Here is a 60948-nt window from a genome sequence, read left to right as displayed (position 1 = left end):
TCAGCGTGATGACCAACTGTTCAACCTCTCACGTGAGCTGTGGGACGAGGGCTTCCACCACTGCTTGCTGTTTCACATCTGTGATGCAGCAGTGGCAGCAAAAGAAAGGCTGGCCTTGCTTTGTGCAAGGCCTTTTATAGGCCTTGAGCTATTGCAAGACCTTCATTCATTCATATAAGTTCCATCTCTAATATATTCATTTATGTAAATGTATTTAAATTTGAAATGTAAATTAATTATTTTTTTCCCCCGGCCCCCGACACAGTGCCAGAGAGATGAAGTGGCCCTCCTGCCAAAAAGTTTGGACACCTCTGATATAAAGTCTATGATGAATTGTGTTTATCTCTCTAATATTCTGCAAACCTTGGCTGTGAACTTGGGACCCTGCCCAAAAAATGTTTCCAGTTGGGCCCTGCAGCTCCCAAGGCCGACCCTGTTCCCTGCCCTACTTGGACATGCTGCCAGGGCTTCACCCTGGAAATTTCTGCATGCAGTAGAGGTACTGGTCTCTGCCACCCCTCCGTGAATCCTGAAACGTCCTCCTTTGCATCCAGTTATCCTACAGTGAAATGTTAGCCTAGTTAAATGTTAAACCCACATTTCAAAGTTGCAGTGGAGCACACTCCCATTTCTCCCCTTAGAATGACCCTCACAACTGCCTGACCACTGGAAAGGCAGCCCTGGAGTTCCCCTTCCTTGCCCGCTTTCCTTTGGCCTCTGGCCTGGCTTGGCAGGGCGAGCTCAGACAGGGTGTCATCCTCTGACACCCCAAGCCAGGCGAGTGCCATGTCATTTTCCTGGCTGGCTTCCTCCCTTGGCTCAGCTCGCTCTTCCTGGGCTGACAGCTTGCCTCCCACCCACCCAGCCACCCACCATGGTCCACCCCTCCATGGCAGTCTACCCAGCACCAAGCTGTCTCGCTCACTCCTGCAGATGCATGCTCTCACAGATCCACCCAGGCTTGCCGGGAACAGAACAGGCTCTTCTGATGGGAGCTGTCAGGACCAGCTCCAGGGTGCGCTTACGGCTGTCTCTCCACCTTTCTAGTTTTGCCGGGAGCCCAAGACGGAAGCCGACTGCATTGGCAACATCCAGGAGTTCTTAAAGGGCTGTGGCGCACTGAAAGTCGAGGTGAGTGCAGGCAGATTGTGACTCTGGCTCATTCTGGCCAAGGGCTGCCCGCTGGCTGGAGATGGCTCTCCAAGGCTTCAGGTAGAAGAAGGGTGTGGGCAGCCCAGCTGGAGATGCCAGAGATTGGCCCTTGACCCCCTCTGCAGGCAGAAGCCCTTGGAATTGAATCCCTTTGGAGGGAGGGGTCAGAAGGAGTCCTGCTCTGGTTAAATTGGGGGGGGGGAGCCCTTAGACACTTGGTCCTCCACCACCACCAACCTGTGGTGTGGGCATTTACAACTGGTGTGAGATGAATGACCTACAGGTGTGCTGAGAGAGTTAAGGGGAGGGTCATTTCTTGGTAGGGCCAGGGGGGGATGTGAGCCCCTCTACCAGCAGCACAGTGTGTCTTGTCAATTGTAAAAAAAATAATAAAATAAACTGGTGGCATGCCTTGAGAATTTTAGTATGTTTCCCTTACATTGCAATGTGTTGGAAAATTAGATAGGATTGGGCCCTAAATGGGATGTATTAGGGCCTCAGTGTGGCAAATAGATGTGGAACTCCCTGCTGCAGGAAATCAGTTTGGTTCCAGCCTGCCTTGACTTTCACGGCCTCTTGAAGACTTGACTGTTTAGGCAGGCTTTCAGTCTGTTATTGTTAAGTTTTCTGTTTTTGCTAGCTCTCGGGGGGGGGGGGGGTCTGATGCTTTTTATAGTCCTTTTTTATGTTTAGATTTTATTATAGTATATATTATTTGGTTTTATGAAAGCTGCCTTGAGTTTGAATTAAAAGGCAGGGTAGGAAAAAAGCCCTCAATACTACAACAAAAACAACTTATAACTTTTATTATTATTATTATTATTATTATTATTATTATTATTATTATTATTAAATTGCATATCACAGCTTCCCGTTCATCCGCTGGACTTGGCGTTAATTACTAGTCAGGCCCCACCCAGGGGCCCGACACACAATAAATATTTACAAATAATGTGTGCTGAACCAAGCCAGGTACCTTTTTGAATTCAAACGACAGTAATTTTGTCAATGTTCAGATGTTTTAAATGCAGTTCAAGCATTATGGGGTCTGCACCCAGCGCACCAATCGCAACTGGGATGACCACTGCTGGTTTGCGCCATAATCTTCAGATTTCAATTTTTAAATCCAGATATTTACTAATTTTTTCACACTCTTTTCCATCAATTCTACTATTGCCAGGTATTGCTATGTCGATGATGGTCACTTTATTTTTTACTATTACTTTAATATCTGGTGTATTGTTATCATAATAATAATTATTATTATTATTTTACAAGCATTTGGCAATATTGCTGGGGGGGGGAAGGTAGTTTCTGGCCCACCATATCTGGAGCCATTCTGCTTTGTTGTTGGCAACCTTCAGTCTCGGAAGACTATGGTGTCACGCTCTGAATGGTGGTTCTGGAACAGAGTGTCCTCTCCAGTGTGCGAAGCCTGGGTAAAGTAGGTATGGAGGATAGGCTGTTACCCATGCAGCAAATCCCCCCTCTCCACGTCGCTGAAATGGTCCAATGGAAAGGCAGAGGCCAATACGGTTGGTTCCAGCGGCATCGCAGGAGTTGCCAGAACATGACTGTGTTCAGCCACGAACTGCCTCAGGGACTCCGGCTCCGGATTTTGCCTGGAGGTTGACTCCTGAAGCCTTTTCCACAACTGGATGTAGCCACAAGGCAGTGGAGGTTTGGGATCAGAGTTTTCCTTCTCTCAGATGAGCTGCCTTCCCAGGCTGACAAGTCCCATCTACCAGTGGCTGTTTAGTCGCCTCTTACGACAAGTACAGCCAAACTGAGGGCCTATTCTTATCCCCCAGCCCTCATTCTGCTTTACAGGCACGACAAAGGGCCAAAGTTAGGAGGAAAAAAGAAATGAGAGTTGTAGCTACATGTGCCAACTCCCACCAGGTGCCATCTGGGAGAGGAACAGTGGGGAAAAGTGGAAACTTTTTATAGCAACCTGATGGGATTGTTTTTGCAACAGAATGGTTGCAGAACGTGGCCATATTTCAGCACCACCAAGGCAAGGGGTTGAGGGTCCAATCCTATCCAATTTTCCAGTGCCAGTGGGGTGTGCGCTGCATTCTTTGGTGGGGAGGCAGTCACAGAGGCCTCCTCAACATAAGGGAATGTTTGTTTCCTTAATTTGGGGCTGCATTACGGCTGCACCAGTGCTGAAAAATTGGATAGGATTGGGCCCTTTGAGCGGAAAACTGACACAGGTGCCCAGGTTTTCTTCATGCTTTGGCAATTGGTGGAATAATCTGGAATGCTGGCATGGCAGCTCCACATGGAGTGGAAGGAGGCTGGCAGTTTTGTCACCCGGGCCTGGGCTCCATGAAAACAGCCAGTCACAAATGGTGGCTCTGCACACCAGGAAGAAGCACCTGGGCTTGGCTGCCAAAGCAGGGAGGGTGCCAAGGCCACAAGGACAGTGACAAGAGACCTGCGTGCTGGGTTGTGTTCAGCCTGCTAGTGGGTGACCCCAGCGGGGCCAAAGGGAGTCAGCAGGGATCTCTGGGGTGGGAGATCCTTCCCCTATCTCAGTTGTGTGAGTGCACAAAAATGGTTGGGGGTATCTGCGTTCTCAAAAAGGCCATTCCTAGTGTTAATTATGACTCTCTGTGATGGAAACAGGTGGCAGGGCCAAGTTGACTCTGGCCTGGCTTGTCAAGTCAGGGAAAGCTGGGCCCTGAAAAGTCACAAGAAAGCCCACCCAAAGCCCACCTTTTCCTTTCAGCCTTAGGTTCAAACTGTCTCTGTATCCTACCTTGCAAGATTGTTGTAAGGATAAACATGGAGTGTAGAAGGGGACCCAAGAGTCACCACCACCAGCTCTGTGTTGACTATAATGAGACTTATTTCTGAGTAGACATGCATAGGGTTGGGCTGCAAGGCTGCCATCCTCTCCACCCTTACCTGGGAGTAAGTCCCATTGATTATAATGAGACTTATTTCTGAGTAGACATGCATAGGGTTGGGCTGCAAGGCTGCCATCCTCTCCACCCTTACCTGGGAGTAAGTCCCATTGACTATAATGAGACTTATTTCTGAGTAGACATGCATTGGGTTGGGCTGCAAGGCTGCCATCTTCTCCACCCTTACCTGGGAGTAAGTCCCATTGATTATAATGAGACTTATTTCTGAGTAGACATGCATAGGGTTGGGCTGCAAAGCTGCCATCCTCACCACCCTTACCTGGGAGTAAGTCCCATTGACTATAATGAGACTTATTTCTGAGTAGACATGCATTGGGTTGGGCTGCAAGGCAGCCATCCTCTCCACCCTTACCTGGGAGTAAGTCCCATTGACTATAATGAGACTTATTTCTGAGTAGACATACATTGGGTTGGGCTGCAAGGCTGCCATCTTCTCCACCCTTACCTGGGAGTAAGTCCCATTGATTATAATGAGACTTATTTCTGAGTAGACATGCATAGGGTTGGGCTGCAAGGCTGCCATCCTCTCCACCCTTACCTGGGAGTAAGTCCCATTGACTATAATGAGACTTATTTCTGAGTAGACATGCATAGGGTTGGGCTGCAAGGCTGCCATCTTCTCCACCCTTACCTGGGAGTAAGTCCCATTGACTATAATGAGACTTATTTCTGAGTAGACATGCATAGGGTTGGGCTGCAAGGCTGCCATCCTCTCCACCCTTACCTGGGAGTAAGTCCCATTGACTATAATGAGACTTATTTCTGAGTAGACAAACATAGGGTTGGGCTGCAAGGCTGCCATCCTGTCCACCCTTACTTAGGAGTAAGCCCCATTGATGATAATGGGAACTTACTTCTGAGTAGGAATGCATAGGGCTGGGCTGTAGGCTGCCATCCTGTCCACCTTACCTGGGAGTAAGCCCCACTGACTATAATGGGACTTACTTCTGAGTAGGGAGGAGCAGGAGACCCGTTCACTGCCCCAGCAGCAGTAGCAGCAGCGGCGGGCGGAGCGCTGGGCTCTCTCGCCCAGGAGCCCCTGCAGAGCGGGAGGGAGCGCTCTGCACATGCCCAGAGGCGCCCTCGGCCGCAGCCGGGGTGGCGCTGCGGAGCCCGACCCTCCGCCGCCTCCTCCGCCTGTCACTTCCCCTGCTTGCGCCGCCCGCCGCCATCCAGCTCCGGGTCAGGCTCGGCTCGGCGCTCCGTCCCTCCCCGCCAGCCAGCCAGCCAGCCAGCCGCGGCGCCCGGGCCGCCGCCGGGGCTGCCATGGGCCGGCCGAGCGCAGCGCCGCAGCCGGGTGAGTAGCAGGTCTCCTCGGAAGCAGGGCCCGCTGCAGGCAGTGGCGCCTACTCCCGGGTAAGCGCGGATGGACTGCAGCCCACAGCCCAGCCCTGTGCATGTCTACTCAGAAGTAAGTCCCGCTATAGTCAGTGGGACTTACTCCCAGGTAAGGCTGAATAGCGCTGCAGCCTACACCCCAACCCTGTGCATGTCTACTCAGAAGTAAGCCCCATTATAGTCAATAGGGCTTACTCCCAGGTAAGGGTGGAGAGGATGGCAGTCTGAGACTCCAATCCTATGCATGTCTACTCAGTAGTAAGTCCCGCTAGAGTCAATGGGACTTACTCCCAGGTAAGGCTGGCTAGCACCAGCAACCCTGTGCATGTCTACTCAGAAGTAAGCCCCACTATAGTCAGTGGGACTTACTCCCAGGTAAGGGTGGAGAAGATGGCAGTCTACAGCCCAGCCCTGTGCATGTCTACTCAGAAGTAAGCCCCACTATAGTCAATGGGACTTACTTCCAGGTAAGGGTGGATAGCCTTGCAGCCTACACCCCAACCCTATGCATGTCTACTCAGAAGTAAGCCCCACTGTAGTCAATGGGACTTACTCCCAGGTCATTGTGGACAGGATTGCAGCTATTGCTGCCCCAGGAGTATTGCTGGGGCAGTGAGTTATACCTATAATCACACAGAATGTGTTTATGGCAACCTTGGTGATTTTTTTAACAGTATTTTGGGGATGTCTGTTAGTAGTACTTGAGCCTGTTTGCTTTTTAAGACCTGAGTGTTTGAAATTGACAAATATATGGAAGAGAAAGAAATGTATCAATGACTATGTCATGATGGCCAAATGGAACCTTCACCTTTAGAGACAGTCTACCTCAGAATGCACATTGCTGGGAAGGCAACAACAGCAGAGGGATAGTTGCCTTCATTCCCTACTTCTAGGCTTTCCAAAATTTCCCAGTCAGCCAGGATGCTGGACTCAATGTGCCTTTACTTGGATCCAACAGGCCTCCCCTGATGTTCTTATATAATGCAACAGATTTGAATAGAAATGCTTAAATATCTGTAATGTCAATTTTGATTAAGGAATGTATTGATCTATACACATTTTTGTTTAAAAAAATAAACTCTTTTTAAAAAGGCACCCCCCTCATCAATCAATCAATCACACAGGCCAACACATATTTTACTGTCTTCAAAGTCAGATCTATTCCTGGATATATTTGGGGTGCTGATTCCAAAAATGGCATCAGCTTTGCCCTATCACATCTCATTTTGGAGATTTGGCACAGTGAATGGTTCAAGCAGCTTTCTGGTGAGGAAGGGCCCAATCCTATCCAACTTTCCAGCACCAGTGTAGCCGCAGTGCAGCCCCAAGGTAAGGAAACAAATGTTCCTTTCCCTTAAGGAGCCCTTTGTGACTGCCTCCCCATCACAGGATGCAGCGCATGCCTCATTGGCATGGTTGCACCGGCACTGCAAAATTGGAAGGGATTGGGCAGGAAGTCAACACCACAAGGAAACTGCTTGAACCATTCACTAACAAGGCTATGCCAAATCTCCGAAATGAGACGTGATGGTGAAAAACCGATGCCATTTTTGGAATCAGAGTCCTAAGTTCATATAAAACCACCATAAATTTTGAAGAAAAAAATGCTTTTCTGACCTTCAGTTTCACAGGCCTGTGTAATTGTTGTTATTCTTTTAAAGGAAGGGCCTTAATCCTAGTCCTTCCCAAGTTCCCCCACTCCAAAAAATGACGGGTGGAACTTTAGTTTTTGAACTACAAAATGTCCCCTTTTGCCTGATCTGATTCATGATCCAGAGCCACAGAACTGTGGTGCTAGCAGAACCACCCTTCAGCCAACATGCGCTGCTTGCTTGAGGAATGCAAAAGCCACAGAAGGGCTTGGAAGTCCAGGGGCATAGCTGTAAAATTGCTGATGCTGAAAGAAAAAGTCCATCCATCCTCCTTAATTTCTCCCAAACCACTGAAACATCTGCTGCAGTCCGTTGCTTTCAAAGCTCAACGTTGCTGACTTTTGAAAAGCCCCCCCATTAAAGACATCCTAATTGATTACTCAAAAGAACGTTAATATAATGTAGCATAAATGTGTCCAAATTAATTCTACATAAATCACAACCAAAGCGTTGAAGAATAAGCATACTCCCTTTTTTTTTAGGTGGTGGATGGCAAAGCAATGGACTGCATAAATATTACAGCAGGTGTGCATAAATATCACATTGTGTGATAATTACTAATATTAATTATTAAAATAATATTAATTCTATTAATAACCATATTAAATAATTATGTTAATATCACAGCATTAATATCACTGCAGATGTAGTGTGCATAGCATCACAGCAGGTGTTGTCTTAGAAGATTACATCACAGGATTCTTTTGCCTGTAGGCTGGTCCTTAAGACAAGGAAGGGCAGGAGGTCTGGTCTAGAGGGTAGAGCCTCCATTTGCCTGAAGATAAGCCACCAGCACCGTGCGACCTTGAAGCAGCTGACAAGCTGAGCTGAGTTATGCCATCTGCTCTGAGCGTGGGAGGATGGAGGCCAGAATGTGAAACCAGATCTGAAAGAAACACCTGAATGTTGTGGTTCTTGTAAGATAGAACATTCTTTCAAATTGTAAAAATCCCTACGGGGATTTAATAAGCCTGCCTATGTAAACCGCCTTGAATAAAGTCTTGAATAAAGACCAAGAAAGGCGGTATATAAATACCTGTATTATTATTATTATTATTATTATTATTATTATTATTATTATTATTATTATTATTAGAGGCCTTCCCCCAATGTGGAAGACACTGGGGAATGCCTCCTGGAAGATGTCACCTAGTATGACACATGCATGAATAATCTTAGAGGAGGCATTTCCTAATGTGTGTGAGAAAGAAAGAAGAGGGAATACTTCTTCTAAGATGTTGCCTACATGTAGCACATATATCATAGAATCATAGAGTTGGAAGGGGTCTAATAGGTCATCTAGTCTAACCCCTAAGGCAATATGTATTGTCTTAGAAGAGGCATTCCCCTTGTGTACAAAAGAGAAGGGGGAATGCTTCTTGTTCTGAAATGGTACCTGTCACCTGCAATTTTGATAAGTAATTAGCTTACTTCATTAACCAGGGATGTTTTTAACGGAGACTAAAAGGGCTTTAGTAAGTTTCCAATCCTATGTGCATTTACTTAGGACTAAGTCGTTGGATATAATGGGGCTTACATCTGAGTGGAGAGATGCAATTTGAGTGCACCGCACTACTTTTTAGGAACCGCAAACGTACACAGAACTTTCCACTGCCACCCCTAATTTATTCTTGCAATAGCCTTGTGGGGCAGGTTAGTCTTAGAAAGATGGTGCCTGGGCCAAAGTTACCCAGTGACTTCTCTGGGTGAGTCAGTGAATGAACTGTTTGCTCCCCCCTCTTTTGGGAAAGAGATAAATAAATGCAACCTCTAAGAGTATCTATTGTGCAAAGACAGACCGCATCTAAACATAGAGGTCTTGTATAGCCATTGAGCTCTGACTTCCTGCTGCAAGGAGGAAGTTTGGCAGACTGCAAATTCCTTGTCTTTTCTGGTTTTTCCACAGCTGTTTGATGCCCACGATTTATACACAGGAGAGAATTTCCCCCAGGTACTGAGTACCCTTGCAGCTATCAACAAAGCAACTGAAGGTGAGGAATATAACTGCTGCCTTTCCTGCTAGAAACCCACCCCCTCCTCGGTCTTTGTAAAGTCAGGACTTCCCCAATGGTAGTTTCAGCATGACATTCCAGTTTAGTTCTTGTTTTCGTCCTCAGATGCAAAGGAAGAGGGGGCTCATGTTCCTGTAAGAGTTGTAAGAGTGTTTGCCAACTTCCCCTTACACCTCCAATCTATAATGGCACAATCTAGGGGAAAGAAATTACGTCACAGGATTCTTTTGACTGTAGGCTGGTCCTTAAGACAAGGAAGGGATGCTGCCTTCTAGAGTCCTTGGTCCTCTAATTCAGAATTGCCTACACTGTCTGACACCATCTCACCATACTTTCAGGAACTGAACCTGGGACTTTCAGTATGCAAAGCATCTGCTCTGTTACAGAGCCACAGCGCCTCTCCTGGGGCCTCTTCTTTATTTTCTCATAAAACTCCCTGATGGGCTAGGTTTCTGCAGTCAGGGAGCTTTCAAACTCAGCAATCCCCACCTGGCTTTATCAGTGGGAGAGAGGAGATGGTGAGGCCTCCTCCATCAGCTCTGTTGGAAGCTCCTTTGCTCCCAAAACTATCTCCTCCAATAGCCAGGATACCTAAATGGGCTTGTTTCCACCTGACTTGTTCCTTCTCCTATCTACCTGTGTTAAATTGCAAGGTGTTATTTTATACTGTGACCCGTCTCTGACTGCATTTAAAGAGGGCCCAGAGGAGAACTACCTGCTTTTAGAGGGCCCAGTCCTATCAGGATGTAGCACACACCCCACTAGCACAGTTCTATCTGTGCTGGAACACTGGATAGGATTGGGCCCATGTGCAGCAACTCCCATATTCAATTTCGGACATCTTCAGCTAGAGCAGAGGAAAATTCCCATCTGAAACCTTTACCATTCAGTATCAACAGCATGATGAGCTAATGGCCTGTCTCAATAGTAAGCAGCTTCCTGTTTCATTGGTAGGAAGGCAGCACGTAAATGCCACGAGGAAATAAATGTTTATGATGGTATAATCCCTGCAGGGTCTTACTTTCAAAGAAATGGCTGCATGGAACATGCACTAAGCCAGTGTTTATCAAACTGTGGGTCAGGACCCACTAGGTGGGTCACGAGTCAATTTCAGGTTGGAACTCATTCATTTCAATATTTTATTTTTAATAGACTTGATGCTACCATGGCATGTAACTGCACTGGGGAAATGTTATAGATCTGTACATTTGACAGGCTACTCTGTATATGCTTTTAACAATGATATTCAATGGGACTTAGTCCTGGGTAAGTGTGGGTAGGATTTCAGGTTAGGGTTGTGAAAAATGTTCCTGCTTGATGATGTCACTTCTGGTCATGACATCACTTCCAGTGAATCCTGACAGATTCTCATTCTAAAAAGTGAGTCCTGGTGCTAAAAGTTTGAGAACCACTGCATTAGACAGACACACACACACACACATACAGAGCTGCATTTAGTATTGAAAGAAAAACTGAGAGCTGAGTCCCAGATCTCCTGATGAGATATGTACTTTTGCCTCCTAGATGTAGTTAGATATATCCATTTCTGATAGTAAATGGGACTAATCCTGGTAGAATTGCAGTCTAGGAGTGTTGAAAATTTTGCTGCTTGATGATGTCACTTCTAGTCACGACATCACTTCCAGTGGGCCTTAGACAGATTCTCATTCTAAAAAGTGGGTCCCAGTGCTAAATGTGTGAGAACCGCTTCACTAAGCTGATGGTTCCCAACCTTCACGAGCCCGCAGACCACTGAGGCAAAAATTTGAATCCTCGTGGACCACATGTGGCTGGGGGGGCGTCTGGTTTCTGACCGCTCTAGCAGTCCATCTCCCAAGTACTCCCCCATGGAATGTCAGAGCAGATGGAGAATGGATTGCCCACAGCTGACACTTCGGTGGCTGTGGATGGTCTGTTCTCCACCCTCTTTGGTGGTCCATGGGAGACTGCTTGCTTGGTGAGACACTGGAAGTGATCAAAGGCTATTTATTTTTTCCTGAGACCTTGAGGACCACTTCTCAGGGCCTCGCGGACCACCTGTGGGACCACAGGTTGGGAACCAGTGCACTAAGCAATGGAATACTTTGAAATGCAAGCCGTCCCATGGAATCAGGCAGGTGGTGAATTTAAATAGTAGAGAGTTGCAGCAGGAGCAGAACAGGAAGGGGTTTTATAAGAACTGCACACAAATACACCTTGGTGTGTCTTTGCAAGAGAGAGTAGCAAATTGGGAATTCTGATTCTTCCCAGAGATTTGGCAGGAAGAGGCCTTTCGTGCAGAATTGTCTGGCTGGCAAAGCACAGCAGAATCAATGTTTAACGTTTAGATCGCTGTATAATGCAAATACCCAGACATACCAGGCTCCGTTGCTGAATCAACGCTTCAAGGAGACGTTTAACGAGAGCCTAAGAATAGACGTTAGCGCCGATGCTTCAACGAGCGTAATTTGGCCTTCTGTGCAATTGGGGAAGGGCCCATGGCTCAGTGATAGAGCACCTGTTTTGCATCCAATCTCTGACAGCATCTCCTGGAAGCAGTGGTGTAGCTAGAGGGGGTGCAAAGCACTAAGTTTTGCAGGGAGCGTCACCATGGTGTGCAAGCGGCCCTTCCCCCTCCCCTTCCAAGCCATTTCAGGTGGTAGGAGCAAAAGGGAGACATTAGCCTCCCTGCACTTGCCTTGGTTTTTGCTCCCACCTGGAATGGCTGCAAACAGGAGGGGAAGGGCCATTTGCATGCCACGGAGAGGCTCCCTGCAAAACTTAGTGCTTTGCACCCCCTCTAGCTGTGCCACTGCCTGGAAGGACTGGGAAAGCAGACCCCCCCCCCACGCTGCTAGCCAGTGTGGGGAACACTGAGCTAGATGCAGGTATTTTGTTGTCTTGCATGCTCCCTGAGGCATCTGGTGAACCTCTGTGAGCCTCACCACATGAGGCTGCACTAGGTGAGCTTTTGGCCTGATCCAGCAGGGCTCTCCTTAGGTTCTTATGCACTGTGACCCCCTGTTGGTTCTGCTAGACCTCTCTTTGGCTCTCATCTCCATCGACTGTGGTGTCCTTCTGGGGTGGTTGGCCAAGTTGGGGCTTGGTGGCTCCTTTTAGCAGTGGTCCAGCTCCTTCTCTGTAAATGAACACACAAACAAATAATAAGTGAACTGACAATACGACCACACTTGTTCTGTCCTCCATGGCTCAAGGCAGCTTGTCTACAGGAACAAAACATGTATGTTTTGGATGAGATGACTGTTGTGAATCTTCTAAATATGGATGAGCAGAGGATCTTGCCAGAATCTTGATAGCATTGCTGTGTGCGGTGAGAAAAGGCCTTTGTTCCTTCTGTTCCCAAACACCCATAATCATGTTAGTGCCTTAAAACATGGTTTGTCCGCCTAAGAGATATGGGTCATGTATTTGGCCTTTCGCCCAGTGAGTGTAGCTGTGTAGTGACTCACCCATGGGTTGTTGCATTCCAGGACGTAATTAGAGCCCTGGCGGAGCAGCGCAAGGGGCCCCATCCAGCTCAGCTTCCTGGTTCCCACAGTGGCTGACCAGCTGCCCCCAGGAACCAGAAACGAAAGACGTCGGTATGGAGGTTCCTTTGTAGTCATTGTGTAAGAATCACGGACAGCCCTCCACAGTCTTGCCTTTAGAGTTGTCTCAGCCAGGGGCCATTGTCTTATCGTGGGCTGGTGAACTCCACAGATACCCACTGTGTGCAGATCCGGCCCATCTATGAGGCTGATTGAGGTGGTTGCCTCGGGCAGCAGATCGGGGAAGGGAAAGTGTCTACCTCCGCTTGGCCTCCCCAGCCTGCATCAGTTTCTAAACTTCCATCATGTCCTCTCTCTATCCCCTGTTTCCTAAATTAAAGAGCACCGAACTTGTCCTCATAAAGAAGGTGATCTGCCCCTTTGATTATTTTAGTTGCCTTTTCCAGAAGAAGAAAGCAGGGAACAGTGAAGGTTTGCTGGACCCAGCATGTTTTTCTAGCCCTACCTGACTGCCGCTGTCTTAAAACTGTGGCATGGGCTTAGTATTAATCATAAGATCTGAATAAACAAGATACGTACTACTAAGAGCCTTTCAAATGTATTTGTCTTTTGCTCATGAGGACTAGAACTTTTCAACAGAGCCATGCATAAATAATTTCAGGCCCTGCTTCTGAGTTGCATCTGTGCGCACAGGGGGGACTGCGCTGTGTTCTTTTTTTATGTCCCAAAAAGAAAAGAAGCACCAATAACTAGGCCTGGAAATCTGAAGAATTTTGGCTCGTTAGCAGAGAGAACAGTCCTGGGTGGAGCATCTTTGAGCCTCAGATGGTGAGGTGTCATCTGCCGTTCTGGAGAGGGGGTGACGTGGACCGTTTCTGCATCATGGCAGCAGTGAGAGAACGCATCCGGGGTCATGTTCGACCCTTGAATAAGCCCTTGAATCCTAGGAGGGAGGGGGATAAAGCTGTCCTGAATGGTGCATCATAGATGTTATTCAGGCAGGAAGATGGAATAATTGCATAGCACTGACGTGTGTGTGTGTTTGTGGGGGGGGGGGGAGTGCTGCCTTTTCTAGTCAGTGGAAGAAGGCAGGGAGGAGGAACCCAGCACCGCTCTATCTGCGGCAGTGTGCCATTCCTTCCCCCTTGCCCACAAACAGAAAACAGCTGTGGCAACCCGCGTCAAATGTCAGCATGTTTTCGAGTTGTCTGCAGTGTGGGTTTTTTTTTTCCATATTCCCGTTGCACTGCCAAAAACCCACGGGCTAGTTTGACAAGCAAAGCAGGCTGTTGGCTCCACTAGGTACCATCTCCTTCTCCTGATCTCTCTCCCTGCTGGTGGGAATCCGTTTCTGAAGACTGACTGTGAAGTTGCTTTGCCGCAGCCAAGAGACCCTGGGGAGAAATAAGCGCGGAGGCGCAGAGCTGTGGGCCCCTAGACCAGAGATGGGTGCATGAGCATGTCATGTCCTCATGATGCATGTCCTCGTGATGCAGAAACCAGGGTCGGCGTGTAAACAGTGAGGAAAGGCTGTAGCTTGGTGAGGCAGTGCAGATTTGGCGTGCACAAGGTTGCAGGATCAAGCCCCAGGGTCTCTACTTGAAAGCAGAGCCAGCCTTAGGAGCTGCGGGGCCCAGGTGGAACCATGTTTGGCGGAGCCCCAAGTGCGCAGCCAAGGTCTGTAAAACCTTAGAGATATAAATAATGTGTATCTGCTTCGAATGCCCAGCAGGGAGAGAAAGTATGATATAAATTTGGTAAATAAAATAAAAACAAATAAATGTATCTCTATGGTGGAATGGAAAGCAATCAAAACGTATGCTTTAAAAGCCCGTGTGAGTTAATGGACCAAATGGATCTAAGTGCGTTTTAATATGAAATTACCTACTTGCAAGCCTATAAACAGAATAGGTAAGTTACCTTTGAAAAGTAAATAGTGACAAAAACCACTTTTTTCAGTGGCTGTGAAATGGTTTAGTAAAAAATATTGAGTTTATTTTTTATTTTTACCCTGGCTCAGTGCCCCCTTAGGCACGGGGCCCAGCTGGGAGGAATTGGTCCAAGCCAGTCCTGTTTGAAAGGCTTATTCTTTATATGACCCCATCTGTGTTTGAGGGGCTTTACAAAGGATTAGACATGTCCCCGTCACGATCTAAACTTGAAGCACAAATCTGAATATTTAAGGATCTAATTTGGGATTTGGTTCTGCAGACTCCTGTTCACACGGTTCTGGGTTCTTCTTGCTTTGTTCTTCCTTTTGCCCAGATCAGAGATCCACCAGGCCATGCTCACGCCTGCCCTCTCCTAGTTGTGCTGCAGGCAACTCTCCTCCTCTCCTACAAGTGACATCACCTGAACCGAAAAGATCATCTCAACCAGGACCAGTGGTACGTTTCGTCTGAAACCGAATTAGGTGGATGTGGTGAGAGGGCAAGAACGCCAAGAGAGCTGGGTCAGAGGGATGGTTGCATCCGCACTGGAAAACTGGATAGGATTGGGCCCTGAGGCAAGCCACTCCCTCTCAGCCTCAGTCTTCCAGGTCTGCAATATGGGGATAATGACAATGACCTGCATTACAACATTGTTGCAACGGTTACAACAGGATAATGTATATAAAGTGCTATTCAAATGCAACTTGTTAATATTAATTCTAATTAGCACCGCTGCTCCGTGAAAGCAGTCTTCACATATTAATTGGTTGAATTTTAGTCAGTTAATTGATTACATAGGACCAAAGCAATGCTTCAGAAGCAAAAGCTACACTTGTGTTGCTTCCAAAGTTCATGCCTGTGTTTGTAGCAGCCATCTTTTTAGGAGAGGTGTCCCCTCCAGTATGGGTGAGACAGCGAATGCCTCTTTTAAGATGGCACATGCAATCTGCAGCTGTATTTTGTAAATCAGGCATCATCTTAAAAGAAGAATTTCTTCCTTTTGAGGGGGGGGGGGAATGACCCTTTTTAAGATGGCAAGTTTCTGCAACTGGACCCTTAATCTGGATTTTGCGCTTTGCTGCTGCTGTTTTGTTCCCCTTCCCGTTTGTCTGTTCTAGGAGATGACTGAAAATGGCAATCACCAGCTGGTGGTCAAGGCTCGATTCCACTTCAAGCAGACCAACGAGGATGAGCTCTCAATTAACAAAGGTGACATCATTTACGTCACCCGGGTGGAAGAAGGAGGCTGGTGGGAAGGAACCCTTAATGGGAAGACAGGCTGGTTTCCAAGCAACTACGTCAGAGAAATTAAATCCACTGGTAAGAAAATTTTCTTTTTAAGAATTAATAACAACAACAGTAATAACTAGGTATTTGTATACCACCTTTCTGGTCATCGGATTACTCCTCTGATTTTATTCAAGGGGATTTTTACAATCATGGAGGTTCTCTCTTTCAAGAAACAACAACAGTTCAGATGGATCTTCCTGGTTTGGTCTCACTTCTGGCCTCCAGTCCTCCCAGGCAGGCTGGCGAGCAGCTCCATCTCTCACATGGAGGGCAGCCAAGAAGCTTCTTACTCACACCAGGAGCAGGTGGAATCACTCAGCTCGGCTTGTCAGCGGCTTCAAGGTCTCGCCATTTTCAGCCGTTCAGGGAGCTGCCGGTGTCCTTGAACTGGCGACCTTCTGATGTTGTCTTCGGGCTAACGGAGGCTCTACCCTCTAGACCAGACCTCCTGCCAGCTGAATGTTTACTCCTGCCTTTCCCTTTGTAAGAATAAGAGCCCTGCTGGATTAGGCCAGAGACCCATCTAGTCCAACTTCCTGTATCCTACAATTGCCCATTAGATGCCTCAGGTTGCACTCAGGACAACAAGATACCTTTACCCTGTTGCCACTCCCTTACATCTGGCACTCTGAGGTAGCCTACTTCTAAAACCAGGTTTCCTATAGCCATCATGGATTGTAATTTGTGATGGACTTTTCATTCATAAATCTGACCAATCCCCCTTTAAAGGCATCTAAGCCAGGTGCTATCATTACATCCTGTGGCAAGGAGTTCCACCTACCTTTGTTGTTGCCTTCCCTGTGTCAGATTTTAGGTAGTAAGCCCGTCAAGATTAGGCTCAGCCTTCGACATTTTGAACCAGTTTCATAGATTTCATTAAGAATTAAATCACTCTTTGGCATGCTGTGTAACTCTGTAAAGTGAATGCAATGATAGTGGTTTAACTGGAGAGAAAAATATACTTAGGCTGCAATCCACACTTTCCTGAGATTAAGCCCCATTGAACAAACTAGGACTTACTTCTGAGTAGACCAGGTTAGGATTGTGCCCTTAGATTTTTGAAACTGTCTTAATGGTTTTTACAACCAAAGTGCAAGAGGATAAAAACCAGGAATATAGACCGTTAATCATAGCACTGAAAGCTGAGTGCCAGAACTGGAAACTGTTTAGTTTGGATCTGGTGACTGTTCTTTGCATTTAGGAGGTTGTTTCTAGTTCAGGGCCAAGGCAACCAGGCTTTTAGGTTTTGTGTTCAGTTCTGAATTGGGTCCGAGTTTAGGTATGGGTCGACTCTTTGATTAAAACACCTGCATCAGCTCACCTCCCGTGAAGAGCAAGAACGTAAAACAGCGTCGCATGTTCATAGAGCATATTTTTTTAAAGCACTGTTTCAGCTCCTGCTGCATCCAGGGCTTATTTTTAGTTTTTTAATCTGACATTGCAAGGAATTTAAATATAACTTCTTTTTGTGGTTGATTTTTCTGGAAATGAAAATGGGTGGGTTCAGATTGTGAGCCAGGTTTTGAGGAAATTAGATGGCACCAAAGCAACAGAGTTGACAGCCCTGAGCTTATCACTGCGGTCATCCAGTCACACGGTCTTCTCTTGGATCGCAAACCTCATGCTGCAATTGGGTCGTTCTTCTGCCCGAGTCGATGGCAGGCTGTGATCTGTTTCAGGGTGGCCGTCATTTGACAGTGCTCTCCTCAGGCGCTGGGTTGTCAGGTGCCCCTGGGACTCGAACCTCAGCTTGCCCCAGCCTTACTTCCAGGGGAGGCTTGCAGTGTCATGAGGGGCTGCCATGCTATGGGGTCAAGAAATGCTCTGAGGGGGATGCAATAAATAGCAAGTGGAACGATATTCTGGAGGAAGCTGACAGGCCTCTGTTACATCTTTGCCTTCTGGCCTTGTGCTCAGTGTTCCTCTGCAGGTAGCAAGCCCCAGGGACTGTTTCTAAACTTGGGCTCTGGACTTTCATTGTAAGCTCCCTGGGGCAAAGACCTGTCTCTGTTTGTTTATACTCTTATGTGCAATTAGTTTGGAAAAAATTTTTTTTTTATCCTGCCTTTCTACCAGTAAAGATCCCAAGAGGTAACTTAACAGCAATCCTTAAACCACAGCAACAACCTATAACCTGTCATAAGAACAGCCACACAGCAGCTTTGAAAAGATGGCAATCTTCCATCAAGTGTCATCACAAATTAAAAATTAGGCGCTGCCTAAACCTCAGGGCAAATGAATACATTTTAGCCTTAGCAAATGTTCTTGGGGACGGCGATCCAGATTTTGGCGCAGTCACAGAAAACTCTCTGTCCAATATATGACTTATTATAATATATCTATGCCGTTGTTGGCAATCGCAGTTTCTCTTCTGGTGGCAAATAGCAGCCATGTGTGGATGATCTTTACAGGCGGGTAAAGTGTTCAAGCTCTCCTCCCCCTATATCACAGCCCTTGATCCAGAGTGTCCCCTTGTCCTAAACGTGGCTAAATGTTTGGAGAAGCAAAACACGTATATGCCAGAGCCAGTGATGTGGTTAACTTGTGACCTGATCCTCAGGCTCTTCTTTTCCTGAACTTCCTTTGCAGAACTGAGGATCTAATGAATTGGCTCGTTGCCTCCACTTGTTGATGTCACAGTCCTGCAATTAAGATCCATTTCTTGTCGGCAAGGATGTTTAAATTCTGCCTGAGCTGCCAATGTTATCCGTTGTTGTTTTTTTCCCCTGCTGACAGAATAAGGGCAGTTCTGTATAACAAACTTCTACTGTTTCTCCTCCAGATAAACCACTTTCTCCGAAAGCTTTGAAAGGCGCTGAAAGCCCTCAGCTTACCAAGAACTACTATGCTGTGGTAAGAATTTAAAGCCTTAAATCTCCCTTCCTTTTTAAATTAGAAACCTACAGCCACAGTCTGCTCCCCCCTTTTGTAATAAATCAATAAAATTGTACAGCTCTGAGTTTGGGGCAGTGTTTCTCAAACTGTGAATTCGGGCCCACTAGGTGGGTCACGAGCCAGTTTCAAGTGGGTCCCCATTCATTTCCACATATATTTTATTTTTAATATATTAGACTCTATGCTACCGTGGTACGTGACTGCATTTGGGGAAATATTACAGCTCTGTACTTTTAACAGGCTATTATGCATATGCTTTTAACAATGGGGCTTACTCCCAGGTAAGTATGGATAGGATTGCAGCCTTTGGGATGTTTGGGGAATTTTTTTTTAAACAGATCAGCAACTGCTTGGGAGGGCTAGGAGGGTTGTTCTTTATTTTAAATACATTTTGAAACTTATATTTATTGTAAACTTTTAATTTACTTACTTTGGGCCCAATCCTATCCAACTTTCCAGCACTGGTGCAGCTGCAATGCAACTTTGAGGTAAGGGAACAAATGTTTACATACCTTGAGAAGGCCTCTGTGACTGCCCCACCACCACAGGATACAGCGCATGCCCCATTGGCATGGCTGCACTGGCACTGGAAAATTAGATAGGATTGGGCCCTTACTTACTTGGTTTAATTTTACCTTATTGGGGGCATTACAAGGACATCTGCAAGATGTATCGCCATTGCGATACAAGGACATCTGCAAGAGGGATCTGAAGGCCTTAGGAGTGGACCTCAACAGGTGGGAAACCCTGGCCTCCGAGCGGCCCGCTTGGAGGCAGGCTGTGCAGCACGGCCTTTCCCAGTTTGAAGAGACACTTGGCCAACAGACTGAGGCAAAGAAGGAAGGCCCACAGCCAGGGAGACAGACCAGGGACAGACTGCACTTGCTCCCAGTGTGGAAGGGATTGTCACTCCCGAATCGGCCTTTTCAGCCACACTAGATGCTGTTCCAGAACCACCTTTCAGAGCGCAATACCATAGTCTCTCGAGACTGAAGGTTGCCAACAACAGTTGGGGGCGTTAAAAATTTTCCTGCTTAATGATGTCACTTCTGGCCATGACATTACTTCCAGGTTAATGACATCATTTCTGGCAGGTCCCAACATACTGTCATTTTAAAAAGTTGGTCTTCGTGTTATAAAGGACCACTGGTTTGGGGTTTTCTGACATGCTATAGGTACAAATAGACCAAGCTGCAAGGATTGATACCCAATGCTAGCTATGGCTGGAAGACCCCTCTCCCTTAATTCATATTTGAAATTTCAGTGAAATTCCCACAGTCCAACATCCCATAGTGCAACATGGCTTCTTCTGCTGTATCTTATATTATCTCTGTGTGCACCTAATGACAACTTTTCTAGTGGTGGGAATGAGCTTATTCATTTTGGGGTACACTTTTTGGTGCCTGTTTTTTGAAGAGATCCACAACTGGCCCCCACTTCTGACTTTTCTAGTAATTAGGGTGCCTTCATTGAATTTAATTTCAGTACAGTGGTGCCTCGCAAGACAAAATTAATTCGTTCCGTGAGTCGTTTCGTTGTGCGAAATTTTCGTCTTGCGAAGTGCGATTTAAAACAAACCCCCCCCCCCAAAAAAAAGGAAAAAAATTCCTCTTGCGAAGCACGGCCATAGAAAAATTCACCTTGCGAGTCACAAAAAAAAACGCAAAACGCTTTCATCTTGCGAGTTTTTCGTTGCGCGAGGCATTCGTCTTGCGAGGCACCACTGTACTGTGAAAATGCCTGAAACATCTTAGGGCAGTGTTTCTCAAACTGTGGGTCGGGACCACTCTAGGTGGGTCGTGAGCCAATTTCATGTGGGTCCCCATTCATTTCAATATTTTATTTTTAATATATTAGACTTGATTCTACCATGGTATGTGACAGCATTTGAGGAATGTTACAGCTCTGTACCTTGAACAAGCTACTATGCATATACTTTAACCAATAATAGTAAATGGAACTTACTCCTAGGTAAGTGTGAGTAGGATTGCAGCCCAGGCTTGTTAAAACTTTTCCTGCTTGATGATGTCACTTCCAGTCATGACATCACTTCCAGTGGGTCCTGAAATATTCTTATTCTAAAAAGTGGGTCCTGGTACTAAATGTGTGAGAACCACTGTCTTAGGGTAAACTGTGAGTCCAGCTTTGAAGGAGAAATGTAAAAACGGCCAGTTTTCTGGTTTGTGCCATGGATAAATGTCAGTTACTCAAGATATCCTCTTAACATTGGGACTACCTCTGAGTAAAGAGGAAGGCAATTTTGTGTTCTTTTGTGCTTAGTTTAAATTCATTGACTGCTTTGGGGGCGGGGGAATGTGAACTCAAAGGGAAAGAAAAATATAAACAGAATTCCATTTGAAATGCTTTCTGGGCAATGGGCGAAGTGGGCAAGCCCCAAGCTCTTTGCCCAGAAAATATTTCAAATGGAATTCTGTTTGTATTTTTCTTTCCCATTGAGTTCACACACACGCACCCCACCCCCCCAAACAGCCTGGGCACGTCCCAGCCTGGCTGTTTCTGAACCTACCCCAATCCCAATTTACATTAGCAAAAATAAATGTTTTGGATCTGGGCAAACAGCAGGCTTTTGGGGGGCCGACTGGAGGCTTTGGACCGGGGTAAGAAAGTAGCAGGGTGAAGAGTGGCAGACAGAGTGAGGTGAGAGCTCCCTCCAGAGGCTGCATCCTGCACATGTGCAAGGAATTTGTCCCATTAGCAGAAATCCTATTCAGTGGCACCCCCCCTCCCCATGCTTGAGAATAATACTCATACTACATACTACAGGCATATTTCTATGCCTGTAGACAGGCACTGAAAATGTAAGGTGAAAATATTTAACTCGACCTTCATGATTCTTGAGTATTTTTGCCCTCCTCCAATTGGTGTTTCCTCCCCATTGTATCTCAAATTTATTCTATTGTATATTGTATTTTTTATTATTATTTATAAATTGTAAGCCGCCTTGGGCATCTGCTTTTAGCAGATGAAAGGTGGGGTAGAAATCTTTCAAATAAATAAATAAATAAATAAATAATTCTGAATTTGCCAACAACAATTCTGGTCAGCAACGAGGAGGTGAAAAATCTGCCTGGGCAAACACTAAGTCATGGACAAACCCTGTTACATCATAAGCCCAGAGGCATAACTAGAGCGGAGTCTGAAGGCACCTGACCCAGGCACTAGGCCAAGCAGGGGTACATGACTGCCCCCAGGTTCTCCCAGGAAGGAAGTGCTGATGGCTACGTGGGCCCCATTCTTTTCTTTTTCTTTTTTTAATAAATTTTATTGAGATTTTTCACAGTACATTTTGTCTTCAGTAGATCCACATCATCAATTTTTGTTTCAATCATTACATTACATTACATTGGGCAGGAGGTCTGGTCTAGAGGGTAGAGCCTCCGACTGCCTGAAGATAACATCCACAAGGTCGCCAATTTGAGGCCACCGGCACCGTGCGACCTTGAAGCAGCTGACAAGCTGAAGCCGAGCGATTCCATCTGCTCTGAGCGTGGGAGAAGGAGGCCAGAATGTGAAACCAGATCAGAGTGAAACACCTGGACTGTTGTGGTTCTTGAAAGATAGAACCTTCTTTCAATTGTAAAAATCCCTCCAGGGATTTAAACTAGCCTGCCTATGTAAACCGCCTTGAATAAAGTCTTGAATAAAGACCAAGAAAGGCGGTATATAAATACCTGTATTATTATTATTATTATTATTATTATTTCTACATATCTTTCTTTACTTCAATATGTATATTCCATTCCCCCCCCGCCCCACCGTGGACTTCCCACAACGTTTTTACATTTTACAATTCTATTTTTACCAGGATAGACTTTTGTTCATTATATGACTCTTATTAACGTTCTACTAACCATACTAAACCTAGCCTCCCAATTTTTTTCCCAGATAAACTTTAAATTTATGCCAATCCGAGTAAAATTTCTCTGACATTTCCTCATTCAGACTCCTCGTAAGTTTATCCATTTCCATCATGTAGATCATCTTTTGTAACCATTCGTCTATATCGGGGACTTTGTCTTGTCTCCAATACTTTGCATACACCATCCTTGCTGCAATCACCATATACCATAATAGGGCTCTGTCATTAACTGGTATTTTCTCCAAGTTTAGACCTAACAAAAACAGTTCTGGACTCTTTTGTATTGTGTAACTTAATATCTTCGTGACCCTCTCTATATATTTCTGACCAGAAAAGTTTTACTTTTCTTGCACGTCCACCACATGTGATAGAAAGACCCCTCATATTCATGACATTTCCAGCATTTGTTAGATAACTTATTGTTCATATTCAGTAATTTTTTTGGAGTTAAATACCATCTGTACATCATCTTGTAACAGTTTTCATTTATATTGTTACAAACCGAAATCTTTAATGATTTCTTCCAAAGATGTTCCCAAGTTGTCATCAATATTTCTTTATTTACATTCACTGCCCACTTCACCATTTGTACTTGTACAAGTTCATCCGCAGTGTACCATTCGTTTATCAATCTATAAATCTTTGAGACTTGCTTTCTCTTTTCTCCCAACAGCAACTCTTCCAATTCAGAGTTTTTTTCCCCTAAAACCAACAGTTCTCTTATCTGCCTCAAATAAAGCTTTAATCTGTCTATAACCAAACCAGTCATACTTAAAAGTTAAGTCATCCTCTTTCTTTAATTCCACTTTCCCTCCCTCCATGACCAAAATGTCTTTATATTTTAACCAATCTTCTGCTTGAGAGGTTGATGTCAATTTAGTTACTTCCGCTGGAACAATCCATAGCGGCTTTTTTTCTCCCAGACATTTTTTGTATTTCTCCCAGACCATGTAGATACTGTGGGCCCCATTCTTTAGAGGTGCATGGAGGCACCACAGCAAGCACCCCATCCTCCAGGGAGAACCAGCATCCACAGGAAAAGTAACAGGGCATGCATGCCACTGTTGCGAGTACCCCCTTCTCTGAGGGCTCAAGCGGCGCAAGGCAGTCACTTCTGGGTTCTCCCTAGAGGATGGGGTCCTGGTAGCTCTGAGTGTTTCATTCATTCTCCCGTGGAGAATCCCAGCCAGGAATGGGGTACACAAAGCCGCCGCAGTGAGTGCCCCCTTTTCCAGGAGTGCAAGTGGCACGGGGCAGTAACTTCCGGGTTCTTCCTGAAGGACTGCGCACTGTTGCTTCTCCTGTGGAATCTCCCAGTTTCCACAGGAGAAGGAATGGGGTGTGCAAAGCCACCATAGTGAGTGTCCCTTTCTCTGGGAAAAACCTGGAAGTGATGTCGTGACATCAAATTACATTGTGACTTTACTACCCCAGGCACCGGGACAGTGTAATACGGCCCTGCAATACGCCCCACGCTCCACTTTTTGGAGAACACATTGCACATGTCCTCCTTCCCTTTAATCTGTTTGATCTACCATTGTGAGATCTTGGTGCCGCGTGGTCCAGTTGATGCATAGGATGTGACACTAATGTCACCAGGAAATGCAGTAGACAGGACAGGGCAAACCTGAAGAACCAAGACAACTGAATACATTGGCATTTAAAATATCCATTTGCTGTTGCGTTGATTGTCCTGGCTTGGCCTTTTCAGTGTCAGTGGTCTGCTTCACTAGAAGCTGGGGGGGGGGGGAGGAGTACGTTTTGGATCCCAAACAAGGATTGAACTTTAAAGTTAAAATGTCAGCACACAGATGGTCCAACAGGATGCCAGAGGTTAATTGCGTTTCTGCAGAGCGTGCTGGGAAAGATTTTATTATTAGAAAAGGGGATAGCAGAGTTCATGCTTAGGCTGTGACATTACATAAGAACATAAAAAGAGCCCTACAGGATCAGGCCAAAGCCAATCTAGTCCAGCTTCCTGTATCTCACAGAGGCCCACCAGATGTCTCAGGAAGCACACAAGACAGAAGATCGCTGCACCTGGGTGCCACTCACTTGCATCTAACATTCACTTCTAAAACCAGGAGGTTGCACAAAGCCATCACGGCCTGTAACCTGCGATTCCTTAGTAGCAATGACACTTGTGCTCTCCATAGCTAGGATTTTTGGTGCAGAAGAAAGACTCAATTCTCTCCTAACAAACTGAACTGGATGGAGAACGGGGTGCGGCGGGGGATCGGAGCTGAATGGATTTCATGCTTCCTCTTAGCGATTGCCCAGGAGGCTAGCTAAAAATGCCTGCTTCAAAATTTGAGAACTCTGGGTCTAATCGCAGCCCTACAGTGAATGGAGGTGGTGTCAAGTGCCCCAAGCAGAAAGGAGATAGAGCGGTAGTCCAGCATAAGAACATAAGAACAGCCCCACTGGATCAGGCCATAGGCCCATCTAGTCCAGCTTCCTGGATCTCACAGCGGCCCACCAAATGCCCCAGGGAGCACACCAGATAACAAGAGACCTGCAAGGCTTCCTGGGAATTGTAGTTAAGAACATAAGAACAGCCCCACTGGATCAGGCCACAGGCCCATCTAGTCCAGCTTCCTGTATCTCACAGCGGCCCACCAAATGCCCCAGGGAGCACACCAGATAACAAGAGACCTGCATCCTGGTGCCCTCCCTTACATAGCCCATTTCTGACATAGCCCATTTCTAAAATCAGGTGGTTGCACAGACACATCGTGGCTTGTAACCCGTGATGGATTTTTCCTCCAGAAAATTGTCCAACCCCCTTTTAAAGGCATCTAGGCCAGATGCCATCACCACGTCCTGTGGCAAGGAGTTCCACAGACCAACCACACGCCAAGTAAAGAAATATTTTCTTTTGCCTGTCCTGGCCCAAGCAGGACTGGACAAACTGTAGCAGGCTGAATTCTGCAATTACTGTACTTTCATTCATTCTCGGGCATTTCATTCATTTCTCTCCTGCTCCTTCCCAACAATGGACACAACCAGCACATGCAATAGAAATAAAGCATGACATTAAATGAATGTTTTTCCCCCCACCTTGGTTTTATCTCGGTTGCCAAACACCAATCCAATGAAGCCGTGGTGTAGCTAGAGAGGGGTGTAAGTACTTAGTTTTGCAGGTGCCTGAACATGCAGTGCAAGTGGCCCCTCCCCCCTCCCAGCCATTCTGGGCAGTGGGAGCAGTCTTTTGGCATCACTATTACCTCTGTTTTGCTCCCCCACCTGGAATGGCTCCGAAGGGGGGGGCACTGGCATGGTGCATTCAGGCACCTGCAAAACATAGTACTTTGCACCCCCTCTAGCTACTCTACTGCAAAGAAGAAAGCCTTACAGCTCTTCCAGAAAGCATCAGTGCTCAAGTTTCTAAAGTGAAAAAGGAGGGGTACTGCTGCAGAGCCGCTAGTAAACATGTTTCTCTGGGTGCCTTTGCTGTTTGGTTCACTGCCAAATGTAGTTCAACTCAAATCTCCATTGCTAACCCACCAGCCCTTTACGGCTCGGGTCCGGGGTATTTGAGGGACCGCCTCCTTCCCTACAATCCTGCCCGTGCTCTTAGATCATCTGGGGGGGGCCTTTTGTGCTGCCACCAAGAGATGTGAGAGGGGCGGCAGCCACAAAGAGGGCCTTCTCGGTGGTGGCCCCCGAACTGTGGAATACCCTCCCCTTAGAACTGAGAACTGCTCCCTCGTTGTTAATGTTTCGGCGTGGACTGAAGACCTTTTTATTTCAAAAAGCTTTTAATTGTTGACAGGCTGGCTGGCGTTCTTGCTTTTTATATGAAAATCCACGGGGTTTGTTTGTTTTTAGATTTTTTAATTATTGTAAATTGTTTTTAATGATTGTTTTTCATGTTGTATTTTTAAATTGTTTGTAAGCCGCCTTGTGTGCCCGTTGGGCAAAAAGGCGGGGTATAAATTAATAATAATAATAATAATAATAATAATAATAATAATTTGGCGCTCTGAGTCCCTAGCTGTCCTCAAGCCATTGTTTTTTTTCACTTCCTCTGACTCCCTTTGCACCTGGGGACGTGCAGTGTCCCCGGTGAGTAAATACTTATGTGTCCAAATAGTACTGCATGTTAAAATATGCATAACTTCCGCTAGGCTTGTGACAACCTGACTAATGCAGGCTCTGTCTTTTGTGTGAACAGTTCCTTTTTGTGGGTTGTGCCCATTTTGTGCCCTGCGTATCTAGATCTGTCCATTTATAACATGCGTGCCTTTGCTTTAGGTGCTTCAGAATATCCTGGACACGGAGCGAGACTATGCCAGGGAACTGCAGTCACTTCTGGGAACATATCTGAGACCCCTCCAGTCCTATGACAAGTAAGATCTGCATCCATTGCATGGATTCCTTTCGCTAATGTGGGGAGACACTTTGATCAGAAAACAAGAGAGGCACATTTTCAAGCAGCGCTTCTCTTTGATTTAGCAGTGGGAGAATCACTGTCTCGCTTAAGAACATAAGAAGAGCCCTACTGGATCAGGCCAAAGGCCCATCTAGTCCAGCTTCCTGTATCTCACAGTGGCCCACCAATGCCCCAGGGAGCACACAAGACAACAGGCACAATCTGCGTCCTGGTGCCCTCCCCTGCATCTGGCAATCAGAGGCAGCCTACCTCTAAAACCAAGAGCTTGCACATACCTACTATGACTTGTAACCCGTAATGAACGTTTCCTCCAGAAATTTGTCCAATCCCCTCTTAAAGGCATCCAGGCCAGATGCCATCACTACTTCCTGTGGCAAAGAGTTCCACAAACTAATTGCATGCTAGGTAAAGAAATATTTTCTTCTGTCTGTCCTAACTCTCCCAACACTCAACCAACCAACCAAACACTCTTCAACCAGCACAAGGTCTTTTCTATTGGCCATTTCCTGGTGTTATGCATCTCTTTGGATTGTGAGCCCTTTGGGGACAGGGAGTCATTTTGCACCCAATCCTATCCAGCTTTCCAGCACCAAAGCAGCCATACCAATGGGGCATGTGCTGCATCCTGAAGTAGGGAGGCAGTCATGGAGGCCTCCTCAAGGTAAGGAAATGTTAGTTCCCTTGCCTGGAGACTGCATTGCGGCTGCACCAGCACTGGAGAGTTGGATAGGATGTGGCCCTTAGTTACCTGATTTTCTCTGCAAATCGCTTTGTGAACTTTGTTGTTGAAAAGTGGCCCTCCTTATCTGTGAGCACAGCATCCATGAGCAAATTTCATGTGGGTCCCCATTCATTTCAATATTTTATTTTTAATGGTAGCTTGATGCTACCATGGTATGTGACTGAATTTGGGAAAAAGGTACAGGTCTTTACTCTGAACAGGCTACTGTGTATATTCTTTTAACAATGATAGTAAATGGAACTTACTCCCGGGTAAGTGTGGGTAGGATTGCAGCCTAGGATTGTTAAAAATTTTCCTGCTTGATGATGTCACTGCCGGTCATGACATCACTTTTGGTGGGTCCTGACAGATTCTCATTCTAAAAAGTGGGTCCCGGTGCTAAATGTGTGAGAACCACTGGATTAGTGCATCCGTGGATGCCAAGCCCACACCTTAGTGCACCTCCTGGACGCAACCATAAGCCACTTCTGGTTTGCGTCTGCAACTTCCAGTTGCGTCCAGGATGTGTTTTAAGGCGTGGGGAGCTCTTGTGCGGCCTTCTTGCACCTCACAACACCTCCCAGATGTGACCAGAAGTCACTGATATAAGGTGGCTTCTGATCATATCCTGGAGGCCTTCTGGGGAGACTGGGAAGGTAGCGCGGCCTCCAGGTAAGTTACTGCAGCACTGCAACCCCCACAGATTTCAGCACTCACAGATTCCAGTATCTGTGGGGAACTGCGGGACCAATCCCCCGCAGACAGCAAGGGCTCACTGTATTAATGTTCTTATTAAGAGTAATGCTGGTTGCCCTGTGTGCAGCTGTCTTCATTCAACCTGCAACTAACTGTGGACAAAGCAATGTGCTGGCAGCGCCAAAGGTCTCTGTTGTCACAACAGTGCAGATGCAGAGAGAAGTGGGATGCAAGTGAGGAGAACATGAGAGATTATGATGGAAGTGGTCACTGCCTGGTTGCTGGTGTCTGTCGTGTGAGCCAAGGGGTATTTTCAGCTGTCGTTGGTACCTTAAAAGCACCCTTTGCTTTGCTCACTGGAAGTTGTCCTCTCTGCCTCTGAATCCTTCCAGGCTGAACGCCATGGACATTGCGTCGTTGTTGGGGAACGTGGACGAAATCTGTTCCTTCCAGCAAACGCTCAATCAGGCGCTGGACGAATGCGCAAAGTAAGTTCTGGCCACTATACCTGAGCCGTGCAGTTGATCCTCTTGCCCCCCCTGCGCTAGATGATCTCCTCAGCCTGCCCTGATGACAGCTTCTCCCCCTGTAATCTCCAGGCTTCCGGAGCAGCAGCAGAAAGTGGGAGGGTGCTTTGTGGGTCTGATGCCCCAGTTCAGATCTCTGTACCTCACCTATTGCGCTAACCATCCTTCAGCTGTCAACGTCTTGACCCAACACAAGTAAGTAAAAAAAAAAAAAAGGAATTGGACAACCATACGATTGCATATTGGCTCATTTTATTATTATTATTATTATTATTATTATTATTATTATTATTATTATTATTATTATTATTTTATTAATTTATACCCCGCCTTTTTGCCCAGTGGGCACACAAGGCGGCTTACAAACAATTTAAAAAATATAACATTAAAAACAATCATTAACAACAATTTTAAAAAAATCTAGAAACAAACAAACAAACCCCGTGGATTTTCATATAAAAGCAAGAACGCCAGCCAGCCTGTCAACAATTAAAAGCTTTTTGAAATAAAAAGGTCTTCAGTCCACGCCGAAACGTTAGCAACGAGGGAGCAGTTCTCAGTTCTAAGGGGAGGGTATTCCACAGTTTGGGGGTCACCACCGAGAAGGCCCTCTTTGTGGCTGCCGCCCCTCTCACATCTCTTGGTGGCAGCACAGTCAAAAGGGCCCCCCCCAGATGATCTAAGAGCACGGGCAGGATTGTAGGGAAGGAGGCGGTCCCTCAAATACCCCGGACCCGAGCTGTAAAGGGCTTTAAAAGTCAAAACTAGCACCTTGAATTGGGCCCGGAACAGAACCGGCAACCAGTGTAGCTGCCAGAGCAACGGCTCGACAGAGTCAAACCGACGTGCCCCGACAACCACACGAGCAGCCGCGTTCTGTACTAGTTGTAATTTCCGGACCGTCTTCAAAGGCAGCCCCACGTAGAGCGCATTGTAATAATCTCATACAGGGCTGGTGCCTGCGGTGGCATGCCAAATGCTACCCTCTCTTAACTGGTGATGTGCTGGCCTCTGCTTCTCTCACTTCCTGGATTAGAAAAGGAAGGCAGAGACAGAACTGGAGAAAAAGTGTGTGGGTGCGCTAGAGCATCTCTCCGCCACTTTATCTCTTCCATTCCCCTCTTCCTTTTCAAACCTGGGGAGCAGGAGAAGAAGAAGCAGTGGAGGTGAGTGGGCAGACTGAGATGGTCACCTGTCTCAGTTGGCCGCATGGATGGACCGGCCCTGGGCTGGGAACACTAGCACAGCTTTCTCTGCATCTCATTGTGTGGTCTTCTAGCGATGAACTGGAAAAGTTCATGGAGATCCAAGGGGTGGCCTGCCAGGGGATCCTGACTTTGACCACGAGCCTCAGCAAACCCTTCACGCGTCTGGACAAATACATCTCCCTGCTGCAGGAACTGGAGCGGCACATGGAGGTGAGCTAAAAGCAGATGCCCAAGCCGCCGCATCGGCCTCCTAGTCCTTGGCGTTTAAATGCCTTTGCCCATGCTGTATCTCCTCCAGTACCTGTCTCTGCTTCCGTCCTCACTCTTTGTGATCCGCACAAGCTCACACAAGCTATCATAGTGGGGTTGGTTTTGGTCTTAGTGCCTCACTTTCGTGTCCAGGCCTTCCCTGTTAGCTTGCCTCCTCTTCCTGCAACAGCCTTCCCCTTTCTCAGTCCACTCCGTTCCTTCTCCTCTGAGCCTCTTCCTGAAAGGCCACCCAATGTCCTCCTCCTGCATTCTATGTTGCTGCTCTTGCTAGCCCCATCCAGGGGTGGGTGGGATTTTGCCCTTTGGGGTCCTTTTCACTCTTTGAAATGATCTCTGGGTTTTTGTCACCCATAGGAGGCGCATCCAGACCACGAAGACGTCCTGAGAGCTGTTGCATGCTTCAAGTCTCTTGTGGTAGGTCTCAAAGTGACATAGGTCTCAATATGGTAGGTAGGTAGCAGAAGGCCAGATGCAAGGGAGGGCACTAGGATGAGGTCTCCTGTTATCTGGTATGCTCCCTAGGGCATTTGGTGGGCTGCTGTGAGATACAGGAAGCTGGACTAGATGGGCCTATGGCCTGATCCAGTGGGGCTGTATGTTCTTAAACTACAATTCCCAGGAGGCCTTGCAGGTCTCTTGTTATCTGGTGTGCTCCCTGGGGCATTTGGTGGGCCGCTGGGAGATACAGGAAGCTGGACTAGATGGGCCTATGGCCTGATCCAGTGGGGCTGTTCTTATGTTCTTATGTTCTTAAAGTGCTTGGTGCAGCATTCCATGCAAAATTATCTTTCACCACTGAAAAGATGTACTATGGGGGGGGCGTCATTTCATGCTTTGAGCTTGGCTGCGCTTTGCCCTCATCATGGGACAAGTAGCCATGGGTAAGCCAGGCCTGAAAGGTTAAGCACCCCTCCAGAGATGGCAAAGGAAGCTGGAAGGGGTTGGAGAGACCCTGGGTACTTTTCTCCCTCTGTAGTTTATTTCTGCTTATCTTTGACTGATGAGCTTTCCTGGAGTTTTGAGGCTGGACAGTGGAGCTTTGAATCACCAACCTGGACGTCCAGCAACCAATCTCCAGAGTTTTCCCTCTTGTGCCTTTTGCCAAACTAGGTAGAACAAAACTCAGTGGAGCAAGGGTGCCTTTTAGGCTGTAATACTGGTCTGTGCTTTCGTACCTGACCACACCTGGGTCATGGGTCAGGTGTGGTCAGCTGACTCAGGTGTGGTCAGCTGACTCATTAACCCAATCAGGACATATCAGGCTCTAAACAACCACTGCCCCTAAGTGAATGTGACAGTCTGAACAACTTCTTGACAGAGGGGACATTTGTTCTTGACATGTGTACATTTCATTTTGCCTTTAAGTGACCTAGGACAGTGGTTCTTAAATTTTTTTTTATCACTGGGGCCACTTTTTAAAATGACACTCTAGTCCAGTCATTTTCAACCACTGTGCCATGGCACACTGTTGTGGCACGGATGGTCCACAGGTGTGCCACAGGAATTTGGGGAGGGTCATTTATTAGTAGGGCCATTGGGGGATTGGAGCCCCCTACTAGCAGGATAGTGTGCTTTGTCAATGGTCAACATACTGATGGTGTGCCTTGGCAATTGTAGTGCCTTGTCAGTGTGCCATGAGAGGAAAATGGTTGAAAATCGCTGCTCTAGTCCAGGGGTCTCCAAACCCTGGCCCAGGGGCCAGATGCGGCCCGCGGCAAGCCTCTATCCGGCCCACGGCCAGCCTCTGATCCCCTGAGAGCATCTGGCCCAGTTGACCAACACAACCAGAGTTGTGCTTGTGGGGTGGTGGAATGAGGGTCCATTTAAGTGTGGCCTTTATTTCTTGGTCTGTGTTTGTGCTTGGAGAAGTCCTGGACATTTGAGCCCATTCATTTATTCGTTTGTCCAAGTTCCATCTCTAATGTATTTATTTAAATTTTATATTTAATTTTTTTTCTGGCCCTCGGCCCTGTGCCAGATAGTTGATGTGGCCCTTCAGCCGAAAAGTTTAGAGACCCCTGCTCAAGTCTATCAGGATCCACCTAGCTTTATGAGACCTTTAAAAAACGTCATCTAGAATTTATTTATTTATTTATTTGCAAAAATACCCGATCCATTTCTTGCAATGAGGCAGCCCTAATGAATAGCCTCAAGGCTTGAGGAGCTTAGTGATGTGACCAGCCTTCACCTGCCCCCATATCCTGTCATTGACAGACAGGGGAAAAAAAACACCAGAAAAAAAGATGCTCAAATCTTTTATCTCCTGATATTTTCACAAACTTGCAAACTGCAGGAGCTCAACTCTTTGCAGGGCAGTTAGCAGCTATCTGATTTTTTTGAATAGCCTCAGAGCTTGAGGCAATTCGTTATCTGATCTTTCCATCACCCACGTTTTCACTGGAGGTTCTGTGGGACCCACCAGAAATTTATTCGCAACCCACCAAGTGGGTCCTAACCCACAGTTTGAGAAATATTGACCTAGGAAGCTTCATTAAGATAAGAACAGAGACAAGAGATGCTAAAAAGAGGGAGTTCAATTGTCCACCAGGGGGACCCCCCACCCACTCCGGTAAAGGTCTGATGGGCAATTCTGGGAAAAGTGAAGTCTTTTTTGCCTGATCTGTTGCTCTCATTGCACCCAGGCGGGATGCAGCTTCCTTTCTCAGAAGATACAGAGATGGAGGGTGGGGGAGGGGGGCTTTGAAGCTGGGTAGCAAGCCAAAGATGCAATCTCACCAAAAACAGGAAAGAAAGCAGGTGTCAAGCTCCCTTGTGATGGCCCAACAGCAGACTGGCAGAATATGCCTTTCATGCTCAGCTGAACTGAACTCAGCTGCAATCTCTGGCATCGACATTGGGCTGGAATGCTGGCACCAAGCTGTGCATGGTGCACAGCAGCCAGCAATACTTAGCCAGATGGACCCTCTATATAAGACCATTCTGTATCAAAGCCAGTAGTATACAAAGAGGGGGGCCAGGGGAGGCCCCGGGGGCCAGGCTGCGGGGGGGGGGGGGAGGTGTCAGGACAAGATGGAATAGATAAAATCAATCTCTCTCTCTCTCTCTCTCTCTCTCTCTCTCTCTCTCTCTCTCTCTCTCTCACTGCTTTTTGGAGAGGAAAAACTAGGGTTGCAATCCTGTACACTCTTACCTGGGAATAAGTCCCATTGAACCCAATGGGACTTACTTCTGAGTAGACATGGTTAGGATTGTGCTGAAAGTTGTTTTCCAACAGAAGCCATACAATAACTGTTTGTAACCTTATTTTTAACCAAAGCTTCCCTTTCTGCCTACAGTCGCAGTGCCAGGAGCTGAGGAAGAGGAAACAGCTGGAGCTGCAAATCCTCTCGGAGTCCATTCAGGGCTGGGAAGGCGAAGATATCAAATCCATGGGCAGCGTCCTTTATATGTCTCAAGTCCTGGTCCAGTACGGAGGGAGTGAGGTGAGAAAAACCAAGCCTTTCTGGCAGAAACCATGAGAACTAGATACCCCCATCACCAAATGCACTTCTCCTCTCCATGCTCAAGGAGAAGTGGTGAAAGGAAGGCTTGAGGGCCAAATCCTATCCAGTTTTCCAGTGCCAATGCCGCTGTGCCAATGGGGTGTGCACTGCATCCTGTGGTGGAGAGGCAGTCATAGAAGCCTCCACAAGGTATGGGAACACTTGTTCCCTTACCTTGGAGCTGCACTGGTGCTGGAAAGTTGGATAGGATTGGGCCTTGTTCCTAGAGGTTGTTTCCTGCCAAAGATGAATAATTTGTTTATTGGTATAATTATACATACAAAGCTACGAAGATCTGTCTGTCTGTCCAAATATAAGCATACAAACTTACAAAGTTGGTATGTATATTATACATATACAAAGTTCAATAAAAGTAAAAGTTCACTGTCTGCACTTCTTCTCTGGTCATTATTATTATTCATTTCATTCCATGACTGTTTCGGAAAATAATGGGAGGGGTGTCATGGGAAGGGGTGCCAATTTTGTCATGGGGAGTGGTGCCAAAATTTATGAACCCTAGGTGCCAAATGACCTTGGTATGACACTGACTCTCCACCTTCATTTCAGGACAAGGAAGAGAGGTACTTCATGTTGTTTTCAAACGTTCTTCTAATGCTCTCTGCAAGTCCTCGGATGAGCGGCTTCATGTATCAGGTGAGTGGAGTCTGTTTGGTATTCTAGGGATGTGGCTTTTCAGATGAAGCCCAGAACACTTGCTGGTATCACTTCTACATGACCTCAAAGAGGTACCCGTGGTGGTTAAAAGCATGACCTCTTATTTATCCCCAGCATTCACGCATGTAACAGCAGACAATGGAAGGTAGGTCAGCCTATAGCTGTTTCTTCCCAGACATGACATAGACATAGCAGAATTCTCCAATTATTACAAATTTCTTAATCTTTGGCTAGTCTGTTTTTAACAAGTGAAGCGTTGAAGTGCAATTTACTGGGCCAACTGATTAATCAATTGAAACCGTTTTGATCTACTTGAAAGACATGCTCAATTAATTGGGCAATACATTTTTTAAAATGATAGTTATTATCACTGTATGTTTGTACAAAAACTACGGGTGGCAGGAATCATCTTAGAAGAAGCTTTCCCCTTCCTGCACACAGGGGGGAGTGCTTCTTCCCAAGTGAAGCTTGCATGTGAGTCTTCTTCAAAGCTGAGGCATAGACAAATGTACGCCCATTTGATCAATGAATTAAACAATTGTTCAGTTAGAACTGATTTGATTAATCTATGAAAATTAAATTAATCAAGTGTCAACCCTAATTGAGTCTTTCTGGCACTTTACAGACTAACACAGTTATTTTAATATAAGCTTGCATTGCCCTCAAAAGGACTGTAGTCTATGCAAATTTATGCTGAAATAAATTGGTTAGTGATTAAGATTCTCTGCTGATTTTGCTGCTACAGATGAACACCCTCTGGATGCTGAAACCCTAATAATGTTGTGTTGTTGTTTTTTTGCCTTTTGGGGAGTAGGGAAAGCTGCCCTTAACAGGAATGATAGTGACAAAATTAGAAGAAATTGACGGGAGTGACCGTGCTTTTGAAATTTCAGGTCAGTGTACTTTAAAATGCAATGGTATTTATTTAATGGATGTATATACCACCCTCCAAAAGACCATTTTCAGGCTATTCACTGTAAGTTACAAAAAATACTGCTCAGTGCTTTCTGAGGGTTCAATCCTATCCAGTTTTCCAGTGCCGGTGCAGCTGTGCCAATGGAGCGTAAGCTGCAACCTATGGTAGGGAGGCAGTCACAGAGACCTCCTCAAGGTATGGGAACATTTGTTCCCTTACCTCGAGGCTGCATTGTGGCTGCACCGGTGCTGGAAAGTTGGATAGGATTGGGCCCCAAGTGTGCAAAACACTGTTCGGGAATTGGCTTGATGCCCTCTTTACAGCAATCCTATAAGGCGGAGGCTAAAAGGGAATAGCTTGGAGAAAAGCCACCTAGTGAATTTGTGACAGAGGTAAGAGTCATAGATGGACTAGATGGACCTTTGGCCTGATCCAGTGGGGCTCTTCTTAGTTCTTAGTCTAACTGTGGAAGTCCTGATTCACATCCCTTGACCACAACTTTACTCCAGCAGCACAATCTGAAACACAAAAGAAGCACAAATGAAGCAGCACAAAAAGAAACAGCAATCAAAACAACAACGTAGAACAGCTGGGGTTCCATTGTAGAGCCCCCTGCAGGCACTGAAATCTGCAGATACTGGGGTCCCAGTTTAAATGTCCTTTAAACACTATTAAATTTAAATATTAAATACTGTTAATACTAAATACAAAAAAGTGCACAAAAATTGGATTTCCTACCTCTGCACAGCAAAACCACACCATTTCCAAGCCTCAGCGCTAAAAATAGCTCTAAAGATTCACTTCCAGGTCTCCCAGCGTCGCCCCAGAACTATTTCTTTCCATTCCTTTGCATTACATGCAGTATGGCCCTATACTATACAACACTGGGAAACCCAGAAATGGTTCTTTAGAGTTATTTTTAGCCCCGAGAGGCTTGGAAATGGCACCGTTTTCCCACACAGAGATAGGAAACCTGATTTTTGCTCGCTTCTTTTTGTAATTAAAGGACATTTCACCCATTTTTGCCTGGTGTACACACTTGGTCCCTGTTGCGTATATGCAGTGTTGGGCAGAAATGGCTTAAACTGGAACACCAGCATCCACGGTGAGGCCAGATCTGCGGGTGCTGGGGTCGGACTTGTAAAGCACATTCAAGTGTCAGCAGGTGTTGAAAGACATAGGAAAATAAAAGGGTCTCCAGCTGGCAGTGAATAGGCATTAGTGCAGCTGCTGGGGAAGGAACATGAGAAATGGGGCACCACTTGGAGTTGTCCACTCTCCTTTGGTCACTTGTCTTGTATTAGACGATGGTAATAACCAGAGAAGAAGTTCTGCAGCTTGTTGCTGTGCGTGGACAAATTCACTGGCAAATTAACAATCCTTAAGTCCCCAGGGCATTAAAGGTCAACACCAGAGCTTTAGATTCCACCAGGTGCTGGTATGGCTCTGAGATGCGTTCCCCGCGGCTTGCATATCAGCTGCAGTGCGAACAAACTGCAGTTTCCGAATCCTGTCCTCTCAGTACAACGTACCTTCCATGCTCATCTTTTATTAAAAGAAGCAACCCGCTTCGTTCGCAGGGGGGCTGATAGACCGAATTACCGTGCACTGCAGCAACAGCCAGGACCTGCACGAATGGCTGGACCATTTGCACAGGCTGACGAGAGGAACAGCTTCCTCCAGCAGCACACTGTCGAAGACGCACTCTTGGAGCGCTCACTCTGTAAGTCCGTCCTGTGTTCTTATGTTCTGTGCCCCCCGTGGTCGCACAAGTCGTCCGGCGCGAGAGACCCTCCTTTCCCGTTGTGGGGGTGCAGAAGCCTAGCATGGCCAAGTGTGGTTTTATGAAAGCATGCATTTCCTCAAGCTCATGACCACAATTTTATTAGAGTTTCAGCTCTACTGGACAAGTTCGCGGCCCGCTGGAACCGCCCAAAATCCTTAAGCCGTGGACCTTAAGTTGCCTCAGGCCTGCGCCCCCCCTCCGTCCATCGGTGGCGCTCAGCTACAAAGAGGTAATAATAATAATAATAATAATAATAATAATAACTTTATTTATACCCCGTCCTTCTCCCCAAAGGGACCCAGGGTGGCTTACAACAGTTAAAAACAGATTAAAACATGATTTAGCCAACAGATAAAAACATAATAACATATTAACAGATATCATAAAACAGTAGTCAGATAAAAGTCAGGTAAAAAAGAGCATATAGCAGCAGGTCATAAGGAATCAGGCCAGTAAAAAATACTAAAAGATATAGAAAAGATGTTAAAAAGGCCATGAACTCAGAAGGCTTGTTTAAACAAAAAGGTCTTCAGGCCTGGCCGAAAAGTCTCAAGAGAGGGAGCCATTCTCAAGTCAAGGGGAAGGGAGTTCCATAACGTTGGTGCCACTACTGAGAAGGCCCTATTTCTTGCCGCCGCCCCACATACCTCCTTAGGCGGCGGCACTTGTAAAAAGGTAAGGTGCCATACAGTCGTTTAAGGCTTACATAAGAACATAAGAACATAAGAACAGCCCCACTGGATCAGGCCATAGGCCCATCTAGTCCAGCTTCCTGTATCTCACAGCGGCCCACCAAATGCCCCAGGGAGCACACCAGATAACAAGAGACCTCATCCTGGTGCTCTCCCCTACATCTGGCATTCTGACTTAACCCATTCCTAAAATCAGGAGGTTGCGCATACACATCATGGCTTGTACCCCATAATGGATTTTTCCTCCAGAAACTCATCCAATCCCCTTTTAAAGGCGTCTAGGCTAGACGCCAGCACCACATCCTGTGGCAAGGAATTCCACAGACCGACCACGCGCTGAGTAAAGAAATATTTTCTTTTGTCTGTCCTAACCCGCCCAACACTCAATTTTAGTGGATGTCCCCTGGTTCTGGTATTATGTGAGAGTGTAAAGAGCATCTCCCTATCCACTCTGTCCATCCCCTGCATAATTTTGTATGTCTCAATCATGTCCCCCCTCAAGCGTCTCTTTTCTAGGCTGAAGAGGCCCAAACGCCGTAGCCTTTCCTCATAAGGAAGGTGCCCCAGCCCCGTAATCATCTTAGTCGCTCTCTTTTGCACCTTTTCCATTTCCACTATGTCTTTTTTGAGATGCGGCGACCAGAACTGGACACAATACTCCAGGTGTGACCTTACCATAGATTTGTACAACGGCATTATAATACTAACCGTTTTGTTCTCAATACCCTTCCTAATGATCCCAAGCATAGAATTGGCCTTCTTCACTGCCGCCGCACATTGGGTCGACACTTTCATCGACCTGTCCACCACCACCCCAAGATCTCTCTCCTGATCTGTCACAGACAGCTCAGAACCCATCAGCCTATATCTAAAGTTTTGATTTTTTGCCCCAATGTGCATGACTTTACACTTACTGACATTGAAGCGCATCTGCCATTTTGCTGCCCATTCTGCCAGTCTGGAGAGATCCTTCTGGAGCTCCTCACAATCACTTCTGGTCTTTACCACTCGGAAAAGTTTGGTGTCGTCTGCAAACTTAGCCACTTAGCTTAGATCAAACTTAGCTTGATCTTGTTCTGTTCAGTAGCAGAATGCACAGGGTTACCAGCTGGCTTAGAAACTAAGCAGAATGGTTGTGAATTTGGGTGCAAAGGCTGTATGGAGCCAAGGCTTCCCCAAGATTTCCCTGTCTTTTTTCAGCAAAACTACAATCCTAAGGACTCTGACATTCCAACAGAATCACCAAATTAAAACCTGTTATCTTGACAATAAGTGTCATAAGGGCTAGAAACTTGATCTTTTTCCCCCCTCTTTAGATAAAAGTTGCATTTTTAAGAAATCAAGCTTCTTTTTTTTATTCTAGTGCAATTAGCCATGGTGGTAATAGTGAACTATTTTCCCACATACAAAAATCCAAACAGTCTAACAACATGCAAATCTTAAGCCCACAGAAACTGGGGTGAGATGTGAAAGGGAAGGGGGGGTGAACTTACTTGCATCATACCGGAAACTGATATCACAGCCCCAGAACTGTGGGACTACAAAATCACCCTTCTCTCCCCCTTTCAATGAATTGTGTGTGAGTGTGTTGACTCACTTTTTGCAATGGTTAATGCCTTTCTTAACTCCTTCGTGTTAGTCATTTCTCATTATATACGAGAAATTGATGATAATCAGATGAAGGGGGAAATTGATGATAATCAGAGAAGGGGGAAAGGTCCTTTTTTGCTTCTAAAACTCCATACACAGGAGAAAACTGTTTTATTTTTTTCATGGATTTTAGTGTTTTCAAAGGCAGAAGAAGTGCACAAAGCAGTAAATTATAATCACTTTAAAACCATACTAGGTAGGTGATATAGGTGGTATAGTGTCAGCAAAATGCAACCACAGTCATTACCCATGCACCCCCCCCCTTAAATAATAAATGAAAACTAAATAAGACAGGGTTGTTTTTTTTTTGCAGATTTCAGGGGTTTTTGTTTGTTTTTTATATAAAAATGAGAAGTGCAGAAAGCAGTGCTATGTGTATTATGTCAGTATCGCTGTTTTCTCCCACCTCTGTCCATACATCATGCCAAAGCCAAGAGGATAATGTAGTCTGTGCATACAGCCCCCTGTGTCTGTGACGTGATCATGACCCAGGGTGCTTTTGCATCTCCGAATTGAGCTGAGCAAGACAGAGAGCTTGCCAGGCATGGCTGTTTCTAGGAAGTGTCTCGACCGACCCAGTATAGCGGAAGTGGGCGATTCACCACTCAGGAAGACTGAGAGATCTCACCTGGCAGGTTGGTCTTTGGTTGCAAGACACAGGGAGACAACAGCATGATCCATTCTTTCCTGGAAAGAGAGTTTGGAACTTGGATGTCTGTGGCGGTGGGAGCTTTCTCTGAAAAGGGAAGTGTGACAAACGTGACCAGGAGTCACCTTTTGTTTGTGGTTGTCCTCCTGTTGCATAGCAGGGAACTTCACAGCTTGCCACTTGTCTTCCCATGACCGGCCACTGTCAGGAAACCCCAAAAACCTGTTGACGTACTTGTCATGAGCTCTTTGTTCCCTTTAATTGGGGCATTCAACCTGTCCTAGTTTGAGTCTATTTGAAAATCACATAACCACTTGTTCTGCCAAATCCCAATCCACTGGGCCTTGTGCCCGCTTAAGGCTAATTAGCTTCCCTTGTTAAACTCACAAGTGCAGCAGGCAAAAGTCAGAGTCCAGTCCCAGTCCAATAAGTGCAGATTGCCAAAGCAGAGTCCAGAAACGATATGCCAGGTCACAGTCCAAGGTCAAACTCCGGTCAGGTCAGGTCTCCTCTGGATCAGGTAGCGTCTCCCTCTGTGTCAGGGTAGCCTTTGGTCCTTCTGAAGCTGCCTTTTATCCTTGGATGTCTCATAATCCAAAATGCAGCTCAGCTGTGAGCTACCTTGCTAGGCCCTTGTTAAGTCCAAATTAGGCTCAGCTGAGCCATCTCTTCAGTCCATGTCCATTCAAAGTCCCATCAAGGTCAAATGAAGCTCAGGTGTCCATCAGAGTCCCATTGGACTTGATTGATTACAGCTGTGGAGCCAGCCCTTCCCTTCCCAGAGCTGTCAACCAGCTGTCAAAACATGGAATCGCTGTCAACACCACAGCATCCACCTGATGATCTTCTGATCTTCCATTACACCACTATTTAAAATATTTTGCTAGAATGCATTGGGGGAGGGGGAGTTGTAGCAGGTCAGCTACCCCCACACCATGTGCCAAAGCACTCCTTGCCTATGCCTCCAGATGTCTCTGCATTCAGTGCCTGTCTGTAGAGGCCGCAGCTGAATGTGGAGAGAGAGGATTCTTCCCCAAGATCGAAAATCCATACAAACCTACCAAGGCCCTTTCGTCAGCCCTGGCAGTTTTCTGGCCCACTTTAATTGGCCAATACCACAGACAGGGTCCTCCCCCCCAGATGGAACCACATCTATGGAATGACCTCCCCCCGATAATTTTGAAACCAAGATCAACTGCAGAAGAGCAACTTATATTTTTGCCCAGGTTTTGTTTTATAATGTTATTTGATCCATGCCCTTTTAGCTGTTATGCTAGGCTGTTGCTCTCACATTCTTTGCCTTGGGACTGCACAAGATTATGGATTACTGGTTTAACCATTTCATGTCCTGAGCCACCTTCTGCCTGTATTTTCGTAAGGAAAGGCAGACTGGAGATCATCATAAGAAATAAATCAATAAAACACTAGCCCAGTGGCATACCTAAAGGCCCTGGCACCCGGGGAAGTGACTTAGTGACATCAGGCGATGTTGTGGTGTCACTTCCAAGTTCTCCCAGAAAAGGAGGAGGTCTGGAGGTGGCCACTTTGCGATCTGGCTGCTGCTTCTGTTCCTTCTCCAGTGGAGGCTCCCCCTTTAAGGGGGGAGACCACCGAGCAGGAGGAACAGGGGGCAGCCAGATTGCGGAACTGCCAAAGCACAAGGCGGCAGCTTTGTGATCTGGTTGCCCCCCATTTCTTCTGCTCAGTGGCACTCCCTTCAAGGCCCATACCTTCCACACCCTAGATATGCCACTGCACTAGCCTGTGATGGGCAGACACAACTAGGGACAGGGGGTGTTCCTTCTGCATCTCTGCATCCGGAGGAATGGAACAGACCAGTTGCATCCAAGGCAGAGACTGGCGGAATGACAGCCCTTTACCCCAGCAGAAGGTCATTGCCAGAACAATGACCTGCTGTCTTTTGGAAAGGGTGTAAACAGCTCAGAAAGATGACATCCAACCCAACTGCGTTGTTCAGCAGCTCACCTGAGACTTAGGTCCTAATCTTGGCTCCACCCCCTCTGCCCTTAGAAAGTCCCACAGACTTGGCTAGAGGCGAGGGAGGCTGTGCTTCCCCCAAGCAATGCCATGTGCCAGAGAGCAGGAGCAATCGCTTACCTTACCTTGGGGGGGTTAGAAATCAAGTTAATCCATGAATTCATACAGGGATGCAGTGGGCACACTCCTCTGGACAGGGTAGGGCATGCAGGAGCCTTTTGTTCTTTCCAGTGCAATCCCATGCATGCCTACTCAGAAGTAAGCCCCAATGAGTTCAATGGGACTTACTCCCAGGTAAGAGTGCATAGGATTGCAGCCTTTGTTTATTTCTCGTGACTTGCTAGCTTGTTCTCTCAGGACACCCAGTTTGGGAAGGATTTAGTGGAGTGCCGTTGTTTATAGAGCTCAAGGTTGAAGTAAATGAACAGCTTTGTTCCTGTGTTCAAGCTTCTCTCTCATGTGTCTTTTCCTTCCCTTTGCACGCACATCGCAGCGGATGTCTTACATCTTAAAGGTAAGCTTGAAAACATCTGTGTGAGTTGAACAAGACTGCAGGATGTCTGTGTGTACATGAATGTGCATGTGTGTGCTTGAATCATTTAACATGCAAGGGGTTCCCCCACCATAATTTTCTGCCCACCATATGTCTTAGTAATTTTTTCCCAAAGGATGCTTGCCCCCCCATCCAATCCTGTGCATGTTTATTCCAAAACATTTATTTCATGTGAGTTTTGTTTACTTTTTATGACAATTATGAAGAAGTCAACATGTGTCTTTGCAGGATTCCAGCAAGAGTCCCATGACCATGAAGAAGTTCCTTCCGAAACGGAAAACGGAGCGCAAAGCGTCCGAAGAGGAATTTGTCATTCGGAAAAGTGAGGCTGCCTGCATGATGATTTGTTGGTAGAGATGTAATGCAGTCTGGCTCTCTCTCATGTCATGGTAGATGCTGTACCTCTTGGTGGGAGTTAAGTGGTGCTGCTGGGTAGTTTTTAAAAAAGAAATATTGCTGTGATTCCTACTCTGCGCGAAAAAATGCAAGAGATATTCCTAAATGTATTGCAAGTAAATGTTGCAAAATATTGCTATGATTCTTACTCTGCAAGAAAAAAATGGAGAGTAGATGAAAATTCTCAGGTGGTTGATTTCTGCAGGCAGTACAAAGTCCTGGGCTCCATTCATTATTATTATTATTATTATTATTATTATTATTATTATTATTATTATTATTATTAATTTATATCCCGCCTTTTTGCCCCATGGGCACACAAGGCGGCCTACAACAATTAAAAATACAAAATTAACAATTAAAAACAATAATAACAACAATTTTCAAATAATTAAAAAACTAAAACAAACCCCGTGGATTCTAATATAAAAGGAGAAAGAAAAGCCAGCCAGCCTGTCAACTGTTAAAAGCTTTTTGAAATAAAAAGGTCTTCAGTCCACGCCGAAATATTAGCAACGAGGGAGCAGTTCTCCATTCTAAGGGGAGGGTATTCCAACGTTCAGGGGCCACCACCGAGAAGGCCCTCTTCCTGGCCGCGGCCCCTCTCACATCTCTTGGTGGCGGCACAGTCAAAAGGGCCCCCCCCCAGATGATCTAAGAGTACAGGCAGGATTGCAAGGAAGGAGGCGGTCCCTCAAATACCCCGGACCCAAGCAGTAAAGGGCTTTAAAAGTCATTTGTTTCATTTATAGTCACTGGACTATGCTTTGGTGTTTGAGCAACCTTGCAATTGCACGCTCCCTCCCTCCCATTGTAGAAGCTTCCTTCCTAGTTTCCCGCAAACCTTCCAGGTTTTCAGAGTAAGTGGGAGCATGCAGATTTCCCCTCTTCCAACCATGCATTTATCACAGCCGTCGCGACTGTTCTGCCCAGCAAGTCATTCAAACCAGACAATCAAGCCTGCAGCAATCGTTATCGTAAAGCCAACCAGGACCCTCTAGGCTGCCCGCTTGCCTTAGCCCTACTGGAGTGGTAAGGTGCAGTTCCACTCTCTGCCTGCTATGTGGGTGGCATTACAGAGCCCCAAACATGAATCCTGTAACTCCCTTGGCATCGGAGGTGCCCTGGTGGCACACAGGGTAAAATGACTAGTCTCCCAGTGCTTTACACTGAATTTGGGATGAGGATGGCATTATTACTAGGGGTGTTTGAAAATGGTTTTATTTTTTCACAGATTTCATGACTGGGGGGGGAATGAAAAAGACAGAAAGCGGTGTTATGTGTTTTTATTCCCAGTTCTCATCCTTATTAATTTTAAACACTTTATAAGTGTACTAGGTAGGTGAGTTAGGTGATATAGTATCAGCAGATGCAGCCACAGTATTCTTTCTAACTGGAGGAGTAATCTTTTTTTAATTTTTGGAAAATATCTTAAAACACCAACACACAGTGTTCTCTGTTTCTATTCAGATATTTTGAGCATGAAATGTGGTGTTATATATATTATTAACAAAAACAAGCACCACTAATTATTACAAATGATTTGATTTGTGATGCATAAAATATCCCAGACTGCACCGCAGGCTACAGAATCAGAGGTCTTTTGCTGCTTCACTGCTAAAAATACAAACACCAGCAGATATTAGGGGTTATGTCTGTGGCTAATCTCTTGTATATCAGCAACTGTTACCCTGCACATGCCTGATCTTGTCTAATCTCGGAAGCTAAGCAGGGTCAGGCCTGGTTAGTACTTGGATGGGAGACCGCCTGGGAATACCGGGTGCTGTAGGCTTATACCATGATCTCAGAAGCTAAGGAGGGTCAGGCCTGGTTAGTACTTGGATGGGAGACTGCCTGGGAATAGCGGGTGCTGTAGGTTTATACCATGATGTCGGAAGCTAAGCAGGGTCAGGCCTGGTTAGTACTTGGATGGGAGACCGCTTGGGAATACTGGGTGCTATAGGCTTATACCATAGTCTTTTGAGACTGAAGGTTGCCAACCATTTTTTTTAAAAATCTCTTGTGAACAGAGAGCAGAAGTAAAGGGGGGAGGAAAGGTGGTCATCAGGTTAGCGAAAGGACTTCTGAGAGTGCACAAACTCTGGATCCAGCAGAGACCCTGTTGGCTAGTGCTTGAAAACCACCTCTTGCACTAATCTGCCTTTGTAACATCAAACAGGTACTGTGGTGCTGGAAGAAGATGCTCAGATCCTGAAGGTGATAGAGGCCTATTGCACTGGTGCCAGCTTCCAGCAAACCCTCAATTCAGGTTCGTGGCCGTTGAGCTCGCTTTTGTTCAAGCACCAGAGAATCTCTCAAGCAAACTCCTGCAGGTTGCATCAGGCAGCCCCTGGGGTTATGCGGTGTGGTCTCCTGAGGGTAAAGGAAGTGCTTTGGTAATACTCCACACTGTTAATTTCACCTTCAAACAACGCCAGAACACATGTAACCTTGATCCAGTACCATGTGTTCTAGACACACCCTAAACTAGAAGAAGGGATAGAGCTTACTTTTGGGACGTGGGAACTCTGTGAATGTAACTGGGTGACCAGCTATGGAGGCCTAGTAGTTCTGGCCTGAAGGTGTAAGTTTCACTTTCCCACGTTTGAATTGTAGTAATACACGTTGGAGCTTATGGAGAAGACCTGGGCTGCATTTCCACTTGCATTGCACTTCTATTCCCCCAAGGGATTCTGGGGGAACTGCAGTTTGTTAAGGCGGTGGTTCCCAAACTTTTTCAACTGGTTGCTCTCTTGACCTACTGGGCCATTGGCCGTGGTTCCCCATTAGGGCTACAGTCCTATACATTGTATAGGGTGGTTGGTTTTTCACAAGGTTTCCGTGGCTCCCCTGGCTGGTTTCCACAGCTCCCTGGGGAGCCACGGCTCACAGTTTGGGAACCACTGTGTTAGGGGTGTTAAGGTATCCAAGAGCTGTTAGCGCTACCCTTACCAAACCGCAGTCTCTAGAATGAATTGGGGTGATAGAAGTGGATTAAAACTGCAGTGGAAATGCATGCCTGAATAAATTTGTTTTGTTCTGTATAGTTTGTTTTGTCATGGTCCGGGCCCTGGAGGCCTGGGGGTTTTGCCCCCTGACCCCTCTCCTCAGGCCTGGTCATTGGATGGCCATTCAACACAATGGAGCTCTAGCTTGAGATTTCCTAGTCTAGTAGTCTTCAGCCTTTTCAAGCCTGGGCCTCACCATCCTAAGAAGATACTGCTGGGTCAGACCACAGTCCAGTATTGGCCGATCCACAGTGGCCCCTCAGATTTGTCCAGGGAGCCCCAGTCACATGCCACAGGACCCAGGCTGCTTCTGTGTGCCAACTGCATTTTTGTCCTTTGTTCCCCAAAGGACACCCCCAGGGCAGTGAATGTCATTCTCCGCTAGTCCACGCGATGCAGATCTGCCTGCTCTGACACCCACTAAAATTGAGTGGCAGGAGAGTTAGACAAAATAAAAGATTTCTTTACCCAGTTTGTAATTAATCTGTGGAACTTCCTGCCACAAGATGTGATGGTGTCTGGCCTAGATGCCTTTAAAAGGGGTTTGGACAGATTTCTGAAGGAAAAGTACATCACAAGTTAAAAGTCGTGATGGGTATATGCAACTTCCTAGTTTTATGCTACCTCAGAATGCCAGATGCAAGGGAGTGAGAACAGGATGCAGGTCTCTTGTTCTCTTGTATGCTCTTTGAGGCATCTGGCGGGCCACTGTGAGATACAGGAAGCTGGAGCAGATGGGCGTTTGGCCTGATTCAGCAGGGCTCTTCTTATGTTCTTAAGATGCAGCTCCTAAATGCTTTGCGTTTGGAAAAGTACATTCAAAGCAGATTTTCAATCACTGACCCTTTCCAAACTCTCTGCAAAACGAAAAGGCATTTAGTCAACCCCTCTGAGGAACAGGTGAGTCAAAACCAAGGCAGCAATGGGGGAGGGAGAGGGGAAGACAGCAGCTGCCCTTCCCCTCCCTAGCCACTGATCCTAATCTCAGCAGGCAAGTTGAGCCTTGGATAGGAAGCACAAATGCTATCGTTTGATCAGCTACGTATTTCATAAAAAGCAGCTTCCTGAGCGATGTGTGTGAGCATCTTCTGAAGTTATGGAAATAAAGGTGATTTTGTCAGCAGTGGAAAGACAGCAAATAAAATCAGTGTGCTCTTTGACAGATGGGGGTGACAAAAGGGGAACCACAGTCCCCCCGATCCTGAGTTACAAACACCTCCTGGAGTGTTAAAAACTATGTCTGTATCCAGAAAGGGAAAGCGAGGGGGTTGACATTGGCAGACCCCACCACTCTTTTCTCACTGTGCAAGTCACCCTTGACTTGTCAACCCTTCTCCGCAGGTTCCCGTAAAGATTCCACCCCCCAGGTCCTTCTTCCCGAAGAAGAGAAGATCATCTTCGAGGAAACAGGAAGCAATGGTCAGACCATCACAGAGGAGAAGTGAGTGAGGTTGGCTTGAGGGGTGTGGGCGGAGTTTGTGACCTGTGAGGCTCTGCATTTGATTTGGGGCTGGGGGATGCAGGAGACTAATAACTATGGTCTAGTTCAGTGATTTGCAGCGTTTTTCTTCTCACAGAACACTGACCTCTATGGTCTTCTCTTCTCTATGGTCTTCCCTATGGTCTTAGCCGCTTGTGTTCAGTGGCATATCAAGGAAAATGGCACTGAAATTGCACCCCTGTCCATACGGAGATCATGGGGTGGGAAGCCAGCCCTGTCCATCCCGCCAAGTGAATTTGTGTGCTCAGTAAAACCAGGTTGTTATTGCTTTTGATATTTTCTTGGGTGAGGTCAGCTTCTAACTATGATTTAGATTAGGAGTGGGCAAACTTTCAACTTTAGGGATCCTGGACCTTTAACAATTGCAAAGAATTTCAGCAGGTGCAGCTTGTCATCTCACAGGCGACAAGCCAAACCTGCTGATATTCTCTCTCCTACACAATTGCCCACCCCGATTTAGATAAAGATCTATATGTTAGCACCGGGGACAGCACTGCAAAAAATGATTCCCTTCCCTACTAGTATGGTGCATTTGCAATGCCTTTATTTCAGGTATATATGGAAACACCTAGAAGTTTTCTCTGCAGGCATTTACCTCTTTTTGGAGGTCCCCTGATACTGGTGCTAAAATGCACCATTGGCAGTGGTGCGGAAATGCACTATCGGTAGAATATGGGTAAGTTCATGACTGGCACCCCCCCCTCCTTCAACTGGTATACAGGGCACATGTCCCCGCTTGCCATATCCTACACACATCACTGCTTGTGAAGTCACTTCCAGCCACTGGGAAGCTCTTCTGGATTCTGCCACTGTTTCTAGGGCAACTATCTAGTAACAAATTGTCTAACCCTCTTCTTCCTCCATAAGAATTTTTCCGCAATTTTGATCCGCTGTGCTCTAAACTGTGGCACGCCTGTGGACTTTTCACAGTGCGCCACTGTACCGCAGCACAGCGGTTAATAATGGTTCGTCTTGTTAAACACTCTTATGAAGCTACAGATTATTTCACAAATCCCATACAGGGGAGTGCTTGTGCATCCCATAGCTTTCTGCTTGTTTTCCAGAAGCCTTGTGGACACCGTCTATGCACTGAAGGATGAAGTCAAAGAACTTAAGCAGGTAACTGGAAGTGGGGTGGGGTGGGAAGAACTGGGGATACTGCACTGATCTCTTTGAAGGATAGTGGGATATAAATGCAATGGATGTTGAACTCTTAGCAGTCCAGCTCTGGGGCTGAACACAATTAACAGTGTCGTGGGACACAACTTCATTGCATCCGTGTTTCTTTGTTGTGGCATGGAGAAGGTGGGAGGCCATCTGGGAGACATTAACACCCCACCCTTTCTTCCATTCTACAGGAGAATAAAAGGATGAAGCAGTGTTTGGAAGAAGAGTTGAAATCGAGGAAAGATTTAGAGAAATTAGTCCGGCGGTTGCTGAAGCAAACGGACGAATGTGTCAGGGAAGACCCAGGCCGCAGGTCCTCCATCTTGGCTTGACCCCTTAGCACTGCTGTAGATGATTTGCATGTGACTTCAGGTACTTTTTTGCAAAGGGAGCTGAAAAATGTCATCCCTTTTGCTCGTTATCTTGGATATTGTTTCGGTTTTTCGTTTGTTTGTTTGTTTGTGTCTTCTGAACGCGAAAGGAAAGGCGGCGGCTCTGATTATTTTTATTCCCCATTCCATGAGTCGTTTCTACATGCCACTAACCGTTACTACTAGAAGCCACAGACGTTATGACCTGTGAGTCACCGTCACCCCACCTGCAGGTTTCGGTACCTCGCCGCGTCTTCTTCTAGGAATACGGTCTTCAGCCAACCGATTGCTGCTCAGAGCAATGATGGCAGCTTGGAAACTCCAGAGGAAACGCAACACACCTTTCTCTGCTTCAGTTTCTTTAGGCCTTCCTTTTCTTCTTTTTAAATGCCTGTTACATAACTTATTTGTTCGAGGGGAAAAAATGAATGGTTGTTTTTTGATTTTTTTTTAATTGCAGTCAGGTGAAAAGCCAAAGGTGATTTGCACTTCTTTGTTCAGATAATCAGGAAAACAAGCTCCTGTTTTCCCCACCCCAAAAAAAAATGCACATATTTCCCCCCACACTTCAGGCAAAGCACAGCAATACCACAGCTTCCAATGTGGCCTTTTTTGAAGTTGAAAAAGTGCAATATGCATCGCAACACGTGGAACTTGATTCTTAGGGTGCCTGATCTAGAGTTGTGGTCCTTATAGCACTGGGAGATTGCACAGATCCCTCAATGCTGTTTTCTAGCAGGGAAGGGTTAAGGATAGTTCCAATAGCAGCTAGTTCCACTCACCCCTGCTTTCTGTGTGTGTATGAGAGAGAGAGAGAGAGAGATTGTCACCTTCATGTTTTTTTTTGGGGGGGCTGCAACATTTTGTTGATTAATTGGTTAGATCAGGGGTGCCCAAACCCAGCCTTGGGGCCATTTGTGGCCCTAGGGGAGGCCCAATACCGCCTGCGGGATGCTCCCAGTCTCCAGTGAGCCTCTGGCCCTCCAGAGACTTGCTGGAGCCCATGCTGGCCTGACACAACTAAGCGTGAGGGCGACTGTTTGACCTCTTGCATGGGCTGTGGACCGAGGGCTCCCTCCACTGCTTGCGGTTTCTTGTCTATGAAGCAGCAGTGGCAGAGAAGGAAAGGCCGGCCTCGCTTTGTGCAAGGCCTTTTATGGGCCTTGAGCTATTGCAAGACCTTCATTCATTCATATAAATTTCCATCTCTAATATATTCATTTATGTAAATTTATTCAAATTTGAAATGTAAATTAATTCTTTTTTCCCAGCCTCCCCCCAACACAGTGTCAGAGAGATGATGTGGCTTTCCTGCCAAAAAGTTTGGACGACCCTGGGTTAGATTAACCTAATAAACACATTTCAGTTGTCTTGAAGGGTAGCCTCAATTAATCAATCAATCCGATTAAAAAAAACTATTATTGTTAATACACATGCTTATAAGACAAACAACTGGAAAATACTGTCTTAGAAGAGGCATTCCCTCCTGTGTGTAAAATAAGATGGAATGCCTCTTCTAACACAGCACCTACTACAACACATGCACGTGTGGTCTAAGAGAGATTCTCTCCTGTCTAAGAGAAAAGAGGAATGCCTCTTCTAAGATGGTGTCCACTGTGACATACTTGTGCGCCACATAGAAACAAAGTCTACTTTTTTCTTTTTAGTAAATGATATTTTCTTATGTGTAAGTGTATGAAGAGGTTTAAGGAATTAATGGATCTTCTTAAACTCATATGATGAATCCTAGAGAATTTAATCAGGCCTTTGGTTTTTGTAGCTGCTTGCAAAATGTGGGGGCAGCATGCACAACCAGAAACCCACAGAGTAGCTGTTAACAGTGGTTCCCCCCCCCCCCCGGCTCTATAAACTGTTTTTGCTGCTTTCCAGGGAAACAGGCCTGTGCTTCGGTAGGGGTGAGTCATAAATCATAGGTATAGGGTTATGTTTTCAGGCGCATCCATTCTTCCTTGGGGCACAATATTTTCATGTTGCATGCTGTTGGTTTCTGATTTTGTAGGGGTGAGGTGGTGTTTCAACATACCTGATAAATCAGTTTAAAAAAACTATTAAAATTGCCCCCAGTTAAATGGGCAAGGGATATAGTTGCCCAGATCATATGATGGTACCCATTGTTAGTGTAAGTATTTGCAAAAGCTACAAGTGGTGAGCTCCCCCTTAGAAGAGGCATTCCCCCTTCCCTTTCTCAGCACGTGAAGCTGCTGTCTTCTGCTTAGACTATCCCAGTACTGTATACACTTTTTAGTAAGTGTCTTGCCTTAGTCACCTGAGACCTTTTAAACTGAAGACTGAACCTGTGACCTTCTGCATGCAAATCATCTTCTCTGTCACTGAGCTGAGGCCTCTTCCCCCTTGCAAGAGGAGGGGATGCCTCTTCTAAGATGGAACCCATCACAGTTTGTGCATACCTCCATCATAAACCAAAAAGCTTCCCACCTAGGAAAGATTGTTATCATAGGACTGAGAAAAAAAATGTTGCAGATATTTGCATTTGTGTAAGGAATGTCATGCAAGGCCGAACGAATGCACACCTCTCTCCCTCCCTCTTGGATAAGTTCATGGAGTCCTATCCAAGTGTTGTTAGGGGGATCCAAGCTAAATCGAATGAAGAATGAATCCTCTTTCTGTTATGTGGCCGTAAAGAAATTATCACTTTACCTTAATGATATGCAAATCAGCCACGTCTGTCTGTAACAGTCGTGATGACCTGCAAGTTACTGCTCCATCTGGTTCCTCAGATAGTGTTGTTGGTCCCTTTATGTTTATTTCTTCCTAACTTTATTTTCATTTTTTGCTGGCATAATTATGTTTTACTAATAGTTGTTTAAAGCACACACACAAGGAACGCAAGCCTGGAATGTAAGCGACAGCCAGTCGCGATGGAGCTTTGGGATCTTTCTTGGAGCTTTCTTGGAGAGGTGGGCTAGCGATTCCATTCAGCATCTCCCACTCAGGTCCGCAACTGACTTCAGGGCTTCCAGGTCTGAATTTGGCCACAATGACTCCCTGTCTTTCCTGACTTAGCCATATTTGGACACATTCAGCATAGGGTGAAGATAAACAGAATGAGAGAAAAAAATTCACCAGGCTTAGAGACAGAGGTACAGCCCCACTGGATCAGGCCCGAAGTGCATCAGACAAGCATCCTGCTTGTTTCCAGCTAGAGACTTTATGCAGCTCAGAGCCTTTTTCTGCTACAGCAGCTGGTATTCAGGGATAGACTACCACTGAATGTAGAGGATCCCCACAACCATCATGACTGAGCACCAGTTATGGACATGCCCTCCTCCATGAAGTTCTCTCATCCTCTTTCAAAGCCATCTAAGTTAGTGGCACATCTTACAGTCCGCATGCTTCCAGCTGGAATGACAGGTGCGCATGCTAGCATATCCTACGCTGACTCAGCCTGCAGCCTTGCTTTTCCCTCTTTGTAGTTGCAAGGAGGTTTCTCGCCTGTTGTTTTGGAAGCCAAAGCTGACTAGTGATGATGCATTTTGCCCAGCACAGTCTGGCAGCAGCCCTCCAAGGTCTTTACCAGCTCCTCACATGCTTTTAAACCTGGGATTTGCTGCATGCAAAAGTTCTGGAACTGCCTTATATGGATTCCGGCTCAGCTAACCCAGTGTAGTCTACTCTGATTGGAAGCAGCATTTCAGGGTCTCAGGTAATTGGCCTTGCCCATCACCTGTTACGTTGTGGTTGGAGAGGCTGTCAGTGAATTGAAGGTGGAACTTTCAGTGGAGCTACACCCACCCTCTCCAGTGGTGTAGCTCCAGGGACGGCAGTGTGGTTAAGTACTGCAGGCGCCGCAACTGCTGTCACTACCTAAAATGGCTCCAACGGCAGGTGGGCGGGACCGCTTATACAGCGCACTGCAGCGTCTGCAATACTTACTCCCCGCCCCGTAGCTACACAGCTGACCCATCCTGAAGGCAGTGAGCCCCAGCCAGGTATCAAACATTTTGGAAATTCTGCTTACTGTCCCAGTTTGCTTGCAATGTACACACCAAATGTTAAACAAAAGGGAAATGAAGACTGTGCAGCTGTTCTAAAGGAGTAGAAGCCATGAGAATCCAACGATCACAGTGTTCCTCTTATATATATTATATATATATATATTACATGCATTTCATTCTTTGTTTACAGCTCTTTGTCCAGAGATTCCTGTTATGCTCCATGTTCCTTCCTCTCCTCCCAGTTTCTCTCCTGTCGTGTAGGGTTTTATTTACTATCACGATGACTGATGCAAGTTAAAACTTTTTTCTAACCTGTTTTTATTTTAAGCAATTTTTAAAATTGTGGTTTTAAACAGAATAAAGAAGGATTTTAAAGAAATAAATAAGTTTGTCTCTTTTCTAACATGTTTATGAAGCTTTTTTTACATTCATATTTGATTGCAGTGCAGATTTTTTTTTAAGTAGAATTATTATTATTATTATAATTAATTATTAACAGTATTTATATACCGCTTTTCAACTAAAAGTTCACAAAGCGGTTTACAGAGAAAAATCAAGTAACTAAATGGCTCCCTGTCCCAAAAGGGCTCACAATCTAAAAAGATGCAAATGAATACCAGCAGACAGCCGCTAGAACAGACACTGCTGGGGCGATGTGGAATTCATTGCAAAAAGTTCACAATGACATTAAACTGATCTGAAAACCAATTATAAATCATCTTTATTTTTGCTGCAGCAGCTAATTAAATAAAGGTGTTTCTTTGACAGAAGAGCATGCTTTATTTTACCAGCTTCCCAAGCTCTTTTAACAAATGTGAAAACGCCCCTCCCCCCCAAAAAGAAAGCACAACAGTATATTGTTTTGCTCAGGTTAACCTCCCAAACAATCTTGAAAATTACTAGTTATAGCCATTATTCTCCCCACCAAATATGTGCTATATATAAAATAGCAAGATGCAAACAGGTCCATTAAAAACCATTAAATGCATCCAATTAAAAACATCAAGTTGGAACCTCAAACCAGTAAGCTAGTTAGAGAGAGAGAGAGAGCAGAGAAATGTCGAGTTAAAACTGGACCGCATTTACGAAATGTTGAAGAGGAAACGCTGCTCGTGGTTTGTGCACCCATGACATCTTTGCCTCTGCTAAACAGGCTTTGCAGGGTTTCTCTACAGCAGCATTTCTTAAACTGTGGGTCAGGACCCACTAGGTGAGTTGCAAGTCGATTTCAGGTAGATCACAATAGCACCTAACTGAGCCACTATTCAAAATACAGAATACAGAGGACTCCCGTGGGAGAAATGCCCTGGTGCTTTGCTCTTAACAGGTGGGAAGATGGGATGCTGGAAAGGGCTGGAGAAGAACCCAAGTCTGCGTTCTATTTTGACTTTTGATACAAAATTTTTGAATTCCAAGCTATGCAAAATAACAGCACAAGCACGCTGTGTAATGGGACCTTTGGCTGATTGCGGCTTAGGTTTGAATCCACTTCCGGTTAATGATATCACTTCTGGTGGGTCCCGACAGATTGTCATTCTAAAAAGTGGGTCCCAGTGCTAAAGAGTTTGAGAACCACTGTCTATTGCTTACAAGTCCAACACCTCCTAAGAAGATCCCTACCGGATCAGCCCAATGGTACATCAAGTCCAAATCCACCAGCAACTAGGACTTGTAACTATACAGGGATTTACATTTCATGAATCCCTTTTTGACCAGAGAAGACAATGGGACAAAAACCATCAGTGTGCCCTTTCTCCAACCACTTTCAGTTCTGAAAACTACAATGAACATATGGAGCTGCCTTCTTATACCTTGGTCCTCAGAGTTCAGGACTGCCTACACTGACAGTCAAGAACTTGCTAGAGCTTCAGACCTGGGTCTTTCCAGCCCACCTGGAGACAGTGCCAAGGATTGAAACTGGGACCTTCTTCATTTGAGTAGGAGCTGTACCACATCTTCTACCACCTCTTGATGCTCTTAAAGCCTCATCCTTTAATCTGTCTCCAGCTTAATTAGTCAAAATAAGAATGGTTACTGAATCAGGGTTTCAAACAAGCATTCTGGAAAGTCACAAAAAGTCTTGTTAGATACTGTATAGTATAGACCCCCTTTAGCAACTTTGACTTTCCCATGGCTTCCATGGGATGCACACCAAAGGCATTCATAAAGTTCAGTGGGGGGTTTAGCAGATGTTGTGATGTGCAGCTGTACCACCTGCATGGGTCTTACTTGCTAGAGCAGGGCATTGACTGAAGCCTGCTCTTCTGTTTCTTGGGAAGAACTTGTGCATTTACTCTGCAATACCCAAGGGAATACTTCCTTGAGGCTCTATGCCAATAAAGGTCTTATGTATGTATGTATGTATGTACTTCCTTGAGGCCATGACAAGAACTTAGGACATGGGAACCTGGTAAAGGCTTGGGCCCTTATCTCACCGTGGGATTTGGGACACGGGAACTTGATAAGGGTTCAGTCATAAAAGCAATCATTCCTTGAAGAAGAGATTTAGCCAGGTTGGTTTGGCGCATTATGTATGGTGCTTTGGAATGTGTTTTGTGGCTGTGAAATGTTAGTTGCACGTAGATTTGTGTCGGCTTTGGCCTTTTACTAATAACACCAAAAGTAAGAGGATAAATAGCCCTAAGATTTGTTGTGCCAGCACAACACAAGCCCTTAAGGTGGACGTGTATCCTCTGACACATACAACTGCTCCTACATCACACTTGTGTGTGTGTGTTGGGTCTGGGATACTGTCAGCAATGCATCTCAGTTCTGAGAATCAACACTCAGCCCTTTATTAATAAATAAAATAAAATATACAGGGGGGTAAGGAAAATATAACAAAAGATGGAAGGGGGTTATAAATATCGAAGGGGGAAACCGCTTTGTTCAACAAAGAACAGCTTCGGGGCTTCTTCTAGGACAGCTCAAACATGCCAAAGTACGTATTTCCGTGATCGTAATTCACTCGAGAGGAGTCCGTCACGTTGACAAACACAACATGGCCTTTCTGGAGCTCTACGGCTCTCCCGAGGTGAATCGACTGCAGGCCGCACAGGTCGTCGGAATCGCCGTGGGTCCCCACCCCTTTCAAGAGCAGCTGATCCAACTCGGAGGGCAAGTTCAGATACACGTACAGGCTAAATGGGGCGTGCGGAGCTCGCTTTGTACAAAAGGCAACTTGAGAGTAGATGTAGTACCGTCCCCCCTTAGAAACGGTGACTTTTCCGTCTTGGTAGGAAAACGTGTCATCCGAAGGAGCGTATACCGATTTTCTCCATTGCAGAACTGTGGGGAAGGAGAATGAAGGTTATAAGAACATCACGATACACAGCCATTTAATATACTTCTGTTGCCTATATTTGGTGCCACAAAGACAACCTTCAGGTTAGGTCTCAATAATCCAAGTCTATAGCTGAAGGTGTTGTGATTGCTACACAGTGTACGCGGAGCGTTACACAGAGTGAGTGGACAGTTCTGTGCCCCAAGAGGCTTACAATCTAGATCCGTGATTTTCACTATTTTTCTTGTCACGGCACACTGATCTCCATTTCCCACTTCTGGCTTCCAGGAAACTCCTCCGGGTTCTGTGGATCTCTTTTTATGTCTGTAGTAACAAATTGTCTGTCCCTGGCACAGCCAGTGGAGGAAGAGGGACAGATAATTTTTTACTCCACACAGTTGCCCTAAGAATTAGAATTGTGGAACCAGGAAGAGTTTTTCAGTAGTCTTCAACCACTGTGCTCCAAACTCCCACGGCACACCAATGTGCCAGGGCACACTGGTTGAAAATTGCTGATCTAGTTGAGCCCCAGGGAAACAGCAAACAGTGGATGCAGAGATAAGCGGTAGTTTCATTTACATGCGCTTCAGCTGAGTCAAGGCTAAGGAAAGAGAATTAAGGCGTCGTTATGGAAACTTTTGTCATGTAGATAATGTAACCAATTTTCCAATTTTCCAAAAGCCCACAAGCAAGGCTTGAAAGCCATAGCCCCTTCCTCTTCTTGCCCCCACCCCAGCAATTCAGTGGCAGGCTGTTTCTGAAAGTGCAGGTCCCATATAACCAGTTGTTTCCTGCCTTGGTGAGTACCCAAATGGAATGAATCTGCAGAGTGCAATGGGTTGACTTTGACCCAAATTTGGCTCTCGCTCCACCTCCCGTGTTGACTGCTACATTTCATTATCGGAGGGATTTTTTTTTTTAATGGAAAATGTTTATCACTTTGCCATTTCCACTCTTGTTGGCATCCTTCAGTCTCGGAAGACTATGGTATCGCACTCTGAATAGTGTTCTGGAACAGAGTGTCCTCTCCAGTGTGCAAAGCCTGGGTAAAGTAGGTATGGAGGATAGGCTGTTACCCATGCAGCAAATCCCCCCTCTCCACGTCGCTGAAATGGTCCAGTGGAAAGGCAGAAGCCAATACGGTTGGTTCCAGCGACATCGCAGGAGTTGCCAGAACGTGGCTGTGTTCAGCCATGAACTGCCTCAGGGACTCCGGCTCCAGATTTTGCCTCGAGGTTGACTCCTGAAGCCTCTTCCATAACTGGATGTAGCCACAAGGCAGTGGAGGTTTGGGATCAGAGTTTTCCTTCTCTCAGATGAGCTGCCTTCCCAGGCTGACGAGTCCCATCTACCCAGTGGCTGTTCAGTCGCCTCTTATGACAAGTACAGCCAAACTGTAAGCCAAACCATTTCCACTCACAATCACACATTCACACAAGTGCACACACGTGGCAGGTTTTTGCAAAAATCCTCAATCCTTACTTTTTCTGTTGTCCTTCGCACCAGCCAGGTGAATAGAAGCTGATGGCCTCTTGTCACCTGAAATGATCAGAGCATCAGGTTATTTTTCCACAGTCAGTTACCTTATCCATCAGCCAAACTACCTCTAGATAATCTTATTCTTTCCACGTTGAGATATCAAGGGCTTTAGCATGAAACTTTAAAATCATTCAGGGGTTATAGTGGATTCAGCTCTGAGATCCTCAGGTTTTAATTTTTAAAAAATATTAGTTGTCTCACTGACAAAGCATTTAATTAAGGCTGTCCCCCAGTTAAAGAAACCGATTTGTGTTAATTGATCAAGTAAGATCTGCTTACACTACTGTGTGCAGTACAGAACAGTCATTTTGAAGTTTTTGGTTTTCAAGTGAGCCAAATGAATGCCACTTGCGAGAGCCATTCCCTTTGGACCATTTTTGAGCTGGTGTCTGTCACCTCCAGGTTTTATAAGCACTTCTATTAAAAATAATATTATTTAACTGCAATGCCCCATTAATCTAGCATGTCTTGTCACTAAATGAAGAGACTTTTAATGGAGTTTCTTCAATTAATCAATAAATTCCAGAAAACCATGTAGCAATAAGCTGCTATTCTATTATTAGGAAAAGTCAACAAATTTGGTAAATTCATAGTTTAATGAATCTGTTAAATTCTGTTAAGCCTGTTAAATTCATAGGCAATATCCTGCTAACTGGGCAAAGAGGTTTTTTTTTTTTTCCATTGGTGCTCCTCTTTTATTTAGCAGGGGGAGAGTAACTGGCCCACCTCACCCCAGTAAGGAAGAAAATTTTCTGGACATCTGGTGAGAAATGACAGAAGGGCAAGGACTCTAGTCATTAGATCTCCTGGCAGTGAAACAATCACAACTGAAATACATTTCAGAATTGCCATTGTATTGAATTGCTAGGTTTTCAAAGAGCAACTTGGGTATACCAGTCTTCAACCAGATTCTGCAGTCTCTGCAGTGTCTGCACAGACACTGAGTCTAGATCTAGAGTCTACACAGACGGGACATCAAATCTCAGTGCCGCTACTATGAGGTCAGCTTCTTCCCACCTAGTTTGCTCTTCACTAACTTGCAACTCACTGCATTATATTCTTCACATTATTTCCCCCTTTTTGGGGGGGGGGGGTGCTGAGGTTTTATAGGTGTCATTCCCACCAGGACCCCTCAAGATATCTTTTGCTTGGGCCTAATTTTTATGGAAGCCGACCCTCCAACTGTCAATCACGTACCTGTTTGCTTGGCCATAGAGCTTTCTTGAGGAACCTAGAATCAGAAGACAAGATGATTGAAAAAAAAATGTGGTGAAAAGCATGATAACATCTGTGTCATCCTCCATGCATCAACCAAAGAAAGAAACCAGGGCTGCAAATTGTGTTTCTTTGTGGGTGCTTAAAAACATAGGGAGCAGCCTTGCGTGAGGTCAGATTGCTGGTCAATCTAGTCCACTACCGGTGGTGTAGCTGGAGGGGGGGGTGAGTGCCCAGTCCAGTGGGAAGGCAAGCGTCCCCTTCCTTCAGAGCCATTCCCGGCGGGAGGAGCAAAACAGAGCCGTACGGCTCCGTTTTGCTCCCCCTGCCGGGAATGGCTCTGAAGGAAGGGGACGCTTGCCCCCCCCGCTGAGCCTCTCCGCCGAACTGGGCACTCCGCCCCCCCTCCAGCTATGCCACCATCCACTACTGACCTTGAGAAGTGCAAGGGAGAGAGATTCCTATTGCAGTGATCAAGGTGAGAGACAATGACCAAGACAGGAATCCTAGTTCAGGGAGCAGACACAAAAAGCCACAGAAGTTCTGTAATGCTGTAAAGCAGTGGTCCCCAACCTTTAGGTGCCTGCGCATCACTGAGGCAAGATTGGAATCATCGTGGACCACGTGCAAGGCCAGCTGAGGGTGGTCTGGTCTCCACCCTCTCTGGTGGTCCACGGGGAAGCATCTCCCAAGTGAGCACTCCCCCACGGACTACCAGAGGGCGATCAAATCTGCAGCCAGCACTTCCGTTCACTTCAGGTGCTCTCTGGTGACCTGCTCAGTGTGGTTGCTCAGCAAGATGCTGGAAGTGATCAAAGCTGATTTTTTTCTCTGAGGCCTCGCGGACCACTTCTCAGGGTATTGCACCTGTGGTGCATGGACCACAGGATGGAAACCAGTGCTGTAACGGGGAGATGTGATAAAAAACAATCAAGACCTATGACAAGACCTGGCTCTTTTACACCAGCCAGTCGTTCCTTGATGTTGCAGCCTTCAAGTGACAAACACAGATAATGTGAAACGGCCCTCCAACTTCCTAACCATGTATAGCACTTTGGGTGGTTGAAAGAGGTGATTCATCCCCATGAACAGATCTTGCTTGTGCATCCCACCTGTTTTCCTTTTTCTTGCTGGCTGCAAAGCCCTTTCCTCTTTGAAAAGGTTATCTGCAGCAGAATTTCTGCTTGCACATCAGAAGTGCTAAAAAAAGATTTTTTGCTCTTTTGGGGCTGTGTATAATTACAATGCTGGGACAGGAAAAGCTGTATTTAGTAACGGGTACACGAATGACGGGGTGTGAAAACGCATCTTCTAAGAAGGTGCTGTCAAGTTGCTGGTTTCTTTGTGACCGACCCTAAACCTGCTTTTCAGTTGCAACCCATTTTCTTGAGCAGGGCTCCTGGGCCTTCACAGGACTGAGCCCAAGTTGCAACTCTGCAAGTAGGGCTCATCCCAACATCTCCATATTAGGAAGAGCTTCAGCTGCGGAAATATCTGTGTATCAGACACAGAGGAGTAATGTCTGAGACTGGGAGGGGGGGGAGAGGATGTTTCGTGCTGCAGCGGAGTTGGTTTGGATGAAGGGGATGCAGGCTGAGAGAGAGAGAGAGAGAGAGAGCTCATCACCTAAGGGAGCTTGTCCAAGGGTGAAGCCTCACCCTGGACTGGAGCTTGCTGTGG

The 60948-nt window shown here is 46.0% G+C and overlaps 2 protein-coding genes across 5 annotated transcripts in view; one reads left to right on the top strand and one right to left on the bottom strand.

Moving 5' to 3' along the window:
• Positions 1-1066: 1066 nt before the first annotated feature.
• On the top strand, positions 1067-50882 carry ARHGEF6 (Rac/Cdc42 guanine nucleotide exchange factor 6). Of its 4 annotated transcripts, XM_066639928.1 has the most exons (22): positions 5389-5532; positions 8982-9066; positions 14841-14962; positions 15625-15826; positions 18579-18649; positions 26829-26923; positions 28777-28872; positions 28984-29106; positions 30191-30329; positions 30744-30803; positions 33686-33832; positions 34460-34546; positions 35382-35460; positions 37064-37206; positions 37373-37498; positions 42752-42772; positions 43040-43133; positions 45387-45476; positions 47557-47656; positions 48781-48835; positions 49075-49255; positions 50526-50882. In XM_066639928.1, exons 1-21 carry the CDS (start codon positions 5452-5454, stop codon positions 49213-49215), a joined length of 2157 nt encoding a protein of 718 aa, XP_066496025.1. In that variant the 5' UTR covers positions 5389-5451; the 3' UTR covers positions 49216-49255; positions 50526-50882. The 4 variants fall into 4 exon arrangements, with proteins under 4 accessions (XP_066496027.1, XP_066496026.1, XP_066496025.1 ...); XM_066639930.1 differs by lacking the exon at positions 5389-5532 and adding an exon at positions 1067-1131 and having other exon boundaries at positions 49075-50882; XM_066639929.1 differs by lacking the exon at positions 5389-5532 and adding an exon at positions 5309-5382 and having other exon boundaries at positions 49075-50882.
• A 5179-nt stretch (positions 50883-56061) lies between these two features.
• Positions 56062-60948, bottom strand: part of CD40LG (CD40 ligand) — an 11791-nt gene continuing 6904 nt past the window's right edge. Inside the window, exons 3-5 of the mRNA XM_066640151.1 lie at positions 59251-59284; positions 57997-58053; positions 56062-56519 (exon numbers count right to left, since the gene is read on the bottom strand). Of these exons, the coding sequence (XP_066496248.1) occupies positions 56149-56519; positions 57997-58053; positions 59251-59284 (462 nt within the window). The 3' untranslated portion in view covers positions 56062-56148. The remainder of the gene's footprint in view (positions 56520-57996; positions 58054-59250; positions 59285-60948) is intronic.

The sequence above is a fragment of the Tiliqua scincoides genome, chromosome 12, assembly GCF_035046505.1.
Source record: "Tiliqua scincoides isolate rTilSci1 chromosome 12, rTilSci1.hap2, whole genome shotgun sequence".
NCBI lineage: Eukaryota > Metazoa > Chordata > Lepidosauria > Squamata > Scincidae > Tiliqua > Tiliqua scincoides.
The sequence above is the reverse complement of the archived record's forward strand: the minus strand, read 5'-3'. Positions and strand labels throughout refer to the sequence as shown.

Bases quoted from the DNA above. Each gene is read 5' to 3' on its own strand.
- ARHGEF6 (XM_066639928.1), top strand. From the start codon at position 5,452: ATGGACTGCAGCCCACAGCCCAGCCCTGTGCATGTCTACTCAGAAGTA. The intron at 5,533-8,981 runs GTAAGGCTGAAT...GTTTTTCCACAG, and splicing joins TCAGTGGGACTTACTCCCAG to CTGTTTGATGCCCACGATTT. The intron at 30,330-30,743 runs GTGAGCTAAAAG...TGTCACCCATAG, and splicing joins AACTGGAGCGGCACATGGAG to GAGGCGCATCCAGACCACGA.